Here is a 70151-nt window from a genome sequence, read left to right as displayed (position 1 = left end):
AAAAATAAAATAATATTTAATTATATAATAATATATATAAATATATATTTATTGTATATTTAAAATTGATGTTTATAATATTGTTTTTTTGTCTTTTACATATAAATTTTAGTGAGGCCAAATCAACCGAAACAAGCAAAGGCGTTGCTGAATGGCTAATATTTGGGCTTCGCCCAAATTAACCTACTCCCCGTGAATGTTTGCCGTTTTAAGACCAATTTTGGATACTTGGGAAATGACATCCACAAGCACATAACTACCATTTCATATTACTAATTTGTTACATAATAATATATATATATATATATATATATATATATATATTAAATATATAAAATGAATATATAAATTATATGTCCTAATATATTTGAGTATTATTTTATTTTTGATTCAAAATTATCTAATCATATAATAAAGCATAATTTATGTTTACATAATTTTATTATTTATTGTATTACGATACAAAGTTGGATGTAAAAACGACAGCTTTTCCGTTACAGGGAGAAAGTAGCGGCAGTGATGGTTCTAGTAACAGTATATTTATCGAAGTGAAAGAAACAGAAAACCCAACTCATAAAACTTGAACGGCAGTAAATTGTTCATTTTTAGACCTCATTTGTTTTGGTTAAACCTAGCTGCTGCGGCAATGGCAGCAGCCTCATATCAGCTTTATTTCGTATCTCTGCACTAATAACTTCTTCAGCATCTTCACGCGTCACTGGTTTGTCACCAGGCAGCTTCGTAGTTGCATCCTGCCAGGGTAAAAAATAAAAATAAAGCAGTTAAGACTCAATCTTTAAAACAAACGCATTCATCTATAAGATTAAAGAATCAATAAGAATTACCGCCAAAACGTCAGAAATGGTTGTCTTATCTGCGAAGAACATTGTTCGCTGATTGTGAGAGGCTGCAGACTGTGCTGTGGCACCAACCCCACCAGGTTTAATCTCATTATTACCGCTGGCTCTCACCTCAGCCGCATAAATAGCAGCTGCGTCGCTCTGATCCACCGGTTTATCCCCCACGGAAAGAGCCGTTGCCTCTAACGCTTGGTAACTGAATCACGATCAAAAACAGCTCCGGCAGATCTCATTGGGACGTCTTGTTGTTCATATTGCCCCACAATTTGGTCACCAACGGCTTTGACGATGACACGTTTTCCGTCTATGACAGTTTCCGTGACTGTGACGCCTTGCTCTCTGGCTATATCAGTATCAGCGTCGCGGTTGACAAGACCGGCCCTCTGGTTTACCCTGGCTGCTGATTTCATGACGACGGCTGGGCCGCCTTTTTGGGTCTGTCCGAGGATCATGCTCTCAGCTGCCTGCATGCTAGCGGCGTCCCGCGGTGCAATAGGTTCTGATGCTAGCTTGCCAGAAGCGTCGAAAACGTCACAGTATTTGATAATGCGACTATTATTTCCATCATCTAGATAACATGATCAATGTCTTCCTTTCAAAAAACTACATTCACGTTATCTCCGATGCAATTTTTTCATTTAACCCAATCTCATAATCTTATAAATGAACGATTGTATACAAGTTGGATCCAATGGCTCTTTTCCAGAATCTCTTCTTCATAGATAGCATCATACCTCTGGTTTTATGTATTTATCATTAATACATATTTTCACATGAACAATTTCATAATGTAATTCAACAAACTAACGAAAGAATAAATGTACTTCATTTGTGCTTAATGATTTTATTGCAACATATTTTATTGAGGGTTTTCTTATTGTTTACAATGACGGCCAAAAGACATATTCCCACCCAAGGTTTGATGCAAACTCAACCTTCCACTTACTAACAATTGAAAATTCAAACTTATACTCATAAACTATTAAAATTAACTAAAATAATTAATTTCAAAATAAGACAATTCATAGTGGAGGGGAAGATGTCGGAGGGGCACCAGAAAATGTAGGAAGAAACTCTAGGGGGGGAAATGTAAGATTTTAAAATTTAATCATAAAGAGAAATTGTTAATTTTCTAAACCTATAAGAAAAATGAATAATTTTTTATTATTTTTGATATATTACTAATTAAATGATGATTTTATCTTAGAGTTAATTATTTTTGTTATTTTTACTGTTCATCGATAGGAGTTTGGATTTTTTTATAGTTAGTGGATGGGAAAATGGATTTGCATTAAACCTGGGGTGGGAAATAGTTATTTGCCTTACAATAAATGGGCATCAGACGGATAGAAACAAAAGCAGTAATACTCCTTCAACATACCATGCATGAGCCAAGATTGAAATGGAAGATCCCATCCCTCGCTATGGCATGTCCATGCAAGCATGCATTCACAAAGGGGATAGAATAAAGTTTCCACATGGCTGCCAATTAGGATAGAGTTCATTTTATAAAGAGAAAGCCACAATGAAGACTACACCTTATAGAAAAGCAACATGCTGAGAGACTAAGACGGTTTGGGTGATGGGTCTTATACTTTTTATGATGAGTTGAGGTCCATACAAGTTTAAATGGACCACAGTAGTGAACCCAACCCACTATCATTCATGAAAGTGGAGAGAGTGAGCGCCGTAAGAATCTTCAAGCTCAAAGTAGAGCTCTTTTTCCTCCATCTTCCATGACTTTGCTTTTCCATTTTGCTTGTCATATTCAACTGTATGGATAAGTCAGACAAGCACTACAGTGTAAAGCAAAAATGTGATACCCTTAGGCGAATCCCACATCGACAAAGCACAGAAAAGATGCTGGGTTTGTCTATGTATCCCACATTGGTTAGTGGTGGGAGAATTTGATTGGTTAAATAGCGTGTGAGCTCCTTAACTGTTAAAATGTGTTTTGAGTTGCAAAGCCCAGAAGCAAACCCATGATGGACTGTGTGTCCAAAGTGGACAATATCTTGACAGTGGGTCTGGTTATTGGACCAGAGATGTTACAATTGGTATCAGAGCAGCTCCGCGTGTCCTCTTGAACGATGGTGGGCAAACCTCAGCGAGGACGCTGAGTCCCGTAAGGGAGGGTGTATGTGATACCCTTAGGTGAATCCCACATCGACAAAGCACGGGAGAGATGCTGGATCTATCTATGTATCCCAAAAACAAGTCTTCCTTTTTAATTCACTTCCTCAGTGTTTCAAACACTTGATCTCTAGCCTTTCTTCTTCACTTTTAACTTTGAACATATAAAAAAGGTGCAGAAGTTTCATTTGAATAATGAAATTTCTTTACATAAATTTTCAGAATTAACTATATTGGAACTGGCATTCCACACTCACTAACGAGCGCTTCAAACAATTTATCCTACTTAAATAATGCATCTATACCTTTCGGGATGTGGATAAAACCCTAGACTAACAGGAAATCAACAAAGACTAACAGGAAATCAACAAATATAGATCAAGTATAAAGATAAAACCCTAGAGTAGCAGAAAAATCATAGAGAGAGAGGAGAGGATTCTAGAAGGCTGCTGCGTATTTCATACTGAAAGAATAAACGAAAACACTAATTGTTTACAGTCATTGTGCATTTTTATATGTTTGAGGGACAATTACAGAAAGGCCCTCATAGTTATCTTGAAGTGTAGCATTGTCCTTTCAGCTTTATAGCACTGCAATCTGGCCCATCATTTCATTTTGTTTACATATACCAACATGCCCCCTTAAACTGAACCTCCTCTGTTATGAGTCTTTCGAATGGTTTACTCTTTTGCATATTCCTCTGTTGATTGTGCTGTTGCTTTCTGGTTTACTCTTTTGCAGATTCCTCTGAATGCCCTTCTGGATGCTCTGAAGCTCTAATTTGGATGTGTGTTATTGCTTTCTCTGAACTGTTCAAATTTGCTAATCCGTAATGGATGGCTTCTCACTCCTGTAGACTTTGATAGGCTGTCTTCTGAATTGTGATTGGTTTAGTCCTGATGATCTATTCTTCTGAAGGCTCCTCCAATAGCTATGTGTTGTTGTTGCCCTCTATTTCTGAATAATCTGAATGCTCTTCTGGATGCTCTAACCAGCTTGGATGTGTGTTATTGCTTTCTCTGAACTGTTCAAATTTGCTGATCCGTAGTGGATGGCTTCTCACTCCTGTAGACTTTGATAGGCTGTCTTCTGAAGGCTCCTCCAATAGCTATGTGTTGTTGTTGCCCTCTATTTCTGAATAAGCTGAATGCTCTTCTGGATGCTCTGAAGCTCAAAAATTATGAACCTTTAACAAGAAATTCTCTCATCTTTTCTGTTCTCTCTTTCCTTTACCCTCTCTCTTCTTTTTTTTTTGAGGAAGATAACATAATCTCTTTTTTTTTTTCTTTTATATATACATTTTGCTGCTTCCTCTCTTTTTTTTTATGATTCCTTTTTTTTTTTTTTTTACTTTTTCTTCTTTTCTTCTCCTCTTCCCTCTTTCTTTTTTTTTTAATTATTTTCCTTTCCTCTTTTTGCAAGAAGATAACAATGTCGTTACAAGTAAAGAGTAGATACAATGAATGACCAGAAATAACAGGAAAGAATATAAGCCTAAAAAAAAACTGAATGAAACCATAATTCTGTACTGTTGAAAAGTAAAAACATACACTCTAAAAAAAAAGGGTGTAGGCATAGAAGTCAACCCATGTAAAACAAGAAATAACATCGACAAGAAGACAATCAGACATTAATAGTAGATAAAGGGCGCAACTATGGATGGTAAACAAACCTGACAAAGAAACTTGTAACAAGAATATTCCCCTAGGCAGGATAAAAAATAGAAAAAATTTTACTATGTACTCTATTTTATACCCATGCTATCCACAATGTCAAGTGATCAAAAAATTGCTTTATACCTCTCTCTTTTTTTTTGTTTTCTTTTGAAGGAAGATAACGAAATCACTCATCTTCTTTTTTTTTTCTTTTTTTTTTATCATAGACATTTTGCTGCTTCCTTTTTTTTTTTTTATTCTTCTTCCTTTTTTTTTACAAAGAATCTCTCTTCTTTTTTTTAACAAAACAATTAGAGAATACTATCATTGCCAGCTTCCATTCGAATTTGACAGAAAGATTCAAAGAACAACAAACTGAAAAATTCTTATTTTCTTCTCTCACAGTAATCATTTGCACTCCCTCTGTTTTGAGTTTATTGCACTCATTCTCTGTCCTTCACCCTCCTTTTTTTAAAAAAATCACCACTCCTGAAATTGCTTTCCTAGTAAAGATGCTTTCTGTGATAGGCACTCACTATTTTGATACTTATTCACTCACTTTTCCAGATGCCATTTTCGCTCTCTTATTTTAGGAATCTCTCTTCTTTTTTTTTAAAATTGACCTCTCCTCTCTTTTTTTTATTTTGATACTCACCTGATTGACATCTGCCTCTTTCTATTTTGATACTCACCAATTTTCTCCTTTCTATCAAAGACTCAGAATAACCAAGAAGAGAAAGAGAAAGAAAAATCTGACCCAAACAAAAGAAGATATAAATGATACATTCTTGATTCAAAATGAAAAACAAGAGAAGGGAGCAATGAAGAAGAGATAAAAAGGAATAGAGACCAACAACAAAAAAAGGAACACAATTGAATCAAGAGAACTTTAATGACCAGAGATTGAGAACAAAAAAAAATGTAGAGGTCTTCAACAATTAGACAGACTTAGAAAGTTCAACAAAGAAAAAGAGAGGACAATAAGGATAGAGAATTTGTAACACTAATGATAAAGAGCTAAAAAAAACTTTGAGCTCCAGATAAACAACAAAGAAATAGAGAGACAGAGCCAAAGCTTTTATAGAAGTCGAAGTTACTGTTCATATAAAGCAGAAAATTGCCAAATGAACCAAAAAAAAAAATTAGAGAGAAAAAAAAGAAGGAAAGACAACAATTCAATCCAGAAGGAGACAGAGAGATTTATATTATGGGATAACAGAAGATACCTGTAAGGCATTTCGAAAATATTCAAATTTGTGAGCAGGCAGAGCTTTTGTCAGAATATCAGCCTTCTGATGATCACTGGGAACATATTGAACAGTAAGATGTTTGGCAGCCACTTGATCTCTTATATAATGGGCATCAATTTCTATGTGTTTGGTTCGAGCATGAAAAACAGGATTGGAAGACAAGGCCAAAGCACTCTGATTATCACACCAGATAACAGGAGGAGTTAGGATGTGAAGTCCTAACTCAGTAAAGAGAGTCCTGATCCAGGCTACTTCAGTGGCAGTATGGGTAAGAGCACGATACTCAGCTTCAGTAGAAGACAATGCCACTACTCTTTGTTTTCTAGTGCACCACTGAATGAGATTGGTACCTAGAAACAGACAGTACCCAGTTGTGGATCTTCTGTCATGAAGATCACTGGCCCAGTCTGAATCAGAGTAGCATTCCAATTGAAGATTGGAGGCAGGAGCAAATAAGAGACCAAGATTAAGGGTGCCTTGAATATATCTCAGTACACGTTTACAAGCTTTCCATTGTAATTGGGTAGGAGCTTGTAAAAACTGACTTAATTTATTGACTGAGAATGAAAGATCAGGTCTACTGAGAGTAAGATATTGGAGAGCTCCAACCAAACTTCTATACAAAGCAGGATGATCATAGGGAGCACTATCAGTGGGGAATAGCTTGGTGTCAGTAGTGATAGGAGTAGAACAGGGTTTAGAGTCATGCATGTTGGCTTTACGAAGAAGATCTGTAGCATATTTGGTTTGAGCCAAATGCAAACCATTCGAAGTCTTAGTGACTTCAAAACCCAAGAAGAAATGTAAGAATCCTAGATCTTTCAATGCAAATTGATTATGCAATCTGGAAATAAAATTGTCTATGAGGGAATTGTCATTGCCAGTTAATAATATATCATCAACATAGACAAGTATATAAACTATGACCTGATCAGCTTTGTAAATGAAAAGACTAGTGTCAGCAATTGAAGGTAGAAATCCCCAAGACAAAAGAGCAGTTTTTAACTTATCAAACCAGGCTCTAGGAGCTTGCTTTAAACCATATAAAGCCTTATTGAGTTTGCAAACATACTGGGTAGAAGAGTCAGAGTGAGTGAAGCCTTCAGGTTGACTCATAAAAACAGTTTCAGAGAGATCACCATTGAGAAAAGCATTATTAACATCAACTTGCCTAATATCCCAATGATAACTAACAGCAATTGTGAGAATGACCCGAATGGTAGCAGATTTGACAACAGGGCTAAAAGTTTCAAAGTAATCAATGCCAGGTGTCTGTTGAAACCCCTTGGCAACTAACCGGGCTTTGTATCTGTGAACACTACCATCAGGATTGTGTTTGACCTTGAACACCCATTTACATCCAACAACATTCATTTGAGCAGACCAAGGAACAAGAGACCAAGTATTATTTTTGACAAGAGCTTCATATTCAGATTGCATAGCTTGCTTCCAGGTAGGATGAGCAAGGGCTTCATGGACAGTTTGAGGTTCAGTATGAGTGGAAGGATTTACAGAAGCAGTGAGACCAGAAAGAGAAGAAGATCGAGCAGCCAGAGAAGTAATGCACTGTCTAGGTTTAGGTAAATGACCAGTTTTGGATCTAGTAAGCATTGGGTGAAGATTAGTAGAAGGAGGTTGAGATACAAAATTAGAATTCTGAGAGTCAAAACCTATAGATGAAGAAGGAGCCATAGTGGAAGAAAAAGAAGGAGTAACTATATGAGGAAGAGAGTTGGAAGAAGACAATGGAGAAGAAGTAGAAGGCACAAGAGAAGGAGAGGTAGGAGAGGGAACAAGAGTGAATGATCTTAAGGTATGGTCATGAGTAGTTGTGTGAGGAAGAGGGCTGGAAGAAATTAATGGAGAAGGAGCAGAAGGTTGAGGAAATAGATCAGAGGGAGAAGAGATAGACATGGATGGTGTGAAGGTAGTATCATGTATGGAATTGGAAGAGAATGGTGCTAATGAAGGAGGAGGAAAATGAAAAACAGAAGTGGGTGAGGAAAATGAAACAGTATTAGTGATGGGAGAGGAGGAATGACTTGTATGAAAGTTTGGATCATGATGAAAAGGGAATTCAGATTCATTAAATTTGACATTTTGAGCTATATAAATCTTGCCAGAAGAGTTAAGACACTTGTATCCTTTGTGGCAGGGACTATATCCAACAAAAACACATTTCTCAGTGTGGAAATTAAATTTATGAGCATGAAAAGGTCTTAAGAAAGGAAAAACAGCACAGCCAAAAACTTTAAGAGCAGAATAGTTGGGTAATTTGTGAAACAAGACTTGGAAAGGAGATTTAAAACTTAGAACAGATGAAGGAAGCCGATTGATCAGATAAACAGAAGTTTGAAAAGCATGCCACCAGAAACAAAGAGGCATACCACTGTGAGCAAGAAGAGTGAGCCCCATTTCAACAATATGTCTATGTTTTCTTTCAGCCCTGCCATTTTGTTGATGAGTATGAGGACAAGAATGTCTAAAGATGATCCCATGTTGCTGAAGGTATGCAGTTAAAGGTCTGTATTCCCCTCCCCAGTCTGATTGGACACATTTAATTTTAGCACTAAATTGTCTCTCAACAAGAAGATGAAAGGCTTGAAAAACAGAAGTAGTTTCAGATTTTAGCTTTAAAGGAAAAATCCAAGTAAATCTAGAATAGTCATCTGTGAAATGAATGTAGTATCTATAGCCTTCTGCAGCAAGAATGGGTGAGGGTCCCCAAAGGTCAGTATGAATTAGCTCCAAGGGTTGTGAAGCTCTTGATGATGAAACAGGAAAAGAATTTTGACTGAGTTTTCCATATTGACAAGCATTGCAAAAAGGTTTTGAAGAAAAAGTAGTGTGAGATGGATTAACAAGTTTAATGACAGTGGAAACAATCTTAGAATGAGGATGTCCAAGCCTTGTGTGCCACAGAGTATAAGAAGACAAATTATTGCAATCAGAGTGCACATCTTTATTAAGACCAACAACATTGCAAGAGATAACATGAGCAGGATAATTATGACAGTTAGGCATCAAGCAATGATCAGTAGAAAATAAGTTTTTATTAAGACCAGTAATGTTTGGGGAGATAGCAGGAGAATAAGCAGTAGCATGATAATCCTTATAAGCATCAAGATGATTAACATGACATACTGAAAAATTGTTTTTGTCTGAGTCATTACAATTCCCAAAACTAGTAGTATTCAATGGTATAGTATCAGCTGTAGACATGAAGGCATGTGATGGCTTGTGAAAATCAGAAGCAGTTGAAACATCAGTATGATCAGGGATGATATAATGGTCAGTCAGCTTGGGAACAGATAATTGGTAAAGACCATCTTTAAGTTTGCCCTGCAGTAAGACAGTATGACTCAGTTTATCACGAATAACACACTGATCAGCAGAAAACTCAACAGAAACATTATTGTCCTTAGTGATCTTGGAGATACTAAGAAGATTTCTTGTAATTTTTGGTACACACAATACATGTTTAAGATATAGAGCTTTATTCTGAAAAAGGCTAGGGAAGGAGAGCTGACCAGTGTGAGATATTTTCAAGTTGTCACCATTTCCCACTTGAAGTTGATCAGAACCTTGATAAGGAGAACAATTGACCAACTGAGTGGGATCAGAAGTGATATGATCAGTGGCACCTGAATCCATAAACCAGGCAGCATCTTGAACAGTAAAGGGAGTTGCTATGGTAGAGGCAGAGTGAGCAGAAGCAATGGGGATTGAGCTGGAGGGTCTGAGAGGAGAGGGATTATGAGTTAAGTAAGCTTGATGAGCACCAGAGGTAATTGGTGGAGGTAGAGCACGGGTAGGTGGACATGAAGGTGTTAGAGGTTGGGAAAAAGTGGACTGAGGAGTAGGTGTTGATGTATAATAAGATGTATGGGGAGCTGATGGGTAGTGGGGAGAAGAGGAAACACTATTGTATGTGTAGATAGGAGAAGGAGTACTCATAGCACCAGGATAAAACTGAGGATGAACAGGCTGATTGTTAGGAGGATTACTATTTCTATAATAGCAATGAAGAGCCAGATGACCAGGTTTATTACAAATTTGGCAGATCACTTTGCCCCTACCATATCCTCTACCTCTACCTCTACCTCTAGAAAAACCAGAATTGAAGGGATGACCAGAGGAGTGACCAAGCAGAAGTGAAGGTCGTGATCCTAGAGAAGAGTTGTAGGGCAATGGTGTAGAGAGATTGAATGATTGTGGAGAAGGAATGGGATATTGTGAATTTGAGTGATTGAAACTATGAAAGGTATGATACTGAGATGGTACGTTGTTGTATGGGACAGATTGTGTAGAATGTAAAGTGGATGGATGCTGCTGATGATTGGGAGTTTGGACCATATTAACAGAACCCGTGGGTTGGTCAGACTGCTTCACAAGATTGGCAGAGTTAGCAGTGTGAAATTCAAGCGACACATTGTTGTTCAGACTCTGTTGGCTTCTCTTAAGCCTCAACTCATGTTTTTGAAGATGATATTGAGCATCTTGCAGAGTTGGTTTGTCAAATTTAGACTCTAGCCTAGAATTTAGCATGACAACAACTGGATCATAATCAGAGTCGAGACCATCTAATATATGATTTAAAAGATCTTCATCAGTAACATTTTGACCACCAGAAAGAAGAATGTCCCCATATTCTTTCATTTGAGTAACATACTCATTTATACTAAGACTATTTTTCCTAGTGGTTTGAAGTAAAGTCTTAATATGTAGGAGTTGGGACTTAGACTCAGAATGAAATTCATTCTCTAAGGTAACCCAAAGATCATGAGCATAGTGACATTTAGATATAACTCTGAACATGCTAGCTGAGATGGAAGATAACAACCAGCTAACCAGTTGCTTGTCTAACTTTTGCCAGATAGCATGTTCAGGGTTCAGCCTCTGGGTAACAGTGGGGACTTCATTTGGTGGAGTTGCAGGAACTTGTATGAAAGGTGGTGGACAAGGTGTATACCCTAAGAGATGACTCTCTAGATCATGAGCTCCGACAGAAAATAATACTTGAGACCTCCAGAAACTATAATTGGTTCTATCAAGTTTTGGTGTGATAGATTGAAGACTAGAGGAAAAGGTGGAAGGGCCAGGAGTAATAGAAGCAGTCTGACTTCCACTAGGGTTTGAGTTAACAGTGATATTTGGTGAGTTTTCCATGAGAGAATAAACAGAAAAAAAATAATCCTGAAAAAAGGGAAACAAGTTATTAAGAGAGAAAAAAAATTATAGAAAAAAAAATCAACATGCAAAATTAGGCATCTAAGCAACCATTAAAGTATGCCATTGATATAGATTGCGTCATTGTTACAAGGCTTTCGTTACACCTTAGGGACTAAAGGTAAAAACCTTTGTCTCTCGCGCCAGTAGCACTGCACCCAGAGGTTTCCAGCGGATGTAACAGTGAGGCAACTTATGCAATGACACACTCTTAAAGAAAACATACGACACACTAATGATGCAAAACAAAAAAAATGTCAACATACACTGATAGGCAAGATCATTAGCTCACACAGCCAAACAGAGTATTATGAAACAAAATACTGAACAAGGTCCTCAAAGAAACATCACTAAACAAAAAAAATATTAAACCAGTAAAAAACTCAGAACAGAATAAAGAGTGATAGACACATATATGAATAAAAGCTTACTAACAAAAAAAAATGACAAGAATCACACCATTACAGAGTAGATCTACAACAAATAACCCAATAACAGTAGATTTAAAACAACTGAAGCAACCATTAAAGTATGCCATTGGTATAGATTGCCTCATTGTTACAAGGCTTTCGTTACACCTTAGGGACTAAAGGTAAAAACCTTTGTCTCTCGCGCCAGTAGCACTGCACCCAGAGGTTTCCAGCGGATGTAACAGTGAGGCAACTTATGCAATGACACACTCTTAAAGAAAACATACGACACACTAATGATGCAAAACAAAAAAAAAGATGTCAACATACAGTAATAGGCAAGATCATTAGCTCACACAGCCAAACAGAGTATTATGAAACAAAATACTGAACAAGGTCCTCAAAGAAACATCACTAAACAACAAAAAAAAAACATCAAACCAGTAAAAGACTCAGAACAAAAAAAATGACAAGAATCACAGCATTACAGAGTAGATCTACAACGAATAACCCAATAACAGTAGATTTAAAACAACTGAACATTAAGACCCAGTGAAGAATGAGCAAAAATTTCAAAGATAATGACCAAACACAGCAGATCTAGCAAAAAAAAATATCACCACAAACCAACCAACGAAAAACTTGTAAAAAAAATATCTCATAATAGATCAAGCAATATAACATCAAGCCAAGAAAAATCTAGGCATATTCATTCACACTGAGACAAAATAACAAAAAATAAAAATAAAAATAAACAGTAAGGCTAATGAATCAATTATTATTCGCATGAAACATCAATAAAGAGAAATGAGAGATTTACCAAGCGTGGCTGAGTCTTACTTTTCTTTTAATCACAAAACAAAGCGCTACCTCTTGATTCCCAGGTAAATGACGATGGTCTGTAGCTCTGATACCATGTGGATAAAACCCTAGACTAACAGGAAATCAACAAAGACTAACAGGAAATCAACAAATATAGATCAAGTATAAAGATAAAACCCTAGAGTAGCAGAAAAATCATAGAGAGAGAGGAGAGGATTCTAGAAGGCTGCTGCGTATTTCATACTGAAAGAATAAACGAAAACACTAATTGTTTACAGTCATTGTGCATTTTTATATGTTTGAGGGACAATTACAGAAAGGCCCTCATAGTTATCTTGAAGTGTAGCATTGTCCTTTCAGCTTTATAGCACTGCAATCTGGCCCATCATTTCATTTTGTTTACATATACCAACACGGGAATACAACAATTCAGCAACCTTTACTTTGAAATGGGTTCCTTTTAGTGATTCGAGAATATTGTTTTTATCTTGTTGAGCGATTGTTCATTACTTGCAAACGAAGTCAGAAAATTCTCTTGAAACGTATGTATAAGTGTTTCACTTATCTCAGGGATTCGATGAGAAACGGACATACCCAAGATGTACCAATACACATTGGGAATAGTTGAAAGAGCACAATTAATCAAATACTATTCATACAAACTAGTATAGAGGAAGGGTCACTCTATATTTCAGAATCACTTTTGAAAGTGCTATGATTAAAGATAATACTCATCTAATCATATATATGATATTTTATTTTTAATTCAAATTATTTAATCATATAATAAAAAGTCATCGTGAAAATACATGTTAGTATTTATAATTAATTAGTTTATATAGTTTTATTGTTACGTTAAACCCTAGTTTTGTTTACCAAATTTTTTTTATTATTTAATTTTGAACTAAGTTTTGAAATTAAAAACACAATAATGCATCTACTGTTTCAGTTGGTTTTTTAATATGTTTTAATATTGCAAAATGAAGAACCAGAAGATTTAACAAATGAAAAAGAGAGAATTTTCATCCGGTAAAACAAATCAGCCCCGCCTTGCTAGGCATGTCCAACTGCTTGGGTTGAGCCGTGGCATGATTTGGGCCGTTAGAAAAAACATAGCCCTCAGAAGGCACGACCCATAATTTTGTTGATGGCGTCAGGCCCACAGCCAGAGATACCAGTCTAAAAATTAAAAATTAAAGAATAAATAAATAAATAAATAAATATATATATATATATATATATATATATATATAGTATGCCACCCCAATAAAACACACGTGTTAGTCCGCTAGAGACATATGGAAGTATGACCTAAGAGACATTGGACCGTGTCATTGGCTTTATCATGCTACAAGCCGATAAGGCCCACAAAACTAGGCTAGATTCGAGCTGAGCCAGTTTGAGTTCAAGCTCGGTTCGAATTGAAAACGAGTCAGGCTCTGCTTGGCTCGATCGAGCTCGAGCCAAGCTCAAACTGGCTCAGTAATTTTTTTTTAAATTTTTTATACAAAACGACATCGTTTTGATTCATATATATACAAAACGGTGCCGTTTTAATATGAAAAACGAGTCGAACCGAGCCATAAACTAGTCGAATGGAAAACGAGCCAAAGTCGAGCCAAGCTGAGTTCAGTTCGAATCGAACTCGAGCCGGCCATAAAAAAACTGAGCCGGGCTCAGCTCAGTTCGAATCCAGCCCTACACAAAACCCACCCTTTGACGAACCTTGACATAACATATGACCCCTAAACACAATAAATCACACCGAACTCAACTCAGCACAGCCGTTGTGTCTACTGCAAGCCTTAGTGTCTCTAATTTAAGAATGAATCTTTCCCTAATGGCTATCATTGGTAGAGGTGTTCAAAACTATTTAATTAAACTGGTTTGTCGATTTTTTTTAATTGAATCGAATTTTTAATTTGGATAATATTATAAACCAAACCGAAAATGTTAATTAATTAAATCGAATTTTTAGTTAATTGATTTTGAGTTAAATTTCAATGGATCATCTTATTTTATCATTTTTTTCTAATTATTTTAAAATATATTATTAGTATTTTGTTAATATTTTATTTAATTTTTCAAAATCAGTTCAATTCGATTCGGTTTTAAAAATTAAACAAATCAAAACATCGATTTTTTATATTTTTAACCAATATTTAAGTCAATTTTTCAATTACCTATTTTACAGTTAATTTTTTATTTAAAAATTAATTCGATTTAATTACAGGAGAATTTTCAACATCCCTACCCACTGGCCACTCGTTTCTAAAGCTACCCAGAATAAATCTGCAAATAATAATTCAGGTAATTCCACTTCGTGACATCATCGGTTCTCAAATTTCTGAATCTGCCTCACCGACCAAGTTCAAATAAGGTGCTATTGGGTCTTATTTATATGCTTGTTTTGAGTGTGCATCAAGTCCAGAAAGGAACTGATTCCAAGCTTCTGAATGCAGAGTACATGAAACTAAACTGTTGTTTCACCTTATTTCAGCATCAAAGTGGGTCTGATTCACCTTTTTCGTCACTTCTTATAGAAGAAGGGAAAATGGGGAATAGTATAGCGGAAGAACATAAAGAAATGTACATTGGTTCCAGTAATCGCTTTCAAAAAATCATTAGCCGGTCTTCGAATAAAAAAATCAATTTCTTAAATATATTTTACAAATAAATTTATATTTATTTTTATATTCATAAAAATAATATTATTGTTCGGTTGGTTATCTGTTTTTGTAAAATCACTTTTACCCGTAATTCCAAAGGGTTAAATTCTACACCACCCATGGGCGGTGGTGGGGGGTAGATATGACATTTCACAGACATGTAGTCGTTAGGCTTGGAGTGGGCGTGCAAATAAAAGTTGAACAAGAACAATATTTTGGACAGCCTTTTGTATTTATTTATTTATTTATTCACTTTATAAACCCACCAAGTAAAAGAACCCCACCAACCCACTTTATTTTGGTTTCCCAAAAAACATGTAAAGGAAAAGGTATCCGATTCCCCTCTTTCCCTTTACTTTTCAATTTCATGCTTACAGTGATCTCTTTTTTCTGATTTTGATCTATTTATCCACTAGGGTTTAGCCGATAATCAAGCTTTTAGATTTCTATAGTCAAAAGTTAATTATTCTCTGTTTACTAATCAAGAATATGAAAAAAAATTACTTAAATTTATTTACGAGAAAACACTTCGTATTTATATTTATCATTATACGTCTCTTTGAATATGTTATAATACCTTTTTAAAGGGATTATTATATTCTTTTTCAAAACAATTATGAATATATTTTGGGCAAAAGATTTATTCCCACCCCAAGGTTCGAATATATTACAATACCTTAAATTCTTATTATTAACTTTTAAAAACTTAAATACTTATCATTTTGTTAAAATTTACTATTATAATTAAGGATAAAAATATTATTTAGTTAAAAAAATTTCAAAAATTAAAAATTTATTGCATTTTTCGTTTAAAAATCTAACAATTTTCTTTTACTTAAAATTTGAAAAATGAGCATTTTTTCTTTAAAGTTTTGAAATTGTCATCACTTTTCAACAAAATTCATTGTCTTCGACTATCTTCATCCTTGGTCTCTCTCCCTCCTATTTCAACAAACTTATAGGTCCTCTTTTCCTCCCGCCATGACCATTTTTGTTTGAGATAAAAATAATTCCTATTTTTTAAAACCCTAAAAGAAAAATAGCTACTTTTGAAATTTTAAATAAAAAAAATTATTAGATTTTTAAATTAAAAAATATTTTAAATCTTTAATTTTTTAAATGTTTTTAATTAAATAATATTTTTATATTTTAACATTATAATAAATTTTTAAATTTTTAAAAATTATCATGTGAAAATTTGAAATTTCATCGCATTATATATATATATATGTATGTATGCATGTATGTATGTATGCATGTATGTATGTATAGAGGATAAAACGATGCCCTTGTGAGCTTTTGTTTGAAATATTTTCTTAGAAGTCTTGATTCGTATACGGGTAATAATTGATACAGAGTTTTATTTTTAGTTTTTCAAAATATTAAATAATAACTGACAGGTGTCAGTGCCGAATAGGGGCCTAGGCCTCACCCTACTCGCAACGCTCCAACCAGGCCTTTAACTCCATCTTTTGTCCGGATGCTTCGAATGACTTTCGTGGCCCCCACATTTTTTCTTTCCTCTTTTACCAAACTGGCCTCAACCAAATTATTCACTTTCCATTTCATATTTATTTTTAAGAATTATATCATTTTAAATAGAATATTATTAATTTTTTAAAATTAGGATTAAATATCTTTCATTTATAAAAAACTTTGTAAATTGATTAATTAAAATCATTATTTTAATTTACGCAACAAAAATTTGATTTTTTACAGTCAAACAATTAACTCAAAAGTCTATAGAATATCAGAACAGCTGAGGGTCAATAGTCTTTGCCTACATTTCAACTGAATGATGTCATATTCGTGAATAACGTCAAATCCAGGGGCATTTCTCTAATCACAGTTACCAGTCGAAGGCTAGCCTATGATATTTAATCGCTACTGTGATAATCGTTTCAGATCCGTGGATTCCTCTTCTCCATTTCGTTGGCAATTTAATCCAGATTATTCAAAAATCGGAAGCGCAAACAACCATCACAACTTCTCTTCACTTTCTCAGATCTGACAATCTCTTCTCCACTGCTTCGCAGTCAATTTTCTCTTTCAGTTTCAGGTATTTTCCATTCTCACTTTCTCGGGAAAATGACCGTCAAACTCTTTTGTTTTCTGGTTTTAGATTTTAGGTTTTTAGTCTTTACTTTCTCAATTTTATTTTTATAAATTTTATTGTTTTTCTTTAGGAATATCTGGAAATTAATCGATGTTCTGATTGGATTTATCACGAAGAAGATCATCCAGTAGTTTTTCATGCATTTTGCTGCAGTTCGGAGCTTAAAGTTGGGATCTTTAACCGTGGATCTGCTGTGTTGGTTCGTAGAATCGGCATAACTCGGAACAAGTAGTCGTTGTTTAATTCAGTGATGGAGACTCTCGTTTTTGTGGCTCAACATAAGAATCAATATTATGGCAAGGTCAAGCCAAACGGGTCGGGTCGATACGGGTCATCACCGTCAAAAAACTTCAGAGATGTTAACTGTAGAGCTTTCGAATCCAGAGCAGGTATACTTCCAACCCCGATCAAGACTTTTTCTGCTCCTGTGACCAAACGATCCTCGTCTTTTGTTTCGTTTAATTCTTCATCTTCGCCTAAAACACCACCATCAAGTGTTAATGGGAACTCGTACTCTCTGGACAACAACACAACGAAATCGAAGACCAGTGCTAGAAGCAACCCGATTGCTATCAACATGAATACTCCAAGAAATGAGAGACCTTTCACTGGGGAACTCCTTGGTGAGTTTGAATCCTTCTCATTGTCTGAGCTGTGGGCTGGGCCGGCATACTCCAACTCACCACCGCCGAGCTCTTTGCCGATTCCCAAGTTTTCCATGCGCCCCAAACGCACTGTTTCTCTTGATTTGCCGGTAGTGGCTGATGAGACTGCTGTTGAAATGGATCGCCCAGTGGCTAAATCTGCACCTTCATCACCAACCAGGGAGCTTATTGGTTGTACTAGGGATATATTTCTTAGTGCTGACTCTGCGACAAAGACTCTGCGTCGCATTCTTAATCTTGACAACGTTGATGAATGAAGTAGAAGGAGCTTTTTGTGCTCCTGCAAATAACTTTAGTTTTCAAAGTGGGTAGTGTTAGATTGTATATACAGTAGAAGAAAATAAAGAGTTGGGTTAGTAGTGGAAGTTGATATGCGGTCGTTTTTTCATCTTTTGATTTGGGTTGGTAGTTTGAGTCGTTTGGGGTTCTGTGTTGTTTGTGTTGGTGTAGTGGATGGCTCTGGTGGGTCAACAATCTCCAGATTTTTCATTTGAGATTGATGTGGAGTTAGGCAAAGTTACTATATCATGGTGTGGCTACACGGATGGAAGTTGACTTGAATGGGAAGCAGGAGGATGAGATTTTATGTTGAGGTGAATGCATGTTTGGCGTGGGATGGAGCAATTAACTACTATCTAAGCTATTGGGCTTGAAGGAAATTATATCTTTGATAGATTTGGAATCTATGATGACAACATGTCATTATAATATAATCTTCAGGGTCGAGCTGTTGATTCTCACAGTTATGGACTCGAGCAAAAGTACTTAGGCCTCTAGTATTAGATAACATGTATATACTGAAGAATCTTGATTAGACCATTCACAAGTTCCTTAGATCTCTGTTTATTCTTGTTAATTCATCTCTATCTTCTTGATTTCGATTTCAAAACCCTTTCTTTTTCTATCTGATCTCTTACTTCGATTAGGCTTTTTGTTTCTTAGTAACTGTCTCAATTGGCAACTTATATGATCCTTATATTTTAACTCTTCCTCTTGGTTTAACCTTCCCTCACTTAGATGCCCAGCAATCAAGCATCTCTTCTTTTATACTCACAATTTCTTAACATCTCTTTTTCCTGTTGAATCTAAATCCTTTGTATACATGTGTTTCTTCCCCTTCACCACTTTTTCGTGTTTTTTGAGAGTGAAAAGTGGGAGGGGGAACTGAAAGTAGTTATTTGCCACCTCTGCTCCTTTAAGTTAAGCTCAATCCGTGTTGCTTTATCCTTACCACTATTAGTTTGTTGTTCTTCTGAGTAGAAACACTACTTTTCTACCGCTCTTCAGAAAGCTTATTTTCCTTGGAGATTGTTGACTGGTGCCAAGCCATTTACAAGGTAATAATTTTCCATGTCTTATCTCTCAATCCTTCTATAGATTTACTATTATATTGAAGTAATTATATGTGTTTTTGACGGTAGATCAATGTGTTTGTGTTCCAGGGTACCATTGTGAGAAGTGTTTGGCAGGCTTTCTCAGGACTGGAACATGTTGATCATAGTTGTAGTCTCGACTGTTAGTCTCACATGGAGCTGTATGCTGTGTCTGTGTCTTTCTTGTAATGAACTGTAAGCAGTTCCTGTGATTTCATGTAATCAAGATATGCTGTTTCCAATATACGCATTCTCCTTTTCTTGTCACCTGTGTCATAAGAGTGTTTGTTATCTTTGTACCAAGAGTCTCATCCATCAGAGGAGTCAATATCTAGTGTCAGACTAAGATGATCACTCTTCTTATTGAGTTAATCAATATGTTGTGTCAGACTTGTTCACCCTTCGTGATTGCATGATGTCTTCTGATAAACAATGTTAATGCTTCTGTAGTAAGATTTAAATGAAAGTTTGTAACCTGTGTTGAATGTTAATGCATATATAGTTTAATTAAAATGAAGTTTTTGGCCATGTTAGATGTTTGCGATGCTGTTACAAGTATCTTTCTGTTGTTCACACTGTTTTAGTAAATGAAATCGATTACTCAGAAGGATATTGGGGAAATTGTCTTTTTAACTTTAGAAGAGTTTAAAGCCTGAATACTGGTTTACTTGAAACCTTCAACTGTGCTACTCTGTTCTCCTCTTAGCTCTTCTTTCTGCTGCGTTCTTTGCTCTGCCCAAACATCTGCAGATGGGGGCGGTCTTACTTGAAGGGCCAAGGCTCCTTTCTTTTTCATTTGATTTTTGGGAAACTAGGATTTTGTGGGCTTTCTTTTTATTATGTTTCGTCGGCCTTGTATTACTTTTCTGTATCATTTGCCCATTTTTGCAAATCCATTTGTTAAATCTTTCTGCTTTTGGTTTTTTATTTTTCTTTTGAATACCGAAATTCAAAGGATATAAAAATTTATCAATAATTATATTGAAATTAAAAAAAAAATAAAAATCCCCATCTGATTTCAATTGCAAAATCATTAACAAGAGTTAGAACTTAATTTCTTAATTGTCTCCAACTAAAAGTCTCTTTGATTGTTGTAATGAGAAATTTAATTAGGTGAGTTCATCAGAAGAAATTTGTTGTGTTTTTTAATATGTGTGATGTGGTCAAGGGGAATAAGATCGGATTCTTAATAGGATTGTCCATGATTATTTTATTTTATTATATTTTTCTGAAAAATATAATATTTTTTTAATTTCTTTGTCGTCGAGGGAAAGAATAATATTCATCCTATCCCAAGCTTGTTTAGGTGAGATTGGTATCTTCATTAATTATTAATTTAATTATAGAAATAGATATTGACATCGTGAGATCCACGTGTCACCCACATCTTAATTATTTAATTAATTATTATTATTGTTATAGGGTATTTGTCAATTCAGAAGAAATGAATTGTTTTATCTAGAGATGTGATTTGACCAATCAGCGGAATAAATAAATTCAATCTTAATAGTTATGAGTATAATTACTATGTCTCGAGTTTATCCATCCAACTAATTCGATCGAACTTTTCCCAATTTTTTTTTTTAAAAAGCCCACCCTTTTCTAGGGTTGGTGACTGGTAAGCCTCAATCTCCCATCAATAGAACATGTAAAAGGTTTTAAATTTTGTTTAATCTTATCTCTTGATGTTGAGTATAAAAATTCCCACCTACTGCTGACTCAATTGGTGAACAAAAACACATGAAACTTGGATCTGTCTCACTTGAAAAGTCAGCTTCAGATCTATCTCCCATACCATACCATATCAAATATTATTATATATAATCCAATATCTATACCAACTGTAGCCATCACTAAACCATTATTCCCGTATCAATAAAATTATATATGTAAATAATAAATATATGTTATTATATAATTAAATAATTTTTAATTAAAAATAAAATAATATATTATTATTTATATATAATTTTATTTCCATTAATAATACTCCTTACAGATATTATGGCTAGAGATAAGGTGGAGAGGCTACACTCATCACAATGGAAGAAAAGAATCTTCATCACTCAAATAATAATTGGTCCCCATTAACAATTAATAATTGATTTCAAATTTTAATAATAAAAATAAAAGATAAGGCAGAGTTTTCAATCATTCATCATCAGCTTATTCTTCTTCTTTAGAACTAGAAGCAATCAAGTTTACATTATTTCTCTCTCTTCTATTATTTTGAGAAGAAACCAAGAAAAATAAATTAATTTTATTGTCCCTCTACTACAGTCATAATCATGGGAAATTGTTTAATTCTCCAATTCATCCAGCAGTATTTCTTGGTAGCGGCATTCTTGACTGCAAAAAGCTTTCTCACCTCTGCATTACAAATTAGATTATGAATTAATAATGATTAAAGAAGATAAAAATTTACATTTTAAAGGAGAAAAAAAAACAAAACAAAACAAAAGAAGTGAGATATGAATTAAGCGTGCAAACCTGTAGATGTAAATGTCGTTTTTCTGTTCAAGATTCTTCTTGCAAGTATGGCAAAAGCTGAGGAAATTATTATTATTATTATTATTATTGTTATTTTTCTCCAGGGGAAAGTTTGATTTTTCCGATAAAGAGTAGCTCTCGATTACGCAGTTGTCAAATATGTGCGTGGTTTTCGGATTTGCTCCACGAGATATCACGCACGTATAATCTTCAGAAAGCTCCATTGCAGTCACAGAAGTATACTGTGTGTAAATTCCTGGAGAGATATCCTTCGTTTTGACGGTAGATTTCTCGTCTGAAGACTTAATCCCAATCTCACCTGGAGATTTGGGGGAGGGTGATGGAGAAAGATTAGAAACAGGCAGTGGAGGAACTTGAACTCTGAGATTGTTTCCGAAGAAAACTTTTTTATGATTTGGCTTAAGAGGAAAATTTTCTTCAATGGGTTTATTGTCAGTTAAAACGTCAATAAGACCAAGACCAATGGGTTGAGAGTCTAAATTTTCCCTGGAATATTTTTTTTTCTGATCAGCGAGAAGTTTTGGGGACTTTAAAATGTCATCGGAGAAGATATTTCCAAAAGGAGAGAATGGTTTTGTGTCGATGATCGAACTTGGACTTATCACGGCCTCCGATTCAGCAAGACACTTCGTTTTAAAAGCTCGGAAGCGTGGAGAAAATAAGAAAGAGATGGGTCTTTTGTTGTTTTGGGAGTTTGATGGTGATTGAAAACTTTGATGATTCTCCATTAAACTTTGCTTGTTGGTCACTGCTCTTGATCTATTTCTCAGCATTACTAAGATTTTCTGCACAAACAAAAAGACAGATGCAAATTAAATTCTTTCATTGAGATGAAGAAAAGAGACTAATTGATAAACAAAAGTTACATCAACCCACTTGAATCAAGAGATTGAAGTTAAACTGAGGCAGAGACCGCCATGATTATCAAACTTTTAAGGCTCAAAATCTCAAGAAGCTTTACTGTGAACGCGTCTCTAGGAGTCTAATGTACACACGAACCCAGCAAAAAAACTGATGGCACACAGTATTGGGAAGCTGAAATGCGTCCTAAATCTCTGTAGCCTCCATGTTTGAAGTAAAAACAAATGAATAAAAACGGGGTTTTCTCGTCTTTTGAGTTAGTTTTTCTTTAATTGTTGCCTAACGAGAACAAATCAATTCCTGTCTGCTCTCACATAATTACGCGCACACAACAACCCACTTGATACAGCTGCAAACATAAACAAGCACCTCTGAAAATTCACTGCAAAAAGAACTGTAACGAAACAGAATAATTTGTTTTTGCTATTGCCAAAGAAGAAAAAGGATAACCAACTTTCTGTCTCCCTCAACTACACTTTCTTTTTACATGCCTTTGTTTAGTTACAGTCCTGCGAAAATGGGCATGAAACTTTGCCTAAAGAAATGTATTGAGAGAGAAACAAGAGGTGAGGGATGAGACTGAGAGAGATAAAACTTTAAACTTGAAAGGGAAGAGATAAGCAATGGGCGTTGGCTTTTAAAGAGAAAGTTGAGACTTGAGAGGCAGAGTCAATTGTGCATGGGAAGTACAATAAAAAATAAGTCATTGCACCCAATAGGTGAAGTTGTTTCAATTTACCGCATTATTTTATTTTATTTTATTTTTTGCGTGCGAGTTCTGTCGCTCTCTAGGTCTTTGTTCTTCAGTTTGAAATTCAGGTAATAAACGCATGCACTAGAAGAGCATGCAGCTTTTCTACCAGTTCAAAGCTAAAACTCAAAAAGCTAAAATATTTATATTTAAAAGATTAATATTTAAGTTTGAATTATTTTCATATTTATAAAATTTTAATTTATTTAATATAATAATTATAAGTCTTATCACAATATTTTAAATTTATTCTTTTAACAAATAATTATAAGTCATAATTTTTTTTTTTTTTTTTAAGAAAAATAGTGAAGGTAGCAGGTGGGAAGTGTCGAGAGAGGAGTAATTTAGAAGGGTCTGGCTTGGGGAATTAAGCATTCATTGATGGGACCAGCCACTCAACCTTTCCACTTTCTTCATAATTTTTTCGTCTTATCTCATTTTATAATTAAAATTTATAATTATTAATTATTGAAATACAATTTTATAAGTTCAAAGTTTAAGGCGATTTAACTCTTTAATTTTTAATTTTTAATTTTTAATTTTTTATACTTAGAATGTTATTGGATGTTTAAGTGAACACTCTTTTTATTATCAAAATCTGACGTGTATAAATTACCCTAACAAAACCATTTTAACACAAACAAAAAATAATATTTAAAATATATAATTTTTTCTATCCATAATATTTATATATTTATACTTCTCTTTTTTTTTTCTTTTTTCATTATTGCCTCTGCCTCTTTCTCTCTCACCCATTTCTTACTCCTTTTTTTTTTTCCTCAATAATTATCAATGTCTCCTTTTCTTTTTCTTACTCACTTTCCATTATCATCTCTTCTCTTTTATTCTCTCACTCACTCACTAATTTTCAATCAATGCCCATATATCCCTTCCTCTTATTTCTCTTAATCATACATGTTCAATAACTATCAATATAGTTATCTTTTCTTTTTAAATCTAATATTATTAGAAGATTTTTCTAAGAAATTAAAAAATATAAGAGTGATAATAAAGATGATGAGAGGAGAAGAGTGGAGAATAATAAAGATAATTAAGAAAGGATAACGACTTATGGTATTGGAGGTGAAATTGACTAAAGGAAAAAAATGATCAATAATGATATCGTTGGTGAAGATAAAAAGAGAATAAAAAAGGAGATCAATAATTAATGATAAAAATAATAGGAAAAAAAAGAAAATAATAAATAATAATATTATTAGTAAAAATAAAAAGCGTAAAAAGAAAATTATCGATGATGTGTGGTGAAGAATTGAAAATAATAAGAGAAGAAAGAATTAAGAAAAATGAAAAGATAATTTTTTTAAAAAAATAAAAAAAACTATAATTATAATTATTAGAAGATAATTAGTAAATTAAATATTAATAATTTAATAAAAATTAAATCGGCCAATTAAATTAAAAAATAAAAATTGGGTAGAACCATTTCACCCAACCTAGGGTGGCGCATAGTCAATAGTCCTCCCTCCTCAATTAAAATATGTTTGTTAGTATTGTCAATTTTAATGGGCCCACTTGGGCTGTTGGGCCCACAAAACTAGGATGATTTAATTAGAAAAATCGCAATTTATTCTTTCCTTTCTCCTACGGAGACGTATACCACACGAACCCGACTCTTAGCCGTTTATTTTCTGATGTGAGAAGTAGGACCTCCTTAATCATTCAGATGCTGAGGGCCCTACCTCCTTTTATTGATTATTTTTTTGACTTTTTCTACTTAATTTTGGGCCCCTTTCCCAAACCTTGGCCACGTTTTGGTTTGGGAAAAGTTGGTTGATATTTGAAAATTATATTTTTAATTTATTTAATATAATAATTATACAAATATAATTAATTTAATCTAAAAACATAATTTGATTTAGGGTTTTATTATAAAAAAATATTAATACTAGTTTTATTAATCTCAAGAGGTCGTTTGAATTATGATGAATCATATTTTATATTAAAAAATATAAATATAAATATATTTTAATATAATGATTAGACTAATTATTTAATCAAAAATTTTATTTATTCGATATATATATATATATATATATATATACACACACAATTGATTTGATCCGAATAATCAATTTAAATTGGGTGGAGTTCTTGTTCTGAAAAAAGATTGGTCTTGTACTACTTTCACTTTGCCCACCTTATCTCTTCTCCTTTCTAAAAGAAAATCAATATGAAAGAGAAAGGTTTAAGAAATTATTTTTTACCAAATTTTTATATTTTAATTGATTTATTATTTTGTTATTTGTTATTGTCAATTCAATTTTTTTTCATCTTATAATATACAATATCGACGTGGCAAACAAATTATTGCTAAACAGTATTATTACTGTTTAATTAATTTTTTTTTTCTCAAATAATAAATTTAAAAAGAATCCCAATTTTAGTGAATTACTATTTTATTTCAAAAGGGCATCCATTGTAATGGGGCATATATTTTCATTCAAGATCTTACAAAAAAAGAAAAAAAAAATTCCCTTATCTTTTTTTTGCATATTTTTTTTTTATTTTCATGATCAAAATATTCTTTTTTTTTTTCTTGTTAATCAAAAAATCTGTACCTGTTGGTTGAATGGGTCAATTTAATCCTTAAAATTTACATTATTTTAAAATGCATACTCAATTTAAGCTTAATTACAATTTCCCACCCAATTTTTTTTGAAATAATGATTGACCACCCTTAATTTTAACAGCTATCTATCAATGTATTACTTATTTGTAAAAATTGTGTTGTAAATGTAACCAACACAAACTAAAGAAGACAGAAATGTTGAGGATCAAAACTTCAAAAAAAAAAAAAAAAAATCTCTTCAAACTCTTGTCTTAACTTCCACCAAAAGGGATGCATACATTAAGTACTAAGTGAAAGAAGGCTGAGGGCTATTTATAGAGTTCTTCCCCTACCAACCCTCCGTTTTGATGACTTAAATGGCTTACTTCACGGGTAGGAAACCACGACATTCTCTCTTTGATTTTCCCTACTGAGAAATAATAACAATAACACCCATAAGATGTTGATTGAGTGGTAAATGAAAAAAACTTCACGTATAAGAGATCATTAATTTAAATATCTTTTAACGATATATTAAAATCAAACTTTTAACTTATATGATTTAGTAATTATGAGATCAATTACTGAATTCAAAATTTATCTTGTTTGATATGATTGATTCAATATTAAAAAAACAATTTGATTTGAATAAAATTCTTCACTACTAAATAATAATAATAATAATAATAACTTTCAATTTTTTTTTTTTGCTAAAACTTTTTATTGAATTATTGTAATGTTTTAATCACATAATCTCCTATTATTTCGATTTTATAGGGGAGTGAATTACCGAATATGATAATATTAGAGGATACATAGATGGGGGCAAAAGAAGGAATGACAATAGTTAATACAAAAATAATTATAAACTAATTACAAAAACTAACCTCTTAATATATATATAAAAAAAAAAATCTTTAAGACTTAAAAAATAACCAAAAATGCTTTATTTAATGAATTATTAGAAATTACACTATTATATTTCACTAAATATCTAATTAATATTATTTTAACATAAAATATTATAATAAAGAGAGTTTTATAAATTTAGAAAACCTATGGATTGTTGTTGTGATTAACCCATTATAAAAATAAATTATTTCCAACAAAAAAAAAAAAAGAAAGCTTAGGTGGCATAATTCGACTTGACGTTTTGCATCTTGGTGGGTAATAACAAACAAAATGTCTTGTACAATAAATTTGAATCACCTTAGTGGGAGTCTCTTTCAATTAGGTGGAGACCATCCTCTATGAAATATTTTCTTAAATTAAAAAATATATATTTTCAATTAAACAAAACAATCCTAGCTTTGATCCATTTGTGGAGAAATATAATTAGTTTATTTTATAAAAATAATAATAAAATTATATGTATTTATAATAAATATGGATTTGAATATTAATTATGATCAAATGCTATATAATTAACTGATTTTAAATTAAAAATAAAATAATAATATTTTAACTTAATATTTATAATAAATATAAATAATATTATTCAATTTTTTTTTTATTATATTAAACCCACTTAGATAGATAAGATTGATGACAAACTTATTGGGTCCAGATTAAATTTGATAATTAATCATCAAAAGAGATTAATTAATTAGACCGTTTTGTAAAGGCTTAAATTAAAGTTTACATTATAAATGATGATCCATCTTTTTCTTTTAGAGACATTTAAAGAAGAGAAAAAGTAATTTTGATTGATATGGGGATTAATGATGATGAAGTTGAATTGAAATTCGAGGTGACAAATAAAGGCCCACAAATTTAAGTTTCACTTATTTTGTTTTCTAATGCTTAAATAGAATAGAATAGAATAGAATAATGATATCTGATTTATCTAGTTCGTAATTATAGATCTAAATAGTTGTAGGTTTTTGGTGTTTATCGTAAAGATTTTTTAGATTATTAAAAAAAAAAATAATGAAGAAAACAAAATAGCAGGCATCTAACCTTGCCAGTATTTGTTCAATGTTACAGTCGTCATTTTCTAACAAATGGGCACAACTAACATTACAGAACTTCCTGTCCGAACAATAGCATGCTTGAAATTTGGATCCCTACAAAAATTTAGATAAATGATAAGAGTTTTGTTGGTATAAAGTCCTGTTATTGTTTGAATTTTCTATCATTTTTTGTTCTCTTTCTAAATTCGCTTTTCTCTGAAGAGTACTGCTTTTTGGCCAGCAAAATGCACATTGCAGTTTTTACAGCTTCAGCAGCTGCCAAAAACACCTTCTCCTCAACAGAAACACTTCCTTTTAACTTCTTTGGCAGTTCCATTCCACCAGGTATGGCATTATCTTCCATTGCAGTAGGCTCAAGCTCAACAGAATCCGGAGACCTTGTTGAAACCCGAAATGACCTTCACTGGGGACAAAGAAGAATAATAAAAACAAGCAAGTTGAAGACCCGAGTCACCATCCGCGATAGTCCTCCAGAAGAGCTACAGCATATGTTCTCTCCCTTGAAGGAAACTACCAGCAAGAATCACATTATTCAGATATAAAGTAATCCGGGCAACCCACATGGTAAATTTTAATCTAATTATGCTTCATGTTTGATGCATTTCAGAAACTGGACAAAATGCCATCAATTCACTTCATAAGTATCATTTATTTTTGTAAGATTTCTTCCATCCTCAAGCTTAACAACACTAAGTAGTGTCTGGAATAAATCAACTCAAGGAAAACTGGATTGTAAAAACTCACTCTGTATGGCCAAGGCAAAAGCTCTGCATCTCATGGGCTCCATCTATAGGCTTTTTGGGGAACACAGTAACCTGTCACAAAAATGACAAGATGTAAAAGAAGTGCAGAGACAGGCTAACTATTTATGTCATTCAATGAGCTAAGACTGTTTACACGAATCTTGAAATCCCTATATGTACTTAGAACATACCGTCCATCTGGAGAAAATTCCCACAAAAAGTCAATTCAGCAATAAACCAGTATATAGGGCTAATCTTGTAAGCTACTAGACTGCAAAATCTAACTTCAACAACTCCTCCACCCCAACAGAAAAAGCAAGAAGAGATTGAAAAGTGAAAAAATAACTAAAGAAAAGGGTTCACATGCATTTAGGGTAAATCCCATCCAGTAGGTTTCCGAAAAACAATCAAGGGAAATGGGGTGAAAAGCACAAAGAAAAAAAAAATTCCCCACAATCTGTTCATTGACAATAGGTTATCAAAATGGGCAGCTATCAATACTCCAAACTTGTGAACAACATTTCACAAAAGACCCACAAACTGCTGTATTATAGCCTAAGCTTGCACAGAAATGTATGAAATAAAAATTCTGTCATCATGTTAAAGGGAAAATGGAAAATTTGTGCACCTAAGGTGCAATTTATTGAAGACGCCTACAAACTACCCCAAAATTATATTAAAGGGGAAAAGAAGAAACATCAATGCAAATAAGAATGACTCACCAGACTAGTAATCATGCTTTAATAGTGAGCAAGCAATGGTGCCGCCTTCTTATTGACTGATGCTTGAACATAATCAAGCCCATGCAGGTCCACGAGCCAAACCACTTGAAATTTTTCAGAAAAACAAACATGCTGACCATCATGGCTAATGGCAACAGCTGACCCTAATGGCAACTGCAGTCACTCTCTTCTCAGAGCACCTGTTATATTTACAATGACGTAAGCAATCTTCCATTGCATTTACTTTCATCAGATATAAAGTTGAGTCATAAATATTAGATCATTGCATAGTGTAATGTTAAGAATCTTGAACGAATAAGTGACCGGCAATTGGGTTTAAGTTTATCAGGTGACTACTCTATGTAAAATGCCAAAGGTCCCCTGCTAACCTGGCTTTGGAAGAGAATTTTTATTGGAAGAGAATTTTTATTGAAAGGAATGAACAGAACTTGTAGAGGCAATCACCATACTACATCAATCCACGGACATTAAACCTAAAGATTTGTATTCATACAGGAACTTCCAGTTCCAAAGCTGAGTCTATTAAAACTAATAAATCCCTATGTGGGAGCTCGAAGCACTTACACAGAACTAATACATTTCCAAGACTAAGCAGACCATATCTTGATAATTTTGTCATCACGGGAAGACACAAAGAACTTTCCGCTAGCACCATATCGAATTGCTCTTATAGAATCCTTATGAGAAGGCCCACCTGAATCATCCAACAAAGAAACTGCACAATGCCCACGGTCAAGATACCAGAACCATAAAAATGAAGTCAACTTACACCAAAAAAAAAAAAAAAAAACAGAAACTTCTTATCAACAATTTTATACTTTGTTCCAATTAAAATAAGCGTGACTTTTTGCTTGCACAACTATCCCATCAAATTCTCCAAAATTCCCAAACCATTACAAGTTCTCATAATGCAACTATTCGGCTTAGCTGGGTTTTAAACCCAATAGAAAATTCATTAATTCAATGATTAATTGAGTAATCGTAAACTGAAGAAGAAGAAAGAACAGTGAGAGTCAGCTTACAGAAGATCATAGAAGCAGAGGTCCGACCCAACAGTGACGGCAACAGAACTGTGATTTGGGTGATCACAAATGAGGGCTAGAGCTACTTCAACGTCTTTATTGTTTGCTCCCTCTTCGGTTTAATTTTCGTCCATTTTTCTTCTTCCTCCCAAGTTAAGCAAGCCAAAAGCATAGATTTTGGGTTTAATAGCTCCCTCCGATTAGCGCTGCTGTTCTTTAAAAGGAAAATAAATAGCATGCTAAAAGGGCCTCATGATGAAAACGAGGTCCAACCTCTAGTTCTTTTTCTGATTTGTCAAATTCTCAGCATTGTGATTTATTCGAATTTGCATTTCTGATTCACAACTCAAAAACAAATATATAAATATAAACTAGAGAGAAACAAGATTACAAGAAGTTTGTTCTCTGTTCAAATACCAAATTAAAAGAAAAAGTAAAATACTTTTTCTTGCATGCTACTACATAAAATTTCATATACCACTCATTTTGTTGTCAGTCAGACTGATAAAACCTTCAGTGTTGGCCCTCTAAGCTGGAGTAAAAACAAGGCCACATATTATGGCTTTACAACAAACAAAACAGCGCTACCAGCAAAATCATCATTTCTTACATCCGATAAGATGTGCAGATGCCTCAACAAGAGTACAAATTTTCACAACAAAGCAGCAGTTAGAATAACAAACATAAACTAGATCTTTAGCTGTGTACATCCAAGAATTGTTCCACGACATTTTGTCATTGAAGCTGCCTGGCGCCAAGTTGGTCTCTCAGCCCCAACGGTAAGAACATCAACATCGGACATTGGTTGGATATCCCAATTCCACCTATCAGGGCCGATTACCCCTCCAATTACATAAATGTCGCCGCCCATCCCTGTCATTGCAAACCCGATTCTCCTACGAAACTCAGATGCTGAAACCACTACCTTTCTAAAGTTCTTCTCCTGCTTGCAAATAATTCCATGGCTCATCACATATATAGAATCCTGAACAACTGCCATTGGACCCTGGAGCCAACTACAATCCTCAACTGTCCACCCAAGACCCATAGGGTCTAATATTTGCACTTTTGACAAGCCCTTGTGCAAGACGTGCATCTTTCCTTCAAGGACTAGCCCAGTGCATGCTGAATTATGCGTACGATGTAGATCAGGAATTTGAAGCCAGATATCTTTATCTGGATCATATATTTCTGCTTGAGAAATTGATTTTCGACAGCTAGTGAAACCACCTGCTACAACAATCTTTCCATTCAAAGCACAGCATGCAAACATGGCACGCGGCACAAGCATGGATGCACGTTGGGCCCACTGTCGTATTACAGGATCATATGACCAGACTTCATTTGTAGCAAAGCTCCCATCTTGATCTCCAGTCAATGGATCAACAGCATCACTGCCCCCACCAAGCACAAACAGCTTCCCAGCTGCCGAGACAGCACCAAAGTGGGCAAGGTGCCTGATTTTTGAGGGAAGAACAGGGAGAGTAATCCAGAGGTCTCTTCGAGGGTCATAAAGCTGCCATAAATTCTCAGGGTCAAATGCACACACACATAGCAGCTCCTCTGACGAACCAACTTCCTGTCGTGCTTTAAACAGCTCCTGGCTATGAATGGCTGCTCTCCAGGAACGAGAAACAAGCTCCAATTTAGGATGAAGATAAAAAGGAACCCTTGCAAGGCACCTAAGGGCAACTGCGTCTGGAAGACCTTCAATCAGTTCAGACATAATAATCACAGTACCATATGTTTCATGCAATCTTCACTACGGATTTGTTACTATACTGATGAGAGTATTCACAAGCACAACCTGCAACATAGAAATACAGTGATATTAGAGATCCAATTATTAGTTCTCAAATAGTAAAATCATAATATTTGATGAAAACTGAATTTCCCTGCATTTGTTTTACATGGCATAGACCACATTCAAGAGAAAAGAAATCCTTAAAAAATATACCAAAGTTAGTCTAGAATTGACCATCAACAAAGAAAATCTAAACTAGAAATTTAAAATGAAGCAGAATCGAGCTTAAAAGCATTTATAACTTGATATTTTTTCCTTCTTATTAATTGACATGTTCATGCTACAAGAAAAAGTGATCAGGTCAAACTTTAGAATTCCAGTATTTTAATTATCAATAAAGTTTCAACTGCCAAAATAGTGATTGATTTGGCTGCATGATTTAAATGCCAAAAGTTCTTCAAATACAACAGAATGAAATAGCCAAATTTCTGAATTAATTCTATCTACACTTCATGGTGAGATGATAAGCTCATGGGCAATATAGGATCAGAAAACTGGTGTAGAGGCACTTATTGTAGAGAAACCTCATTCACAAAGCTTCAAGCACAAACAATCACCATATTGATAACTTTGGGGTGCCTATTGCACATAAAGAAACATATTACTACAAACACTAAGAGATAATCAATAACTGTGCCAATTGGATCTGAAAAGAGATAGACCTTCAAACTCAAACTTATGAGTAAGAGACAGTGGCAATTTCAATTGCTCAGGACTCTTGTATTCTTTTTGTAGAATCAGACTTCAGGTTAATATAAAATCGTCCAAGCAGGAACAAAATGCCAGTAATATAAGTATCTACTTTCAAATGCTAAATGTAATGTTCACATGTAAAACAGAACAATCAGCATAACATGATCATCACATAGACCACAACTAAAATTTGAAGCCTTGTAATGAAAGTGAAAACAGCTTCAACAAAAATTATTCCTTTTTAATAAATGATTACATGATTCATAATAAAAATAGTCCCCTACATCATTTCACCATTGCAATCCTGCCACGAAAGAATTCAATTTCTTAAAGTTTGAAGTTTGGCTCATAACTACTAGCTACTTGTTGTGATGACACTATAAGCAACATGAACTAATAGCATCCCATCATTCTCCACAGAGACATAAAGGAACTAAACATGATAATGATTTTACCATTAAAAAGTAGCAAGAATCTGGATAGGCACATTTTATGTTCTCATTATCCCATTGGCTTCCATCATACAAAGCAGACATCCTATGCCTCTGAATTTTTTCATACCAAAATCCCAAATGGAAAAGCCTCTCAACCATGCTTCAGATCACTTAAATATTTCAGATTCAAACAAGCTTAATTCTCCGCATTCATCAAGACTATGACATTGCCAAGATAAGGACCCGCAAGTTAGTTCAAAACAGTCAAAATTTCTCTTTCACCAAGCAGATTAAGCATATTAAATTCTGTGAATAAAAATTATAATAAAAGACTATAGAAAGGTAAGCGAAAACTGGTAAACAAAGGCTACTCAAATTGCACCAAACCGGAAAAGGCATTGGCTAGCATCAGGTCTTGCCATCTATGAACTTAGTGACTGAAATTCTAAGACACCAAATTCTAACAAAATAATTAAGGTATCGACACTGGCATTGAGACTTCAAATTCAGCAATAATACACCAAGTTCAACTAAACTGTTGAAACAGATAACTCTTCTCCTATCCTCTACTATCCAAATACATAAAACAAGAAAGCTATAGTGTTAGCATTCTTAGGCTCAAATTATGAAACATTTGTATTGCACATGTACCTGAATTTTGAGTATAAATATAATTCATTAACTTATATCGTATAATTTTGGGTTCCAAGTAATATAAATTTTACACAACCATATGGTATAATTTCCAAAAGGAAAATTTTTAAACTTGAACTCCATCATAGCATGTTTGCTAAAAAGGTTTCCAACCTACAGCTTTGGAGTTGGTACTACATTCTTCATAAACCCTTCCTAAATCAAGAAATCACATGCTAACTAGAAATTTTCCATCCTTCAAAGAATTAGACTGCCAGAAAGATCCAATCAAACTTAAGCTTCAAGAAGCCTCTGGGAAGGGCCTCAATAACCTAACAAATCCATGCTAAGACTTATCATCCAAGGTTGGCTAGCATATATCTCAACATGCCAAACTGAAAGTACATCAAACAAAATATAAATGAATAAAAGAAAACCATTTCTTTTTTCTTATTTTTTCTTTATTTTGGGTAATCTTCTCTTAATCAGTTGAACGTCTCCAAAAATACTTACACATACACCAAATGATCTCATATTGTGTGATGGAAAAACATCACAAAACTTATTAAAAGGCAAGGGAGATTGAAATTAGAACAACTGGTTCAAAGACCCTATCTGAATCTCAATTCAAAAAAACAACTACAAATCACATGCGTAGAGCAACACGAAGGCACAAAAGTTACAAGATGAATTCCAAGCAAACACATTTACAAATAAAAAAGCTGCATTTGAAAATATTTTTTCCGCGTGCAACTTTGACAATGGAGATTTAACAAAATGACTGCTACAAATGCATAATTTGTAGAGATAAAGAATGTTATTACCTGTCTCAACCGAATTTAACTGAACCACCAGTGAACCGTGATCCACTTTAACTTCACAAAATCAAAATCAATTCGCAATCACAACACAAAAAGCTTCACCAAAATTCACAGACTAAAAACAGCAAATCACCACAACACGAAGCCATCGATTGAAATAAAAAATTCAAGCAAACAGAAAAATAACAAAAAACTGCACGCCATCTATTGCCCACATAAAATTCAGTCGTAATTGAACAAAAAAACAACAGATACTCAAGAAATTGATAAAATAAATCAAAATTTCAAAGAAATTTGGACGCAAGAACAGACTAAAATCCACAAGCGAATCCAACAAAAAAGAATAAAGGAAAAACGATATACCTGAAAGAGCAGAGGCGGCGAGAAACACGAGACTTGGGGTTCCGTAATTAAGAAATGGGAAATTGAGAAAACAATACACAGAAAGAGTTGGTGGTTTTGTAAATTTCACAGCAAAGAAATCGATGAGTTCTAAAAACAAAAATGTGATTTTTAATAAACTTCAGAAAGTGAATTCGAAGTTTAACCTTCTTGCTGTTGGTGGGGTGGTGTTGATGATGATGATGAGGTTGGGGCTTTGTGTTTTGTGTTGGTTTTAACCTAAAACAAACAGAAGACGCATCGGGGATATTCCAATCTTAGTCGCCTCATTCCATTCACCTCGACTCCTGCAATGGCATTTCCGTTATTCTTTACTTCTCTTCTCTTCTCTCCTTCCCAACCACGCACTTTGCACGTGCTTTTTTTAATTCCATTTTTGTAGATGGTTTCCTTTCTTTAAAAGACTTTTGTTTTTACTATGACGTTACGTTGTCGTTTCGGATGATGTAATATGTCTTCTTTGACCCGGACTCATGATCCAATTAGATTATTTGATAAATATATTCTTATGAGTGAAGTATTTTTCGCATCCAAAGTTTGACCCGAAGACCGTCTTACACCCATAATTACATAAATAATATTTTTTACCCAAAATCAAGTGTAAATAACATTTTTTCACTGTAAATTTAAACTTTGCTAATAAAATGACAATATTAAGAAATAAAATTACTATTTTATCTCTATTATTTTATTTTTAAAAATTATTATATAATCTTAAATCAACAAAAAATAAAAATAACTTTTTAAATGTACAAATTATATAACAATTTTCTTATATGTCAATTAAGGGTAAAAAGTGTTGTTCATAGGCCAAACATTGGGTTGGGAACTGTGATTTACTCTATTCCTTTTTTTTTTTTGAATTATGAGGATAATACAGTCTAGAACCAGTTGGTCTGTTCGCATTTCAGATTGGTCAGTATTGGAAGCTTCTAATTGATATGGTCAAATTATGTACCTAATTTTTTCTTTTTGCTTTTGCTCGGTCAGACATCATGATTTCTTTAAGCCAGTTTTTGGTTTATTGATAATACATCATAATAGTAAATCACACCATGCCACATAATCCAATAAACTTTATTATAAAAATTACAAGACAATAATACAATAATCCCACATTAAAAAAAAAAAAGGTACTGTTTTTAATATAGAAAATGGTAGAAAATTATTTTAACTGAATAAATGAAAGGAAGAACAAAACTAGGAGGAGGGAAAATGTGAGGCTTGTAGCATTTCCATTTGAGGAACCCACAGCTGTTGATGGAACAGTCTTTGCTCCCCCACCTGCACAAAATTTAATAATTGAATGATTTTAATATAAATGTGACGAATTTGAGATTTTTTTTTTCCAGATTTTAATATAAATCTGAAAAATTTTCACCTGAAGACGAGGGTGTGGGTGTGGTTCCTGAAGGAGACGCTGAGGGAGAAGCAGCTGCTGTGTACAGATAATCAAACAATTAGGATTTGAAAGTCAATCCTAACTCACTAGCAGGTACAGATTTTTATGTACTAAAAAATGGAGGGGAATTTCTCACCATTGCATTTGCTGACAGGAGGAGTCTGGACTTTGCATGCCGAAGGGAGAGCCATGGCTTGAGTCTGATTTACATTGATACCAAGAGAGGAGCCACCGCCATTGATGACTTGACACAAGCACTGAGGCTGCGACTTCACCACGCTGGAAAGCTGAGAGCAGCATGAAGAAGAAGGCGTGGACGAGTTTCCTGTAACGTAATTTAGGCACGGCGACATGCTGATGATCACATTCGTGCAGTCGCTTGATTGGGCTGCAGCTCCTGCCCAAAGTGCCCCTGCAATAATCAGAATTACAACAATCTTAATCATCTTACCCGCCATTGAAACTTAACTAGATTCGGAAAATGGTGAATTTTGAAATGGGAGTTTTCTGAAATAGGATTTGCGGGTTGCAGGGTGAATAAAATTGAGGGTATATAAAGGGAAGATCGTGAAGATAAAGAGAGGCAGGTTATATGGGTTACCAACCATACCTACTTCTATAACAGATTCTTGGGTAAACAACCAAAACTCTGGAACTTTTATTAATGGCCAAAGCACTATTTTACACACAAGTTTTAATACAAAGATAAATACATATCTGTAATATTTTAAAAACTCAAACATCTATTTATGGATCAATTAGTATTAAAATTTTTTGTTAAGAGTAAAGATAAAATCGTCATTTTATCAATAATATTTAAAAATATATAATTTAATCTTATTTTCTCTCTGGGTTTTGAAAATTAACATTTTGCTCCCTAGCCTCAATTTTTAAAAGTAATTTTTTTCCTTTCAAATCCCTAAAGTTTTCTCCTCTCTTCAAGAACAACGACAATGGTTGCCGTTGTCTCCACCTTTAGCCCTACTATCTCTCTCCTATGTAGATGACGTCGATGGAGATGATGAAGTTCATCTTCGTCAATGAGGACAAGACAAAGTCATCTCATCGAGAAAAAAAAACAAAGATGATTTGTTTCCATCTCTTTGTCGACGTAGACAGAAGATGACAAATCAATAAAAAGATAAGATGACTTTGTCAACGGAAACGAAGTTCTTTGTCTCTATTGAAGAGGAAGATGGTCAGACTAAAGATGGAGACAATAGTAGTTATCGTCACTATCATCGAAGAGAGAAGAAAACTTTAAGGATTTGAAAGAGAAAAAGTTACTTTTCAAAATTAAAATTGAGATAAAATATGAGTTTTTAAAGATTAGAGAATAAAATAAAATAATATATTTTTAAATATTATTAATAAAATAAAATTTTTATTTTTATCTTTAACAAAAAAATTTTAATAATAATTAATTTATAAATAAATATCTGAGTTTTTAAAATATGACCCAACATATATTTATTTTTATGTTAACGACTTGATGGGAATAGCCCTTTGGCCTTTATTAAATTTATGTGTTTTTTAGAATAAAGTTTAGAATTATTTGTACAGATTTGCTTGGTTTCGGTTAGGGGCTTTGCTTTATTAATTGTTCCTTATTGATATCTGAAGATGCTTAAGATTTTGATTTATACCGACTCTCTTTTGGGAAATTACAAGTTGTGGCCCACCACAATATGATTCCTCTTGTAACTTGTTTCCTAAGTAATGTCAAAAGAGTAATTATTCAACTATTTAAATAAGCTAAAGCTCTCGTCACAAATTATTATACACCACAAGATATTTTATAAGTATATTGACTTATATTAATTATATAATTTATTTTTTATTATAAATTTAAAAAATGTAAACATTAATTTGACATTTAAAATAATTTACATTTATACGTGTCTATGTTTGTTGTCTCTTAAACTTGCATCTTTAAATAAATTAAGTAAATTAAGATTTTTAGATCGATATTTTAAGTTTTTTTATTATTAAACAATATTTTTTATTCTTTATAATGCTATTACTTAACAAAAATATTGACTTAAACATAATATAAAAACTCGTATATCATTTAATTATAATTGTTTCTCTTTTTGAACATGTGTAACACCCTACTCCGAAAAGTCATGCCTTCTGAAGTAAAATACCAATTAACCGAAACAAATATTTATAACAATTAAAACATTTCGAACATTTTAAATTATTAAAATACTCTTTTATAAATTAAGATAAAGTATATGAAAGTCTTTTGGAATTTGTTTGTTTTTTATTTCTTAAAATATAATAAAATAAAAACTGAAAAGAATATATAATAATAAGATAAAACGCGTTTTTAAATAGTAAACAAATCAATTTTTAGGTACATTTATTATGCTTAAACGTTGAGGAGGAAATTGTTTGTAATTGGAGTCGCCATAGAAACCAGAGCCCATGTCAAGAAATGAGCCCGTTAGCCGACATGAAAAAACGTGGTTAATTTACATCCCTTTCATTTTTGTATGGCCAAAAGATAATTCCCGTTCAAGTTTGGCTGAAATGACCGAATTTCATCGGTTAATTTTAAAAAATTGAAGTTTTGTTATTTTGTTAAAATTTATTATTTGTATTATAAGTAAAAATATTAAAAAATTAAAAATTTAATATATTTTTTCCACCTAATTAAAAATTTTAATAATTTTTTTATCTCTAAATTTGAAAAATAACTATTTTATCTTATAGTTTTTTCTGTTATTGAACACAATGAAATCTGTTATCTTCAACCACGTTTTTTTATCCTTTTTAATATCTTTTTGGCTTGTTTTCATCTGAGAGATGAAGACAATTATAGACAAATGGTCTTCATCTCTCAAATGAAGACGATTCATCATCATTGTTTGAGACGAAAATTACGAGAAGGGTGACAAGAGAAATGGAGAGGGAGAGAAAAGTCAGAAGGAGAGGAGAATGTTGATAGTTGGAAAGGAGATAGTTGTTAGCTAGGAGAAGAAAAAAATCATACAGAAAAATGATCATTTTTTAAATTTTGAGTGAAAGAAAATTGTTAATTTTTAAAATAAGATAAATGCAATAATTTTTTTTATTTTTTTAATATTTTTAACAAAATGATATTTTTATGTTTAACTTTAACAATAAATTTTGACAAAATAATAGGTATTTGAGTTTTTTAAACTTAACGTACGAAACTTTGTCATTTCAGCAAAACATGGGTGAGGATAAGTCTTTTGGCCTTTATTTATCTATTTATTTACACGTAGAAATTGTTCACATCTGGCTGGTTACCATTTAGTCATTGACCCTCTAATTAAATCATCACTTGTAAATATTATAATAACTAAACTATAAAAATTTATTCACTAATGGTTATTACTTCATTGACAACTACTACCAGTACAGTACAATCAGTATAATACGGCAGCAATGTGGCTTAAGTCTAAAAATAACGCTTCCATGTAGGAACCCTTATACATTTATGGCCCTGGAGAAGCACGAAACCATGAAAACGATGAAGACAGCGAGAGACAATGGCATTCTGATGCTGTTTCCATTTGAAAAGTACCGATCACTTGTGGTTTTAGACCCAGTTCCTGCAATTTTTTATTTTGTTTTGTCAAATTTCTTTCATAATAACGGTCCTATTGAAACGGGAAGTTTAATGAAAATCCGAAATGAAGACTTCAATTAATGTACCTGAAGAATCAGGTGTGTCGTCTGAAGAATCTGAAGGAGGACTCACAGGAGCTCTTGCAGGACCATTAGCACCTGATGAAAAACATTGCAAAATTCATTAATCTTCGGCGTTTTAGAGTTATTAAGTGCATGTTTAATTTGTTGCGCGTACCATTGCAGCCGCTAACTGGTGGTGTCTGAACTTTACAGGCTCCAGGTAGCGACAGAGCGAGAGTTTGGTTCAAGGAAATACCCAATTGAGAGGCACCGCCATTGAGCACCGAACATAGACACTGTGGCTGCTGCTGCACGACACTGGCAAGCTGTGTGCAGCAAGAAGAGGAAGGGGTTGAGGAGTTTCCAGTGATGTAGTTTAGGCATGGAGATAAACTAATCAGTGCGCTCGTGCAGCCACTGGATTGAGCTGCAGCTTCATGAGAAAGCAACACTGTCACAAGGACCAGGACCAGACCCAATTCAATCCCTTTCAGAGCCATTTGTTGTTAAATTGCTGGTTTTCTGAGAAGTGGTTTGCTTGATTATGTAAACGGAAGCATGCAAATGCAAATTTATAGTGAGCCTACATTGGAAGGAGTCCATAATATTAGTTGAATATGGGTGACCAACTTGACTTTTAATTCCTAAAGCAGAAATTTTTTTGAAGTAGATTAGACTTAAAGACAGGAATTTTATTACTTCAAATGTTTGGGAGAAACACGATATTTCTGGCAGTTTGCATAAACATGTGAAACTATTAGGTAGAGGAGTTTGATTGTTTTGAATTCCAGTGGCAAGTCAAGGAAAGACATGTGGCCTATGATGGACTAGTGAGTCATTTAGTAAGTTATTTTGGGTGGCCAACTAAGTGGTGATGCTTAAATAAGACTTAAGGTACTGAAAAATGATATAAAATTCCAAAAATACTAACCCTCAAAACTATCCTATTCCTCTTACATCACCTTTTATGCCATGTCTTATTTCCATTTCAGAAGAGCAGAGATGGAAATTTTTGTCAGTTTAGCAGTACCCTCAAGAAGAAGACAGTACTCTACTGAGCTTCACTATCAAGCTTGAACATTTCATACCAAGGTTTTTAACAGTGTAGCAGAATTTTCTCCTCAGTTGAATTAATCATTTCAGGCCAATGATATTTTGTCCTTGAAGTTTCAAGGTTTTGTTCTGGTTTTTGTTGCAATGAACCATTCAAGTATCTGTGAGCACTTATTGGTTCTTTTGATATACAAGCACTTTCTCTAAAAGGGTCAGAAGATTTCTATATTTTGCATGGGTGGAAAAGAGGAAACTAAACCTCAATGTTGAATAAAAATCTCTGCATATGTTTACTTGCCGAGCTCAATTCTGTCACGTTGCTTTCAATTGTTCATTGCCGTTGGTAGATAAAATTTTTAAAACCAATTAACAAATGGCTTGAAGATTTTTAGTTAGCTGTTTCCTAAGAAAAGGGAATTAACTGAGGGAAATTGACCAATTGATTTGTTGTAGTTAAGCTAATGTTATAAAAGAATCGACAGAGAAGCCAATACTCTCCTTCCTTCCCACTTCTGTAATCATAACTCATCATCATCAGGCACTGCCCAACTGGAAAAGAATAACTGTTATTTGTTCACTAATACAACAGCAGGCTAAAAATTCTCAGCAGAATTTGGCGATCGTAGATGCGACAAAGAGAAGGAAGATAACAAAAACGAATAGGCGCTCTTCTGATGCCTCCGTCAGATGAATTTTGTGTTGTTAATTTAGACTCAGAACCTGCCATTGCCCAAACATTACATCAATTTGAATTTCTCTGGAGTGAAATGACATTTTACAACGTAAAATCTAATGGTATACTATATATGCATAATCCCAGCAAAATTTTGATAGGATTAGAGAAAATGTGTTCCTTCTTATGTTTGTGCTATACCTGAGGTTGGTGGTGTAGTTGTATTTGTAGAGCCTGAAGGAGGGCTAATCGTTTATGGAGATTCTGAAGAAGGGCTTATCGATGTTGGAGAATCTGCAGGTGAAGCTGCAGGTGCAATCGCTTCTGGTAAAAGGAAAGAAAAAATCCAGTTACTATAACAAGGTTTTGCCTGTTTAAACTAAAAAAAGGTTGATCAATAATGAATTAAATAAAGCTGACCATACGTCGTTTACTCTGATCAAATGTAGGAGTTTGGACTTTACAGGCACCAGGAAGAGACAGCGATAGTTCGGTTAATACTGATCCCCAGTGAAGGAACACTGCCGTTGAGAGCAGCGCAAAGGCAATCCGGGGAAGATTTCACGACAGCGCCGAGCTGAGTACAGCAAGAAGTTGAAGGGGTTGATGAGTTTGCCATAAGGTAGTTGAGGCAAGGCGCCATGGTGGTGAGCACATTGCTGCAGTTTGAGTTTGACTGAGCCATGGCTCCACCATGTCCAGCGCTCTGGAAGCCATGAAAATGATGGGAATTGCTTGTGGAATTGGGTTTGTTGGTTGGGAAATTGAGAGATTCAGTGTTGAAGCTGGAGAAAGGAAGGGAAGAGAAAGCGATCATACAGGGAAAGTTTTTGGATGTGACAAAAGAGACCGGTATTTTCAGATGAACAAGTTCTATTAAACTAAGGTTTACTTTACAACTAAACAGATTTACAGTTTTATATTTATATTTATTTGGTATTATCTTTTTTATTTCTTAAGGATTTGCTCTGTATAAAACCAAGATATTGTTGGTTCCCCTTTTTAAAACAATAATACATATGATAACTAACAAAAGAGTAAATCTGAAACTGGTTTACTATAAAGCAATTCAATATGCGGGCACTTTTTAATATATTATTATATAATTAAATATTATTTTATTCTTAATTTAAAATTATTCAATCACATGATGATATATTATTAATATACCCAATTATATACTTAAAAGGGTGTGAATATAATTAATTTTATTAACATGAAACACCTTTTCGTTTGTTTGCTAGGATATTTCGTTTTTAAGATTCCTTATTTATGAACTTATTATTATTACATATTGTTTGATTTTATTTTGGTATAATATAAATCTCTTATACAAATAAAACAAATACAAGATTACAGAAAGATAAAAAATAATCTAATGAGAGAAACGTATAATCAAATTATTTGTATAAATCTCTTATACAAATAAAAAAGATTTACTACTAAATTGTTTTTAATGAAACTAGAGACACACATCATCTCTTAATATCTAATAATAATTATTAATAAAAAAAAAACTTTATACAAAACAAACGAAAAAATCTCACCAAAAGAAAAGGCCAATTTAGGGCTCTACATTTCTTTATTTAAAACTCCAAATTGAATCTCCACCTTTTACAATAAAGAGTAATGAACTACTAATTAGAAAATAAAAATTTAGATTAACCAGATCACATATTTACCTTGATCGAAGCAGTCTGAAATATTTATATTTTCTCCCCCTTCGTTTTTTAAGCTTGTCACCTCACTAACACTCACACATAATTGGTTATTTCTTCTAACCAACTCAGTCGTTAAAAAAAAAAAAACTTCAAAAGGATGTTTTTTATATAAAAGTTCTTTTTATTATATTTTTATTTGTTAGGTCCTAAAACTTGAATGAGATCACCCAACAAATTTTTTTTCCCACATCTAAGTGAGAGGATCAGTCATACTTGTAACTCTTTTAGAGAGGATTGATTATACTTATAACCCTTCTAAAGATAACACGCTTCACCATAGGTAGGGTCTTTGTCATTATGTTAGATCCATTGTCATTAATATGAATCTTCTTAATGGAAAACTTATTCATTTTCAACACATCTTGAATAAATAATATCTCACATCAATGTATTTGGCCTCAAGCGGAACATAACTTCCTTATTAAGGTGGATAACACTGACTATAACAATGCAAGACATATTTTTTTTGCTCAAACCCAACTCATGCATATAGAATCCTCTTCATCCACAGAAATTATTTGTCATCATCAGTAATAACTATGTACTCAATCTTAGTGGAAGGTAAGATAACATATATTTGTAGTTTTGATTGTCAAGACATGACTATTGTAATAGTCATCAAGAATCTAGAATGTAATTTTCTGATATCAACATCACTAACCATACTTGCACATATATCATTCCAATGCAACTTATCGTTTCCAAAACACAAACATATCCTAAAAGTGTAATAACCTCAGGTATGTTCCAGGGGCAATTACATCTTTTGACCCTGTTTGAAGATATTTCCAAATGTATGTGTGTGTTTGTAGTATATATAGATTTATATATATATATATATATATATATAAAATAATATAATATATATAAAGTCAATATATATGTTCCAAAAGTCAATAAAAGAAAAAAAAGAAAGAAAGAAACTTTACCTTTGCTTTTTCCATCATTTTCCCGTCTCTTCCAGAAGAGGCAGTTTCTTCCTTTCTTTGCTGTGTTTTTGAAGGAAAGTAAGTGATTTGGAAGGGTTTTGGAAGATAGATAAGAAAGGAAAAGAAGAGTAAGCACTTTTGGAGCTTGGTAACTAAAAGATCTCTTTATTTTTCCTTTTCCTATGTTTATATATATATTGGATGTATGTTATATGAATATATTAGTATGTTTTGGTGTTGATTTTGGTGATAAAAGAAGTAAAACAAAGAGAAGGAAGCCAACTTGCAAAGATTTGGCTTGAAACAAGATAAGGGGAATCATTCTTGATATGTTGCATGTTTTAGGCTTTTGGTTCCTTAGATCTATGTTATAAATGATGATTTTGAAGTTGAGGAATGTTGTCTTGCCATTTGGGATGTCTATGTGTGTTATTTTGTTCATGGCAGAAAGTTGCATGATATTTACAGTTTTTGCCACTGAGTTCGTCCCATGTTTTGGCTGCCTTATCTGATGAATTATGAGTGCTATTATATCTTGTTGGAAAGCTCTTTGAATCCTCTTTCCAATGATATATAGCTTGTATAAATTAGAGATCATTTGGATTGTTAAATATTGCATGAACCACAAGGACTGCTTTACCAAATAAACAGAGGAGGCAGTTTTTGCCACTGAATTTAGCTCACGTTTTGACTGCCTTATCTATTGAATTATGAGTGCTATTATAGCTTGTTGGAAAGATCTTTGAATCCTCTTTTCAACGATATATAGCTTGTATGAATTAGAAACCGTTTGGGTTGTTAAATTGTATGAAAAAGAATGCTGCCCTGCTAAATAACTGTTCTGTGAACAGTATTTCGTAGTTCTAGGCAAGAAAGAAAGAAAGAAAGAAAGAAAAGGAGGAAAAAAAGGAAAGAAAGGAAAGGAAAGAAGAAAAGAAAAAGAAAGAAAAGCAAGAAAAAGAATTCGGGGCTCAAGATTTAGGGGTCGTCCCAAGAGTAATGTCTGGTGAGTTATGAATAAATTTAGATGGAAACAAAATTAGTAAAATATAAGAGTCGTATGTATGCTATAAACTATGAGGGGGCACTTTACACTACACCGCCCGTAGTAGGGCACGTCTGCAGTAGGACACGTCCGTAGTAGGACATAGACCTCTAGTAGGGTCCGCTCAGAGTAGAGCATGCTCGCAGTAGAGCTTAATTCAGATTCAGAAATAGTGTAGTGAAAGAAAGAAAGAAAGCTCGAACTTAGAAAAGTGTCAAATCTTTATAGTTAGCTTCCATAAAGTATTAAATAGACACCAGATGGGACAAAGTATGACCCAAATAGTAAAGAATGAACTAGATTACCCCCTCAATCTCTTATGGGGGGTTATGAGTTCTGTTGAGTCCCGAGAATGAGTTAGAACAAGAAAGGGAATAGTTTATTTAATTCTTTCCCCTTACTGAGTGTTCTTATCACTCACTTCCTTTTCTTTCATGATTGCAGGTACAGGTGATCGAGGTAGCTGCGAGGCAGGGCCAGGTCAGCGTAGGTAGATCCGGCTAGAGCAGGTTATCTCTGGTTTATATTACATGCATATAGTGACATGTTCTTGTCAACTTTTGACTTTTTGAGATTATGGTACAGTTGCATATGATTACTCCTTGTTTTCAGATGCTTTCAGTTGAGTTTTCATATGAGTATATACATCTTTTGTTCGTTTCCAGATTTTCAGTTTTCTTAGAATACTTTCGAAACATTTTTAATGATGTGTTTATTTTAAAGTATTTTAAAAAGAAAAAAAAATAGACACTCCGGATATTAATTCGTAATATTTCTCCTTTGGTGGGTAGTACTTCTAGGGACGGGTGTTACAAAAAGTATCTCTAAATTCGTGAGGATCCACTTTATTGCTTATTTTTTGCTCCTAATTTCGTAGCATAAAACTATTCTAGTTTGTTTCATAGTGTGCAAGCATTAATCTCTCCACCAAAATTGAGGCAACCATAACATACTGAAAACCAAAACACGATGAAGAACAAACACTTAATCTACATGAAAAAACCTCCTTGATACTACAAGATGAGAAAAACCATGGGAAAACAATCTTTCATTATGTCAAAATGGGTTTACAACCAACTATTATCTCTATATAAAACTAGAGATATACTAGAAACTCAATATTGAATAATTTTGGCCAAAAAAGAAATAATCTTTATAGAAAACAAGGAAAAAGTCTCAACAACATATAAAGCTAATTTTGGGTTTATATCTCTTTTTTTCAAAACTCTTAACCAAATCTTCACTGTTTACAATAAAAAGCAATGAGTAACGAACCAACAGTAAAATTTGAGATTAATTGAACCATGAATTAGCCTCAATTGGAGTATTTGATCGAGGCTAGTTAGACATACAAAACCTAAAGCTTTTTTGTCTTCTTCCTCTTTTTTTTTTTTTCAGCTCTTCACCTCACCACAAAAATTTCAATGAGAAACAAAAGAAAGATTTCCAAAAACTCTCCTTTTCTGTTTGGCTCACAGCCTCACACTCACACAAAATTGCAAAGAGGAGGAGAAAAGAGAGCAAAAGTAGTTAGTTTCTACTAACCCATTCGCTTGTTAAAAAGAGCTTCCAAAAGGAAGCCTTATACAAAAGGTTTTTATTTTTGTTTAAATTTGCTAGGATCCATCACTTGACAAAACCACCAAACATACTTATTATTATCAAAATTTTTCCTTCAATTTTTTAAGTTTCATTCCTGTTTTTGTTTTGCAATGAACCATTCAAATCTGTGCAAGCACATAGAGGTTTTTGTTTCCTCTGCATTTAAGCACTTTCTCTTAAAACGCCTTTATGAAGATTTTGTTAATAAAATTTTATGTTAGTAATATATATATATATATAAAATTAAAAAATGATTATTTCGATTTCAAAATTAAGGGTAGGAGGGCTTTCAAAATGATGGGTAGAAAACTAATAAAGAAAATTCATAACAAACTTAGGTAGAAAATTAAGGTCTATATAACATAATTTGTTTAAAATAGATTCGTCTTTTTCACTCAAATGTGTAAAGATTTGAATCAAGATATAATAATGGAGGAATATTAAGAGAGGCATCACTCTCTTGTTTTGACGAATTAGATCAAATTTAAACTCCACCATAAAACAATCTAAAGAACACTTAATAATTAAGTGAAAAACTACAGGAAATTGGGGATAAAATGAGAGTTCAAAATTGTTGGGTGTGAAAATGAGAGGTAAACCCCTTTTTTATACTATTCTAAGAAGTGATAAGACTTTGAATTTCACAATGAATTTCATCATTATTCTAAATGGCCAAATGACTATTATGAACTCATAGATTGTTATATACTAAGTTTGAAAAAAATCAATTTTTATCTATTTGTCAAAATTAACTATTAATTTTAACAGTCAAAAGGTATTTATATTATTTTTTCAAATATTATAATAAAGATGTATTGTGGGATGTTAATATATTTTTTAAAAACTTACTAAGGGTAAATGTATATTTCCCCTATCTTATTTAATAAATCATTATATTCATCTCACATATTTTGAAAATATAATATAGTCTTAATAGTTTATAATATGATATTTACATATCCAATTTATTATGTATTTTGGGTATAATTGTTAATTTTGAAACTATTGAGCGATATATTAAAATTGTATAGATTAAAAAAAACCCTTAACTTTTTTAAATTTCATTTCAAAACCCCCATTAAAAATTTCATTAACACCCTTAATACTTTAAAAATTATAATTTACCCTAAACATATTATTATAGGTTATTAACTCCCTTTATCTATATTTGTATCATTATTTTTTTATTATTTTTAATTGAAATTAATATAAATCAGAGTATAAAATTATTTAATAAAATTGTGAAAATAAACATTTAATTAAAAAATTAAGTATATTTTTAATAATTTAAAAATAAATAAATAAATTTTTAAGAATTTAATTAAGGTTTTTTTGTCTTTTTAATAATTTAAAAAAAGAAGTTAACAAAATTACTAAGAAATTTAATAAATAAATAAATAATTACCTTTTTCAAACTTCACATGTGCAAATATTTTGTCTCATCAAACCTTGGCTGGGAAATAGTCATTTGACCATTCTGAACCTATCATCGTTTAACTCCTTAACCTTACACCTCTCAACTACTGCTTAATTTTCAACTTAATTAAATTCCATTCAGTATTTCTAACAGATTTTTGTATTTTGCATTGGTGGAAGATGTTGAATAAAATCAATACAGAAAAGGGATTCTGTATCATTAATTATAATCACTGCACAATTTTATTTGAAGAAAAAATCAATAGAAAAGCCAATATTCATTGATCTTTTATTGAAAAACCCAGCTAATAATATTACGAAAACCACACTTGTGCGATCAATAATGGGCAGCATCCTCAAAAGAAAACTGGAAAAGAATCATTGTTATTTGTCAATAATACTACGTCAGGCTAAAAAATCTCAGCGGAAGACTCAGAATGTGGCGATTGTTGAAGCACATGATGCTACGAAGAGAAGGAAGAGAACAAATTTTACAGGTGCTCTTCTGATGCCTCCATCAGATTTTGATGTCGATGTAGACCCCGATCCTGCAATTGCCCAACCATTATATATTCTCACATTCTTTACCATAAATAGTTGTTCTCATTGTCGTCATGTTAATTTTGTGAGGCCATGCTTATACAAAGTTGGATTATCTCATGAAACTAAAATAATATTTTATAACTCAGATCTAATTGTATATATATTCCTTAAAAAAATTCTTCACATCTGGCTGGTTACCATCTAGTCATTGACCCTCTAATTAAATCATCACCTGTAAATATTATAATAACTAATAAAAATTTATTCACTAATGGTTATTACTTCATTGACAACTAAGACCAGTACAGTACAATCAGTAAAATACGGCAGCAATGTGGCTTTAGTCTAAAAATAACGCTTCCATGTAGGAACCCTTATATATTTATGGCCCTGGAGAAGCACGAAACCATGAAAACGATGAAGACAGCGAGAGGCAATGGCATTCTGATGCTGTTTCCATTTGAAATGCGCTCACGATCACTTGTGGTTTTAGACCCAGTTCCTGCAATTTTTTATTTTGTTTTGTCAAATTTCTTTCATAATAACGGTCCTATTGAAACGGGAAGTTTAATGAAAATCCGAAATGAAGACTTCAATTAATGTACCTGAACAATCAGCTGTGTCGTCTGAAGAATCTGAGGGAGGACTCGCAGGAGCTCTTGCAGGACCATTAGCACCTGATGAAAAACATTGCAAAATTCATTAATCTTCGGCGTTTTAGAGTTATTAAGTGCATGTTTAATTTGTTGCGCGTACCATTGCAGCCGCTAACTGGTGGTGTCTGAACTTTACAGGCTCCAGGTAGCGACAGAGCGAGAGTTTGGTTCAAGGAAATACCCAATTGAGAGGCACCGCCATTGAGCACCGAACATAGACACTGTGGCTGCTGCTGCACGACACTGGCAAGCTGTGTGCAGCAAGAAGAAGAAGGGGTTGAGGAGTTTCCAGTGATGTAGTTTAGGCATGGAGATAAACTAATCAGTGCGCTCGTGCAGCCACTGGATTGAGCTGCAGCTTCATGAGAAAGCAACACTGTCACAAGGACCAGGACCAGACCCAATTCAATCCCTTTCAGAGCCATTTTTTGTTAAATTGCTGGTTTTCTGAGAAATGGTTTGCTTGATTATGGAAACGGAAGCATGCAAATGCAAATTTATAGTGAGCCTACATTGGAAGGAGTCCATAATATTAGTTGAATATGGGTGACCAACTTGACTTTTAATTCCTAAAGCAGAAATTTTTTTGAAGTAGATTAGACTTAACGACAGGAATTCTTATTACTTCAAATGTTTGGGAGAAACACGATATTTCTGGCAGTTTGCATAAACATGTGAAACTATTAGGTAGAGGAGTTTGATTGTTTTGAATTCCAGTGGCAAGTCAAGGAAAGACATGTGGCCTATGATGGACTGGTGAGTCATTTAGTAAGTTATTTTGGGTGGCCAACCAATTGGTGATGCTTAAATAAGACTTAAGGTACTGAAAAATGACATAAAATTCCAAAAATACTAATCCTTCAGAGCTATCCTATTCCTCTTACATCACCTTTTAAGCCATGTCTTATTTCCATTTCAGAAGAGCAGACATGGAAATTTTTGTCAGTTTAGCAGTACCCTCAAGAAGAAGACAGTACTCTACTGAGCTTCACTATCAAGCTTGAACATTTCATATCAAGGTTTTTAACAGTGTAGCAGAATTTTCTCCTCAGTTGAATTAATCATTTCTGGCCAATGATATTTTGTCCTTGAAGTTTCAAGGTTTTGTTCTGGTTTTTGTTGCAATGAGCCATTCAAGTATCTGTGAGCACTTATTGGTTCTTTTGATATACAAGCACTTTCTCTAAAAGGGTCAAAAGATTTCTATATTTTGCATGGGTGGAAAAGAGGAAACTAAACCTCAATGTTGAATAAAAATCTCTTCATATGTTTACTTGCAGAGCTCAATTCTGTCACGTTGCTTTCAATTGTTCATTGCCGTTGGTAGATAAAATTTTTAAAACCAGTTAACAAATGGGTTGAAGATTTTTAGTTAGCTGTTTCCTAAGAAAAGGGAATTAACTGAGGGAAATTGACCAATTGATTTGTTGTAGTTAAGCTAATGTTATAAAAGAATCGACAGAGAAGCCAATACTCTTCTTTCTTCCCACTTCTGTAATCATTAGTCACATCATCATCAAGCACTGCCCAACTGGAAAAGAATAACTGTTATTTGTTCACTAATACAACAGCAGGCTAAAAATTCTCAGCAGAATTTGGCGATCGTAGATGCGACAAAGAGAAGGAAGATAACAAAAACGAATAGGCGCTCTCTCTTCTGATGCCTCCGTCAGATGAATTTTGTGTTGTTGATTTAGACTCAGAACCTGCCATTGCCCAAACATTACATCAATTTGAATTTCTCTGGAGTGAAATGACATTTTACAACCTAAAATCTAATGGTATAGATGCATAATCCCAGCAAAATTATGATAGGATTAGAAAAAATGTGTTCCTTCTTATGTTTGTGCTATACCTGAGGTTGGTGGTGTAGTTGTATTTGAAGAGCCTGAAGGAGGGCTAATCGTTTATGGAGATTCTGAAGAAGGGCTTATCGATGTTGGAGAATCTGCAGGTGAAGCTGCAGGTGCAATCGCTTCTGGTAAAAGGAAAGAAAAAATCCAGTTACTATAACAAAGTTTTGCCTGTTTAAACTAAAAAAAGGTTGATCAATAATGAATTAAATAAAGCTGACCATACGTCGTTTACACTGATCAAATGTAGGAGTTTGGACTTTACAGGCACCAGGAAGAGACAGCGATAGTTCGGTTAATACTGATCCCCAGTGAAGGAACACTGCCGTTGAGAGCAGCACAAAGGCAATCCGGGGAAGATTTCACGACAGCGCCGAGCTGAGTACAGCAAGAAGTTGGAGGGGTTGATGAGTTTGCCATAAGGTAGTTGAGGCAAGGCGCCATGGTGGTGAGCACATTGCTGCGGTTTGAGTTTGACTGAGCCATGGCTCCACCATGTCCAGCGCTCTGGAAGCCATGCAAAATGATGGGAATTGCTTGTGGAATTGGGTTTGTTGGTTGGGAAATTGAGAGATTCAGTGTTGAAGCTGGAGAAAGGAAGGGAAGAGAAAGCGATTATATAAGGAAAGTTTTTGGATGTGACAAAAGTGACCGGTATTTTCAGATGAACAACTTCTATTAAACTAAGGTTTACTTTACAACTAAACAGATTTACAGTTTTATATTTATATTTATTTGGTATTATCTTTTTTATTTCTTAAGGATTTGCTCTGTATAAAACCAAGATATTGTTGGTTCCTCTTTTTAATACAATAATACATATGATAACTAACAAAATAGTAAATCTGAAACTGGTTTACTGTAAAGCAATTCAACATGCGGACACTTTTTAATATATTATTATATAATTAAATATTATTTTATCCTTAATTTAAAATTACTTAATCACACGACGATATATTATTAATATACTCAATTATATACTTAAAAGTATATAAATATAATTAATTTTATTATCATGAAACATCTTTTCATTTATTTGTTAGGATATCTCCTTTTTAAGAGTTTCTCATTTATAAACTTATTATTATTACATACATGTCGTTTGATTTTATTTTGGTATAATATAAATCTCTTATACAAATAAAACAAATACAAGATTACAGAAAGATAAAAAATAATCTAACACGAGAAATGTATAATCAAAATTTTTCATAAAAAAGGCACCCCGTTGAAAATAATATTACTTAGTTTCGATATCACTATGATTGAAGCATATCCATCAAAGGACATGCAATCACAAAACAAATGGAAATTAAAACACAATGAAAAACAAACACTCAATTTAAGTGAAAAAAATATCTCCGACGTGAGGAGATGAAAAATACATGAAAAATTAATTTTGCTTTCTATAGATTATACTTTTAACCCTTCTAAAGATAACAAGCTTCACCATAGGTAGGGTCTTTGTCATTATATCAGATCCATTGTCATTAATATGAATCTTCTTAATGGAAAACTTATTCATTTCCAACACATCTTGAATAAATGATATCTCACATCAATGTATTTGCCCCAAAACGGAACATAACTTCTTTATTGAGGTGGATAACACTGACTACAACAATGCAAGACATATTTCTTTTGCTCAAACCCAACTCATGCATATAGGATCCTCTTCATCCACAAAACTTATTTGTCATCATCAGTAATAACTATGTACTCAACCTTAGTGAAAGATAAGATAACACATATTTGTAGTTTCGGTTGTCAAGACATGACTATTGTAATAGTCATCAAGAATCTAGAATGTAACTTTCTGATATCAACATCACCAACCATACTTGCACATATATCATTCCAATGCAACTTATCATTTCCAAAACACAAACATATCCTAAAAGTATCTCTAAATTCATAAAGATCCACTTTATTGCTTATTTTTTGCCCTTAATTTCCTAGCATAAAACTGTACTAGTTTGTTTCATAGTGTGCAAGCATTAATCTCTCCACCAAAATTGAGGCAACCATAACATATTGAAAATCAAAACATGACGAAGAACAAACACCTAGTCTACATGAAAAAACCTCGTTGGTCTAACAAGATGAAAAAACCATGGGAAAACAATATTTCATTATGTCAAAATGGGTTCACAACCAACTATTATCTCTATATAAAACTAGAGATATACTAGAAAGTCAATATTGAATAATTTTGGCCCAAAAAGAAATAATCTTTATAGAAAACGAAGGAAAAAGTTTCAACAACATATAAAGCTAATTTTGGGTTTATATCTCTTTTTTTCAAAATTCTTAACAAAATCTTCATTGTTTACAATAAAAAGCAATGAATAACGAACCAATAGTAAAATTTGAGATTAATTGAATCATGAATTAGTCTTGATTGGAGTATTTGATCGAGGCTAGTTAGAGATACAAAACCTAAAGCTTTTTTGTCTTCTTCCTCTCTTTTTTTTCCAAGCTCTTCACCTCACCACAAAAATTTCAACGAGAAACAAAAGAGAGATTTCCAAAAACTCTCATTTTCTGTTTGGCTCATAGCCTCACACTCACACAAAATTGCAAAAAGGAGGAGAAAAGAGAGCAAAAGTAGTTAGTTTCTCCCAACCCATTCGCTTGTAAAAAAGAGCTTCCAAAAGGAAGCCTTATACAAAAGGTTTTAATTTTTGTTTAGGCCAAAGGACTATTTCCCACCCAAAGTATGTGCATTTCCTAAGTTTTCTCCCGTTAACTTTGAAAATCTCATTTACCCACATGTGGGTTATTAAAATTAATTGAGTCCGTTAGTTATATCATTTTCCCCCTAAACCCTAAAAACTAATTGTAACATCCTCCTCTAGAAGTACTACCCACCAAAGGAGAAATATTACGAATTAATATCCGGAGCGTCTATATATTTTTTTTCTTTTAAACTACTTTAACATGAATGCATCACTAAAAGTGTTTAGAAATTATTTTCAAAACTGAATATCTGAAAGTGAACCAAAAGATGTATATATTCATATAAAAACTCATCTGAAAGCATCTGAAAATATGGAGTAATCATATATAAGAGTACCATCATCTCAAAAAGTCAAAAATCAATAAGAACATGCGATTATATGCATGTAATATAAACCAGAGATAACCTGCTCTAGTCGAACCTACCTACGCTGACCTGACCCTACCTCGCAGCTACTTCGATCACCTGTACCTACAATCATGAAAGAAAATGAAGTGAGAGATAAGAACACTCAGTAAGAGGAAAGAATCAAATAAACTATCTCCTTTCCTGTTCTGACTCATTCTCGGGACTCAACCTCACATCATAACCTCTATAAGGGATTGAGGGGGTAATCTAGTTCATTATTTACTATTTGGGTCATACTTTGTCTCATCTGGTGTCTATTTGATACTTTCTGAAAACTAACTATAGGGATTTGACACTTGTCTAAGCTCGAACTCTCTTTTTTTCTTTCATTACACCATTTCTAAATCTGAATTGAGCTCTACTACGAGCGGACCCTACTAGAAGTCTATGTCCTACTACGGACGTGTCTCACTGCGGACGTGCCCTACTACAAGCGGTGTAGTATAAAGTGCCCCCTCATAGTTCATAGCATGCATGCGTGTCTTATATCTTACTAATCTTGCTTCCATCTAAATTTATTCATAATTCATCAGATCATATTCTTGGGACGACCCTTGAATCTTGAGCCCCAAATTCCTTTTCTTGTTTTTCTTTCTTTTCTTTTTCTCTCTTTTCTTTCCTTTCCTTTCCTTTCTTTTCTTTTCTTTTATTTTCTTTCTTTTCCTTTCCAAAACTGTGAAATACTGTTCACAGCCATGTTCATTTGACAGGGCAGCCTTCTGTTTCATACAATTTCACAGTCTAAATGGTTTCTAATTCATACAAGCTATATATCATTGAAAAGAGGATTCAAAGAGCTTTCCAACAAGTTATAATAACACTCATAATTCATTAGATAAGGCAGTCAAAACGTGAGATAAAATCAGTGGCAAAAACTGCCTCCTCTGTTTATTTGGTAAAGCAGTCCTTGTGGTTCATACAATATTTCACAGTTCAAATGATCTCTAATTCATACAAGCTATATATCATTGGAAAGATAATTCAAAGAGCTTTCCAGCAAGCTATAATAGCACTCATAATTCATTAGATAAGACAGCCAAAACATGGGACGAATTCAATGGCAAAAAACTGCCTCCTCTATTTATTTGGTAAAGCAGTCATTGTGGTTCATACAATATTCAACAGTACAAATGATCTCTAATTCATACAAGCTATATATCATTGGAAAGAGAATTCAAATAGCTTTCCAAAAAAATATAATAGCACTCATAATTCATCAGGTAAGATAGCCAAAACATGGGACAAAGTCAGTGGTAAAACTGTAAATATTAAACAACTTTCTGCCATGAACAAAATCACACACATAGACATCCCAAATGGCAAAACAACATTTCTCAACTTCAAAATCATCATTTATAACATAGATCTAAGGAATTAAAAGCCTAAAATATGCCCCTTACCTTATTTCAAGCCAATGTTTTTGCAAGTTGGCTTCATTTTCCTTGTCTTGCTTCTTTTATCACCAAAATCACCTTAAATCAACACCAAAACATACTAACATATTCATATAATATGCATCCAATATGCATCCAAAGTGCTTCTTTTCTTTTCTTCTCTTCTTATTTTATCTTCCAAAATACCTTCAATTCCTTCCTTTGGCTTCACAAAACAAAAGAAAATAGCATGAAGGAGGCTGGCTGCTAGAGCTTTATGGGAGAAGATGGAAAATCTTGAAGCTTTCTTGTTTTGTCTTCTTATTCTCTTTATATAAATCCTTATCTCTTTCTCTTTTTCTCTTTTTCTTTTTTTTTTCTTTTTCTTTTTGTCTTTATATATATATATATATATATATATATATATATACATGTAAAACAAATATATATAGTTAAAATGGGAAATATCTCGAAATAAGATCAAATGACATAAATACCCCTGAAACATACCTGAGGGTATTACACTAATAATTTCATCCCAACCCAAGTTTTAAAAAACAATATTTCCCCTCCCTGGGTTTCCAATTTTCAGATTTAATTTTTCGGTACTGTTTCTTTCTCTTCGGCGTGGTCTCCTTCCAACTGCTCTTTTGGGAGTGGTCGTCGATGAAGACCTCGTCTTCGTCTAGAGACGAAAACAATTATCATCTTTGTCTTGACTATTATGAACTCATAGATTCTTATGTATTAAGTTTTAAAAAAATCAATTTTTATCTATTTGTCAAAATTAACTATTAATTTTAACAGCCAAAATGTATTTATATTATTTTTTCAAATATTATAATAAAGATGTATTGTGGGATGTTAATATTATTTTTTAAAAACTTACTAAGGGTAAATGTATATTTTCTCTATCTTATTTAATAAATCATTATATCCATCTCATATATTTTGAAAATATAATATAGTCTTAATAGTTTATAATATGATCTTTACACATCACACATCCAATTTATTATGTATTTTGGGTATAATTGTCAATTTTAAAACTATTGAATGATATATTAAAATTTTAAAGATAAAAAAAACCCTTAACTTTTTTAAATTTAAAAACCCCCATTAAAAATTCATTAACACCCTTAATACTTTAAAATTTATAATTTACCCTAAACATATTATTATAGGTTATTAACTCCCCTTATCTATATTTGTATCATTATTTTTTTTTAAATTGAAATTAATATAAATCAAAGTATAAAATTATTTAATAAAATTGTGAAAATAAAGTGTTATTCAATTTGAAGGTTTTTTTGTCTTTTTAATAATTTAAAAAAAGAAGTTAACAGAATTACTAAGAAATTTAATAAATAAATAAATAATTACCTTTTTCAAACTTCACATGTGCAAATATTTTATCTCATCAAACCTTGGCTGGGGAATAGTCATTTGACCATTCTGAGCCTATCATCATTCAACTCCTTAACCTTACACCTCTCAACTACTGCTTAATTTTCAACTTAATTAAATTCCATTCAATATTTCTAACAGATTTTTATATTTTGCATTGGTGGAAGGTGTTGAATAAAATCAATACAGAAAAGGGATTCTGTATCATTAATTATAATCACTGCACAATTTTATTTGAAGAAAAAATCAATAGAAAAGCCAATATTCATTGATCTTTTATTGAAAAACCCAGCTAATAATATTACGAAAACCACACTTCTGCGATCAATAATGGGCAGCATCCTCAAAAGAAAACTGGAAAAGAATCATTGTTATTTGTCAATAATACTACGTCAGGCTAAAAAATCTTAGCGGAAGACTCAGAATGTGGCGATTGTTGAAGCACATGATGCTACGAAGAGAAGGAAGAGAACAAATTTTAGAGGTGCTCTTCCGATGCCTCCATCAGATTTTGATGTCGATGTAGACCCCGATCCTGCAATTGCCCAACCATTATATATTCTCACATTCTTTACCATAAATAGTTGTTCTCATTGTCCCCAGGTTAATTTTGTGAGGTCATGCTTATACAAAGTTGGATTACCTCATGAAACTAAAATAATATTTTATAACTCAGATCTAATTGTATCTATATTCCTTAAAAAAATATAGAAAACCATAAATCATCTTATGGAACTGAAATGTTTAATGATAATGTCAGTTGTTTCTCGTGTTCGTGTCATACCTGAGGCCGGCGGCGTAGTTGTATTTGAAGAGCTGGGAGAAGGGCTTGTCGTTGATGGAGAAACTGGAGGTGAAGCTGGTGGAGTAATGGCTTCTGGTAAAACAAAAGCAAAATTCAGTTGATGTTAACAAACAATCCCTTGTTAAAACTGGAAAAAGGGTCTTACATAATAAACAAAATTAACGTTGAACATACGTTTACACTGGTCAAGTGAAGAACTTTTAACTTGACAGGCATCAGGAAGGGAAAGAGCAATGGTTCGGTTAATTTTGATCCCCGTTGTAGGAAGACTGCCGTTGAGAGCAGCGCAGAGGCAATCAGGGGAAGATTTAGCGACGGCTCCTAGCTGAGTGCAGCAAGAACTTGATGGAGTCGTTGAGGTTCCCGTAAGGAAGTCGAGGCAAGGAGCCAAGTTATTGAGCACAGTGTTGCAGTTTGAGTTTGACTGAGCCATGGCTCCCACCCAAAACATAGCCGCCAGGACCAGGAATAGAGTCATTTGGAGCCCTCTCGAAGCCATGAAAATGATGGGAATTTACTTGTAAAATTGGGTTTGTTGGTTGGGAAATTGAAAGATTTTGAGTGCTGGTGTTGGAAAAAGAAAGGGAAGAACAAGGGATTATATAAGAAAAGATTTTTTGTAAAGCGACAAATGGATCATGGTCCATCTTACAACTTAAAATATTGTCGTGAAATTTTTTAATTTATTTGGAATAATTTTATTTATAAAACTAAGACATTAATAATATGTGTTGTTAAAATATATATTAAGTTTATAAATATAGAAATTGAAACTTATATTATACAAAATTAATTTATTTATGTTAAGATATTTAATATATATTTTGACATGATATCAGAATACAAGTCATATTGTAGATCTAATACCCTAAATTTTTCTTGGTATAAGTGATAATGCACTTATCTAAAAACGAATTCAGTTAATTGATGAGTCTAATAGCTTATAGTGATTACAATTAAGGGAGAGTATTGGAGAAAAAAAAAAGAAGTTTCACATGTAATAAAAATAAGTAAAATGAGTGGTATATAAATATGATAGATTAAAATTTAACACAAACTAATTGATTTTGCATAATATGAGTTTCGATCTTCACACTTATAAATCCAATATATATTTCAATATATGCTATGAGAATTAGCAAATATAGTTTGTGCATGTGTTTTGAGAAATAAATAAAACTAATAAATGAGTATCTAAATTTGCTTTAGATTCATCTAATAAGTTGACATTTAATCAGAATCCACCAACAGGGTTGTAATAGATCATTTTTATAAAAAACATTAAAGTTTCAAATTTAGATTTATGTTTCTATTTTCTATGTATTTTTTCGGGTTTTTGACCTCAATATATATATATATATATATATATATATATATATATATATATATATATATATAATTGTTGTGGCATATAATAACTAATAAGTACATCTTTAAATTTATTATTTTAATTGCATAATTTATTCCTCTAAGATCCATACATATGAAACGCCCCCAAGTGTTGAACCTCTTGAGATTTTTAACAGAATTAATTTGCTATTTTAATGCTAAAAACATCGTTAAATATGATGAAATCATTTTTTATATTTATTTTATTGTCTTATGTATAGAATGGTATTTCCAAGGATCTTGATTTAATTATGAATTATTTTCAACTACTCAAATGATTATTTCTTTCACTAGGTTTGCATTTTCCTCGTTCCATGGGAAAAACGAAGAAAAATATATAGTATTTAAAATGTGAAAAATAACTTACAAACTGAAGGCATGATCTTGGATCATTTTCTATATGAATGTAATTTTAAATTGAAAGAAGTTGAATCTAAATAAAAAATGCATTATGTTTACTATGTTAGACGATCACATGTATTGCTGAATAATGACTCTTATATCCTCAAGATAATGTTTGATTTAAGGTAATAAGACATTATTCTGTTAAGATAATCTTATTATCACCTCTATTTTAATTGTTAAAAAGTTTTTAAAGTAATTTTAATTTTATTTTAATTATATATTTATCATATATAGTAATAATTTATTTAAAATAATCTATCTTTAAGGTAATTTTTCAATTTCAATAATAAAACATTACAAGAATCAAACGCACCTTATAAGTCAAAGCAAATGTTACAATAAAAAAAAAAATAGAGAGACTTTATTCATGTTGGGGATTCAATCAACAATCAACTAGGGTTTAGGCTAAGTATTATAGTCCCTTTGAATTTAGTAAATATTTACATAATTTATTTATTTGATATCGTTTTTTCTATCTAAACGTCAAAAATATTTGTAACTCCTTATTTATACAACTACTCTATGCAATTAATAAGGATTTATTAAGTTATTACAGAAAGTGGTATGTAACTTTTCATTATTCAATTTTACACCCTTATTAGTAGGATGTATTTAAACTATTTTTTAGGTCTCGGGTGAGTGATTTTTTTAAAAAACATGTACTATTAAAAATAAGATCACCTAGAAAACATATTACTCAATGGGATTTCAATAGTTTCTGCAACAAATTCTTTAAGTAATGACTAGAGGTTAGTGGTTTTCAATTTCACAAATAATTGATTTTGTTTTCACAAGGTATATTCTTAATTTTGTACATAGGTAAAGACATAATTTATGTCAAACACCTTCATTTTGATATTTTTGCATAGCCTGAATAATACCATATAATAAAAAAATATATACATTACTAAATTTTAAGGGGATATATCATAGTATTTTAAACCACATAATTCAAAACAACAAATTATCATCTTTAAAATTGAAAAACAATAAATTTTCATTGTTGTCCGGTTTTATTAGTAAATTTTTCTTTAACTATTTTCGCAAACCATTGATAATTCCTTTGCTCTTTGTACCCTCATCCTAAATCTCTATGAATCCAATAACTCGTTCAACATCGTGTTTTGTCAACTTGATATATCCGTCATAAACCCTGAAAGTATTTTTTTTTTCTCTCGATTAGAAGACTCATCAAGAGTTGCTAGAAAAATAAAAGAGAAAAATGTGGTTTTTGCAACTCATCCAATGGAATTCAACTGTGGACTTTGTTCGTTAGACTTTCTGGCAAATTTTGGCTTCCTTTTTGCTATCGTTTGACTCTTTGTTTATCCAATCTTCCCCTTCAGACAGACTTGGAAGTCCACACTTTCAATTGGAATTGGAAGATATATATTTTTGAAAATTCTTTTCAAGTTATTTGGTGCATTCAGGTTTTATTAGTAAAAAATAAAAAATTAACAAGGAAGAGATTATCTAAAAGATTTATAGGTATAAATTATTAATATATTTGATAAATGTGAATAGGTATAAATAACTATTATATTTAATTGGATAAAATAAAATAATATCAAATTATTATTTTACTTAAATATTTTTAGATATAAATTTAAATTATCTTGGTAATCATTTAATACTTAAGATAGAGTTACTAACTATCGATAATATAATATTATTATAATATTTTATTATTTATAAATAAAATAAAATAATTTCAATAACTTTTGTATTTGTAAATAGGTGCAAAGCCAAATTTGAGATTGAACCTAATATCAAAGTTACATTTAATGATGTTATCATAATGGATAAAGCAAAGCAGGTAGTTATCTTCGTCAGACAAAAAGACAATGATGATTTCATTTTCATCTGACCAAAGGATTGAGAGAAAGAATGTTAATAACCGAGAAGGAGCTGTTTGCTGAAGAGAGGAGAAAAAAACTTAAGAGAAAAATTGGTCATTTTTTAAATATTAAGTAGAGTGAAATTATTATATTTTTAAATTTAGAGAGAAAAATATAATAAATTTTTATTTTTTTAAATAATAATTTTATCTTGAATAATAATCTTAAAATTTAATAGATGAGTAAGTGTTTAGGTTTTTTAAAGTTGCATGGGAAGTTGGGCAAAAAGTATTCTTTGAGTGGGACCTAAAAAAAAAAAAGATTGAGGGATAAGGCTATTGGAAGCAGCCCACGGGTGCAACATGGGCTAACTGGTTTACTTAAAAAAAAAACTTATTTATTAATTTTAATTAATTTTAAAATTTCTTATTTAAGAATTTCAAGGGCTAAAATAAAAAAATATAAATAAAACAGTTATTTGATATGTCTATTTTTTTTTTTTTTTTTTTTTTAAATCAGGTATTCCAGGCATGACTACTGCTATTATGTGATGCTAATTTTTCGTTTACGGGGGTTGCAAATTGGATTAGAATTTGGAATAATAGCATTCAAGGGGTGGAAAGTGACTCTCGCCAAAATTAGGGTGAAAAAGGAATTTTTTTTTTATTTTTTGACGAAAATGTAGAGTTTACTTTTAATTTTCGTTTCGTAAAAATCATTTTTCTTGATATTTTCTTGGGCCTGAACCTGATTGTTATAAGGACTCTCTTGGAAGGCCCATTATTGTAATAATCGCGGTAAATGAAAAACCCTAGACCCCATAAGCTGAGAGAACCCAAATCACTAACTGTGCAAGCTTAGAACTTTCACTCAGGTAATCTCTCTAATTCTGTTTTTGATTTTCTTTTATAATCATTCTAAAATTTATCTGCCATTTTAAATCTATAAACAGTCATGATATCGAAACGTGAAACCAGTGTTATTTTAATTTTATAATGAATGACGTAATTTTGAATTTTCGCTGGTTAGGGTTTAAGAGTTTTTTTTTTTTAATTATTATTAAAGAAAATAATTGAGATTTTTCTGGTTTTTTTTTTTTTTTCAAAGAATTATGAGGAGAATTTTGATATGTTCTGATACGTGCAGGTTTGATTTAAATTAGGTTGGAATGGGTTGGAAAGCGGCAGAGAAACTCATTAGGCACTGGAAAATACTCAGAGGAGATAATGTGAGGAGATTAAAATATATATCTATCATCTTCATTTTATATTATTTGCTCTTTCAATTTAATGACATATATATTGTTTTTCCACCTTTAATTATAGGTTATGATAATCAGGGGAAAGGATAAAGGAGAGACTGGTATTATTAAGCGTGTTGTTAGGTCTCAAAATCGTGTTATTGTTGAAGGGAAAAATCTGGTGAGAAGCTCTAGATTGGAGTCATGCACTTGTAATTAATATATGTTGTAATGTTGCCATTTTTTTTTATTGTATTATTGAATGGAAGGGGTGGGGAAAATGGGAGTGGGGAATAGTACATATTTTTTCCGATATTTGAACATTCCTAAGGTGCTGAATGTTTAATTTTTAAGGATGTCAGCATTTAAACGTCTGGTGATTGGGAATAGTTAATGTACTCAGTGAAGATTTCAATGGAACATCTCATAGATCTTTGGTTTATGTCGTGTGTATAATTCATGGTCGTGTACTGCTTTGTAATGTGTTTCAACTTTATTTTATGCTGCACTTTCAAGTAGGAATTGTAATCAACAATGTTTTCAGGATCCTGAGTAAACACGCTAATATGCTTATTTTAAATTAAATGGTTTATATTCCCAACTATGTCTATGTCCTGTAAGTTAACTTCCAGTGAACTCAGCCTTTAATTAAATTTGTGTCCGTTGTTTACTGTTGATTAACTTTTCATTGGGATTGTCACGCTGCCATCAAAAGGATGCAATTTTCATGATCATATATTTATTTCATTGCAACAGAAACATCATAACATTAGATCAGTCTGTGCTTCATAAATTTGATTATTGTTTTCTTTTTTATACCCAAAAACCCCTCAAGTTTTCCTGCATGTTTGCCAAGTTCTGAAGTATGCTGTAATTCCAAACCCTACAACCTTGATAGCCAACAAATATGTAGGATATAGTAGCCCAACTGGGGCAGCTCCAAGTGATTTGATTCCTTGACCTCCTAGTTTAAAATTGAGGGCTTGTACCATAACGCATTGGGGTTATTTTTGTGATGTTTTTCTTATTGCATTTGAAGTTGGATATATGTCTAGTAGTAAAGTCTGTAGCTGATGAAGAAGAGTGTCGTGTCAATTATTGAAATATTTGACAACAAACGTGTAGGATATGGTAGCCCAAGTGGGGTGGCTACAAGGGATTTGATTCCTTGATCTCCTAGTTTAAAACTGAGGGCTTTTACCATAGAGCATTGGGGTTATTTTTGTGATGTTTTTTCTTATTGCATGTGAAGTTGGATATATATCTAGTAGTAAAATCTGCAGCTGATGAAGAAGAGTGTCGTGTCAATTATTGAAATATTTGTACTAGACAAATAGTAAATTGACAAACAGTCTCTGCTTTCTTCTTTTACACTCCCTCCATGCTGCTAATGTGATTCGATTGTATTCAAAGATCCTTCAACACTTCATAGATTTGCAGTTTTCAATACCTTAAAATAAAAAAAGTGAAAAATAAAAACGATGAGATATTTCATTCTTCTAACTATAAACGGTTTTGTTATATTCTTTTCTCTAAATAATTGTGTAGCTGTCCTTGTTTTAAAATTTCTGGTATATGCGTGCTCATTATTTGTTCGCAAGTGTGTATTATGACTCCTACGGTTTATGTTAACTGCATAAATTTCCTGTAATTATAAGTGTGTACATGACACAGGTTGGTTTGTTCAATTAATTTTACATTTTTTCCTGATTACTATTTTGTGGCTGTGTATCCAGGTGAAAAAGCATATTAAAGGAGGAGAACGTCATGAAGGTGGGATCTTTTCAGTTGAAGCTCCACTTCATGTCTCAAACGTTCAAGTTCTTGATCCAGTCACAGGGTATAGTTCTGCCTTTCATCTCACTTGACAATTATGACAGTAGTTTTGTCATATGCTTTTCAAACAAATGATAATTTATGGTTGCTCACTTATGCAGGAAGCCCTGTAAGATTGGAATTAGATATCTAGACAATGGAAGTAAAGTAAGAGTATCTAGAGGTATGGGAGCATCTGGTTCAATAATTCCTCGTCCTGAGATTTTAAAGATAAGGACAACACCAAGACCGACAGTTGGTACTGAACTAAATTTGATCACCATTTCTTTCCTTGTGGATAAATTGATTTCTTTTTTGTGTTTTGATTTAATTTGAAATAGTTTCTTTATTAATGGTGTTGCATGTTATTACACTTGGCTGTAGTGCATGGTAATCTTGTTGAATCTTACAGGAGGTCTTTCATTTTTTCTGATCATATCAAATGGAGTGATTTGATAATTGTCTGTGTTTAAACAGACAGCATTAAAATTATTGCTTGATCTTATTTTCAATAGATTAGGTATTTAAGGTAACTTGTTGGTATACCCTGGAAATATTATATAAAAGGTTGAATAAATTAGCGGCATTTGTTTGGAATAGATATAAAGACGAAAGCAAGTGTAATTTGTGTTAAAAATTGAAATATTTCATTTAAGAATGAACTTATCAAATGTGTGTCTACGTTCTTGTTATGGTTTATGAAATTATATGGTTTTTCTGAAAAACATACATTCATAAGTTTCAATTCTCCATCTGAAAGGTACTGTAACTTTGATGAGTCATTTATGTTAATAACTTTTGAAACTTATAGATATATTTTGGTATTTTGCTTCTCATTAGTAGATTTCTTCATAGAATGCTATAATAGGAATTCTATGCTCAGCTGTTCATCAATTAGGCTGTTAATTGGCCTTTTATTTTGAGGATATCCAAATGCTATTGTCATAAGCATATTCCACATAGTTTAGTTAGGAATTTTAAAATTTTGGAATTCTGGTCATCATGATCCATAGAAAGCAAAATAAAAGCTTGAATAGAATCAGTACCAAACCTTACTTGAAGTTGTTTTTACAGGTTGACAAGCTACTCTGCATGTTAGATTATTCTTGCCTATTGTCTCACTTAGACTTATTTGTCTCCTTTTTTGCAGCTGGTCCCAGAGATACTCCTATGGATCTTGTGCTGGAGAAGACATACGACGCCAAAACTGGAAAGGGCATGCCTGACCTTTGAAAGCTTTTTTGGTTTCTTGAGAAATTATATATGTTTTAGCCAAAGATGTTGATGAAATATGGGTGCATTGGAGTCCTAAGTAGTCCAGGGCAAATAATCATCTCCCACTGCATTCTAGATGTACTCTGGCATTTTTGCTTGGATTTCACTGGTTTTATCTGTTTCTGGTTAGGCTTTTAATCATCACTATGCGGTTGAACCTTGAAGACTGCCATATTTTCATGAACAATGGACTAGCTTGAGAAGAACAGTTAAACATCAATTTCTTTAGCAGATATTCAAAAAAAAAAGGCTTAGACAGGTATGATTTGTAATTCTATTTAGATGCACGGGCTGGTGTTTCATTTCATCTCAAGTATCCAATTTTCTTTAAGCTTGGACAATTGTTTTCTCGGCCTGTTGGCGATGGTGAGGGAAACTTATCACCAACTACTACTGTTAATTTTCAGAATAATGATTGATGCGGTGCATGTTCTATTCAACTTCATTTTGCTCTTCTAATACCTGATCATAACTATAACGCAAGGCTGCAATGGTGCTAATGCAAATAAATACAGATCTGGAAGTGCCATTGTTTTAGCTAGGGGTGAATACGAACTGAGAGGCTGAACACCTTTTGACTCGAGTTTGATTCAAATGAAAAATAGTTCAATTTGAGTTTAATAAGTCAAAATTAAAGGTAGTTTAAGTATGATTCAAATGATAAATTGTTTGGTTTGAATCTTTGTCTCAAATTAATAGTGTGGACTTGTGACTCAAGTTTGCAGGTCATTAATAAAACAATGTTGATATATGAAACTATTGACGTTGATGAAGATTATTAATAAACATGCACTCATGTGATATATAAGGTGGACACTAACAACTTCGATATATGAAACTATAGCTGTTATGCAGTAGATTCACTTAATATGATGATATTCTTATAATATTATCTATATCCTTAACCACATAATATTGAGGTTACAAACACTTATAAATTGATTATTATACGTATTCATAAAGTTTTTACGATCAAGTTACAAGTTAATCATTTCCTCACAGTTGTATACATCTAAGGATATTGATAAACCATACATTGATAGAAATACACATAGGCATTGATGAAGATTATTAATAAAATATGATGCATTGTTCAATTGAAGTTACATTATTACACTTAACGATTGTCTTTACAACACATACTTTTAACATTTGATTCCTTCTATCAATCACTTTAATATCTTGTGTTGCTATGCTCAAGCCTTGTTGCAAAAATAGCCTAATCTTTTGGCATCAAGCATTATTGTTAATGAGATATTTCCATCTTTATCTACTTATCTTTTATTAATACAGGCCCATAGTGTTGTTTGTCCATCCAGCCCAAGCCGGCCATCTACAGTACGCCCAAAAGTCTCCCTCGATGCATCCTCATGATCATTTTTATCACCCATTGAGCTGAATATTCAAGTAATTTTGATTAGACCAGCATTAATTACGAAAAAAAAAATCTAATTACAAGCCCGAAAAATTCCCTTGAGCAAGCAGGTGCGGGTTTCGATTTATTTATTTATTATCCAAATCTTGATCGTATCTGAGTTAATTTAACACAGTGTGGAAAAAAAGTTGTAAAAAACGAGGAGTTGACTGAAACAAGAGGCCGGTCTCCATTATTGGAGAGCCGTACTCTGGTATAAGAAGAAAGATGAAGATTATTGTTAGAAGAAAATGGCAGCCGAATTATTAAGCATGCACGTGAACTTACGCCAACCATGATATCACCTTCACATAAGTCTGTTCATGGTGTTCCTCTTTGTCCACTAAGTCCTTGTATTAATTCTTCGTGCGTCAATCTGCATCTGATACCTTGTTTAATAAGCAATCCATTAATTGCCGAATTAGCTTTCTTCATGCTCTAATCTATGATGGAGAAGAAGAAATGACAGTGTCAGGATTTAGGAGCGGTTAAGATTACTGTTAAGCACCCATCAAAAGCCTCGAAGCATGAATAATCTCACAGCTAACTGTCACCTGTGTGTGTTGACATAAGAATTTCCCTTTTTTTCTGCTGTGACTGTGACTGTGAGGTCATCTGGTGTCACCCACTGCGACGTCAGAGATTAAAGCAAGCGTAAGCAGCAGGTACAATGGCTCTGAGAAGAGCATTGGCCCTTCGAGGCTGACGCCAGATGATTCAGAATCCCATTGTCGATTAACGTTCTGAAACATGGAGCTTCTAGATGACCTCCAATGCATTTTAATTGGGTGATAACGGAGCTCTTTTGCGTTAATCACTGAGCGTTTTGTCTGCTAATGGGATGGCCATCAACCATTTAACCGTCTGGTCCAATTGGGTTCCAGCCATGTTAAAGCTGACAGTGCATTTCATTTTCAATCTCAAATATTTTTTGGCAGCAAGCAACCGCAGGAGAAATGAATGGACACAGAAAATAATATGGGGAACAAGTAAATAAATATATTAACTTGATATTGGAATCTCTATTTGTGTTGTTATTTCATTTCATGATCAGGTTTTGAGCACAGAAGAGTAAGAGAGTTTCAGTTGAGTGTAACATCTTTGCATGGCTAAATTTGTAATCTGAACAGTGGAAAGTTTATATCACTTCCTCTGTGTATTTTCTTTCAAATGGAAAATCAAATGTCCATCCATCCACCCTGCACTCACAAGTGTAGTAAAACTAAATTTTATATTTATACGTTTGCCAAAGACAAATACAAAGCAAAAGAAAGAACACTGAAGTAAAAGCAATGGAGAGGAGAGGGCAATGGTCAAATGCCTGCAATGCCTGGTTATGATTGGTTGATGTATTGATGATTCTGGAAAGAAGAGCCATTGGCTTTCCTTCTCTTTTCTTTCTTGGTTTCTTCTTCGATCTTGGTTTGTAAGTGTAATCAAATCTGTCTTGGATTGCTACATTTGTGTCCTTTTAAAGCAGAGATTGTTGGGTTAATTTTTGCTTGGTTCATCAGAAACCAAAGGCCAACCCTCCAATCCCCACTTGGATTTCTTGCCCCCCTTCTTTAGTTTACTGTTTACCTTAACCAAGTTAAAGCAAATTAAAGTCTAAATCTGATTCATCTTCAAAAGATAAAGCTTTAACGTTCAATTTTATCTGGGTATTTCTCTTTTTAATTATTGGTTTAGAAATGGCCATCCAAAGGCACAATTATCTAATGAAATCCATGGCAAACATTTTTAAATGTCCACCGTGTTTTTTTTTTTTTCTAATAGAATCATCCGAACTGGATCATTATATTGAGTTAAAACCAACCACACTAAACAAAAGAAATATAGGTCTATCATGTTCCATGACATTAAACAGTTTTAAACAATATACCTCAGACAAACTGAATATTAATAACAAATATTTAGTGCTAGATTGAATTAATCTGGACAAATTTAAGCTGTACCCACATGTGAGAATTTGTTTCATTGCAATCTCACAAATTTATTAACAAAAGTGGAGCCATCGAAGCTTGTCATCATGCTCTGTAACAAGAAAAAATCAATGTTTATTCTGGCTTATCATAAAATTATGCTGTGTTTAATGAGAAAAAGTAATGGGGATGGGGTCTAAAGAGAGTGGGGTGCATGTACCCAACACAGATGGCAAAGCAGTCAAATCCGGTCGGTTGAATCCAGTACCGAACACGAAACTTCTGTGATCGGTATTCAAATCGAAACATAAAAAGAAAGTGACAGCAATTATATATATAAACAGTGAAAATAACCATAAATACTCTTGTTGTATATTCTTGAAGAAGAGCATGGCTTAAAGGCTTGGCTTTTGCAATAA

The 70151-nt window shown here is 32.8% G+C and overlaps 8 protein-coding genes, 3 long non-coding RNA genes and 1 pseudogene across 15 annotated transcripts; 3 read left to right on the top strand and 9 right to left on the bottom strand.

Moving 5' to 3' along the window:
• Positions 1-535: 535 nt before the first annotated feature.
• On the bottom strand, positions 536-1438 carry LOC123211065 (annotated as a pseudogene).
• Positions 1439-16840: 15402 nt separating this feature from the next.
• On the top strand, positions 16841-19699 carry LOC123211807. Of its 2 annotated transcripts, none has more exons than XM_044630716.1 (3): positions 16841-17087; positions 17215-19146; positions 19252-19699. In XM_044630716.1, exon 2 carries the CDS (start codon positions 17395-17397, stop codon positions 18064-18066), a length of 672 nt encoding a protein of 223 aa, XP_044486651.1. In that variant the 5' UTR covers positions 16841-17087; positions 17215-17394; the 3' UTR covers positions 18067-19146; positions 19252-19699. The 2 variants fall into 2 exon arrangements, with proteins under 2 accessions (XP_044486651.1, XP_044486652.1); XM_044630717.1 differs by having other exon boundaries at positions 16919-17087; positions 17298-19146.
• A 1526-nt stretch (positions 19700-21225) lies between these two features.
• On the bottom strand, positions 21226-23178 carry LOC123212099 (FCS-Like Zinc finger 8-like). Its single transcript, XM_044631142.1, has 3 exons — positions 22570-23178; positions 21673-22478; positions 21226-21552 (listed from the first exon to the last, which is right to left on the bottom strand). The coding sequence occupies exons 2-3, from the start codon at positions 22464-22466 to the stop codon at positions 21483-21485; spliced, it is 864 nt and encodes a 287-aa protein (XP_044487077.1). The 5' UTR covers positions 22467-22478; positions 22570-23178; the 3' UTR covers positions 21226-21482.
• A 4630-nt stretch (positions 23179-27808) lies between these two features.
• On the bottom strand, positions 27809-29299 carry LOC123211491. The gene is made up of 2 exons (XR_006501421.1): positions 28745-29299; positions 27809-28662 (listed from the first exon to the last, which is right to left on the bottom strand). It is a non-coding gene; the product is annotated as an uncharacterized LOC123211491 (long non-coding RNA).
• On the top strand, positions 27885-28749 carry LOC123211492. Its single transcript, XR_006501422.1, has 2 exons — positions 27885-27976; positions 28068-28749. It is a non-coding gene; the product is annotated as an uncharacterized LOC123211492 (long non-coding RNA).
• A 1394-nt stretch (positions 29300-30693) lies between the features above and the next one.
• Positions 30694-35480, bottom strand: LOC123211490 (F-box/kelch-repeat protein SKIP30-like). 2 transcript variants are annotated; one of them, XM_044630257.1, is made up of 3 exons: positions 35104-35480; positions 34744-34794; positions 30694-32162 (listed from the first exon to the last, which is right to left on the bottom strand). In XM_044630257.1, the coding sequence occupies exon 3, from the start codon at positions 32079-32081 to the stop codon at positions 31044-31046; it is 1038 nt and encodes a 345-aa protein (XP_044486192.1). In that variant the 5' UTR covers positions 32082-32162; positions 34744-34794; positions 35104-35480; the 3' UTR covers positions 30694-31043. The 2 variants fall into 2 exon arrangements, with proteins under 2 accessions (XP_044486192.1, XP_044486191.1); XM_044630256.1 differs by lacking the exon at positions 34744-34794 and having other exon boundaries at positions 35104-35476.
• Positions 35481-36198: 718 nt separating this feature from the next.
• Positions 36199-37092, bottom strand: LOC123212162 (non-specific lipid transfer protein GPI-anchored 5-like). 2 transcript variants are annotated; one of them, XM_044631222.1, is made up of 3 exons: positions 36681-37092; positions 36524-36580; positions 36199-36426 (listed from the first exon to the last, which is right to left on the bottom strand). In XM_044631222.1, the coding sequence occupies exons 1-3, from the start codon at positions 37000-37002 to the stop codon at positions 36308-36310; spliced, it is 498 nt and encodes a 165-aa protein (XP_044487157.1). In that variant the 5' UTR covers positions 37003-37092; the 3' UTR covers positions 36199-36307. The 2 variants fall into 2 exon arrangements, with proteins under 2 accessions (XP_044487157.1, XP_044487158.1); XM_044631223.1 differs by having other exon boundaries at positions 36524-36577; positions 36681-37091.
• Positions 37093-39866: 2774 nt separating this feature from the next.
• On the bottom strand, positions 39867-40747 carry LOC123212186 (non-specific lipid transfer protein GPI-anchored 5-like). The gene is made up of 3 exons (XM_044631251.1): positions 40383-40747; positions 40232-40303; positions 39867-40128 (listed from the first exon to the last, which is right to left on the bottom strand). Exons 1-3 carry the CDS (start codon positions 40705-40707, stop codon positions 40004-40006), a joined length of 522 nt encoding a protein of 173 aa, XP_044487186.1. The 5' UTR covers positions 40708-40747; the 3' UTR covers positions 39867-40003.
• Positions 40748-48866: 8119 nt separating this feature from the next.
• LOC123210722 (non-specific lipid transfer protein GPI-anchored 15-like) lies at positions 48867-59025 on the bottom strand. Of its 2 annotated transcripts, none has more exons than XM_044629199.1 (3): positions 58609-59025; positions 58414-58506; positions 48867-49194 (listed from the first exon to the last, which is right to left on the bottom strand). In XM_044629199.1, exons 1-3 carry the CDS (start codon positions 58931-58933, stop codon positions 49079-49081), a joined length of 534 nt encoding a protein of 177 aa, XP_044485134.1. In that variant the 5' UTR covers positions 58934-59025; the 3' UTR covers positions 48867-49078. The 2 variants fall into 2 exon arrangements, with proteins under 2 accessions (XP_044485134.1, XP_044485133.1); XM_044629198.1 differs by lacking the exon at positions 48867-49194 and adding an exon at positions 57878-58164 and having other exon boundaries at positions 58609-59024.
• Positions 49431-50310, bottom strand: LOC123210723 (non-specific lipid transfer protein GPI-anchored 5-like). Its single transcript, XM_044629200.1, has 3 exons — positions 49946-50310; positions 49795-49866; positions 49431-49691 (listed from the first exon to the last, which is right to left on the bottom strand). Exons 1-3 carry the CDS (start codon positions 50268-50270, stop codon positions 49564-49566), a joined length of 525 nt encoding a protein of 174 aa, XP_044485135.1. The 5' UTR covers positions 50271-50310; the 3' UTR covers positions 49431-49563.
• On the bottom strand, positions 51307-52311 carry LOC123210724. The gene is made up of 3 exons (XR_006501289.1): positions 51925-52311; positions 51701-51823; positions 51307-51551 (listed from the first exon to the last, which is right to left on the bottom strand). It is a non-coding gene; the product is annotated as an uncharacterized LOC123210724 (long non-coding RNA).
• Positions 59026-62788: 3763 nt separating the features above from the next.
• LOC123210320 (50S ribosomal protein L24) lies at positions 62789-66836 on the top strand. The gene is made up of 6 exons (XM_044628598.1): positions 62789-62940; positions 63213-63294; positions 63392-63487; positions 65043-65146; positions 65244-65380; positions 66272-66836. Exons 2-6 carry the CDS (start codon positions 63235-63237, stop codon positions 66352-66354), a joined length of 480 nt encoding a protein of 159 aa, XP_044484533.1. The 5' UTR covers positions 62789-62940; positions 63213-63234; the 3' UTR covers positions 66355-66836.
• Positions 66837-70151: the final 3315 nt, after the last annotated feature.

This window comes from Mangifera indica, chromosome 3, assembly GCF_011075055.1.
Source record: "Mangifera indica cultivar Alphonso chromosome 3, CATAS_Mindica_2.1, whole genome shotgun sequence".
NCBI classification, from domain to species: Eukaryota; Viridiplantae; Streptophyta; class Magnoliopsida; order Sapindales; family Anacardiaceae; genus Mangifera; species Mangifera indica.
This window is presented reverse-complemented; position numbering and strand designations above follow the sequence as displayed.

Coding starts and splice junctions, on each gene's coding strand:
- LOC123211807 (XM_044630716.1), top strand. CDS start 17,395: ATGGAGACTCTCGTTTTTGTGGCTCAACATAAGAATCAATATTATGGC.
- LOC123212099 (XM_044631142.1), bottom strand. CDS start 22,466: ATGCTGAGAAATAGATCAAGAGCAGTGACCAACAAGCAAAGTTTAATG. Junction 21,553..21,672: donor AACGACATTTACATCTACAG/GTTTGCACGCTT, acceptor TTTGTAATGCAG/AGGTGAGAAAGCTTTTTGCA.
- LOC123211490 (XM_044630257.1), bottom strand. CDS start 32,081: ATGTCTGAACTGATTGAAGGTCTTCCAGACGCAGTTGCCCTTAGGTGC.
- LOC123212162 (XM_044631222.1), bottom strand. CDS start 37,002: ATGGCGGGTAAGATGATTAAGATTGTTGTAATTCTGATTATTGCAGGG. Junction 36,581..36,680: donor TCCTGTCAGCAAATGCAATG/GTGAGAAATTCC, acceptor ATCTGTACACAG/CAGCTGCTTCTCCCTCAGCG. Junction 36,427..36,523: donor ACCCACACCCTCGTCTTCAG/GTGAAAATTTTT, acceptor AATTTTGTGCAG/GTGGGGGAGCAAAGACTGTT.
- LOC123212186 (XM_044631251.1), bottom strand. CDS start 40,707: ATGGCTCTGAAAGGGATTGAATTGGGTCTGGTCCTGGTCCTTGTGACA. Junction 40,304..40,382: donor ACCAGTTAGCGGCTGCAATG/GTACGCGCAACA, acceptor GTTTTTCATCAG/GTGCTAATGGTCCTGCAAGA. Junction 40,129..40,231: donor CGACACACCTGATTCTTCAG/GTACATTAATTG, acceptor AAAAAATTGCAG/GAACTGGGTCTAAAACCACA.
- LOC123210723 (XM_044629200.1), bottom strand. CDS start 50,270: ATGGCTCTGAAAGGGATTGAATTGGGTCTGGTCCTGGTCCTTGTGACA. Junction 49,867..49,945: donor ACCAGTTAGCGGCTGCAATG/GTACGCGCAACA, acceptor GTTTTTCATCAG/GTGCTAATGGTCCTGCAAGA. Junction 49,692..49,794: donor CGACACAGCTGATTGTTCAG/GTACATTAATTG, acceptor AAAAAATTGCAG/GAACTGGGTCTAAAACCACA.
- LOC123210722 (XM_044629199.1), bottom strand. CDS start 58,933: ATGGCTTCGAGAGGGCTCCAAATGACTCTATTCCTGGTCCTGGCGGCT. Junction 58,507..58,608: donor TTCACTTGACCAGTGTAAAC/GTATGTTCAACG, acceptor TTGTTTTACCAG/AAGCCATTACTCCACCAGCT. Junction 49,195..58,413: donor AACTACGCCGCCGGCCTCAG/GTATGACACGAA, acceptor GGGCAATTGCAG/GATCGGGGTCTACATCGACA.
- LOC123210320 (XM_044628598.1), top strand. CDS start 63,235: ATGGGTTGGAAAGCGGCAGAGAAACTCATTAGGCACTGGAAAATACTC. Junction 63,295..63,391: donor AAATACTCAGAGGAGATAAT/GTGAGGAGATTA, acceptor CTTTAATTATAG/GTTATGATAATCAGGGGAAA. Junction 65,381..66,271: donor AACACCAAGACCGACAGTTG/GTACTGAACTAA, acceptor CCTTTTTTGCAG/CTGGTCCCAGAGATACTCCT.